General features: G+C 31.3%; 5 protein-coding genes and 1 pseudogene across 5 annotated transcripts; 4 read left to right on the top strand and 2 right to left on the bottom strand.

The window, feature by feature from the left end:
* The first annotated feature begins 5318 nt into the window (after nucleotides 1-5318).
* On the top strand, nucleotides 5319-7632 carry LOC133693370 (small nuclear ribonucleoprotein SmD1a). The gene is made up of 4 exons (XM_062114573.1): nucleotides 5319-5511; nucleotides 5605-5681; nucleotides 7019-7210; nucleotides 7315-7632. Exons 1-4 carry the CDS (start codon nucleotides 5498-5500, stop codon nucleotides 7374-7376), a joined length of 345 nt encoding a protein of 114 aa, XP_061970557.1. The 5' UTR covers nucleotides 5319-5497; the 3' UTR covers nucleotides 7377-7632.
* An 833-nt stretch (nucleotides 7633-8465) lies between these two features.
* On the top strand, nucleotides 8466-9202 carry LOC133693371 (outer envelope membrane protein 7-like). Its single transcript, XM_062114574.1, has one exon. It carries the CDS (start codon nucleotides 8676-8678, stop codon nucleotides 8907-8909), a length of 234 nt encoding a protein of 77 aa, XP_061970558.1. The 5' UTR covers nucleotides 8466-8675; the 3' UTR covers nucleotides 8910-9202.
* A 10172-nt stretch (nucleotides 9203-19374) lies between these two features.
* Nucleotides 19375-21349, top strand: LOC133693241 (F-box protein At2g27310-like). Its single transcript, XM_062114419.1, has 2 exons — nucleotides 19375-19665; nucleotides 20087-21349. The coding sequence occupies exon 2, from the start codon at nucleotides 20098-20100 to the stop codon at nucleotides 21223-21225; it is 1128 nt and encodes a 375-aa protein (XP_061970403.1). The 5' UTR covers nucleotides 19375-19665; nucleotides 20087-20097; the 3' UTR covers nucleotides 21226-21349.
* Nucleotides 21350-22680: 1331 nt separating this feature from the next.
* LOC133694281 (protein trichome birefringence-like 10) lies at nucleotides 22681-26677 on the top strand (annotated as a pseudogene).
* Nucleotides 26678-27398: 721 nt separating this feature from the next.
* LOC133694280 (antifungal protein ginkbilobin-like protein) lies at nucleotides 27399-27800 on the bottom strand. The gene has a single exon (XM_062115769.1). It carries the CDS (start codon nucleotides 27798-27800, stop codon nucleotides 27399-27401), a length of 402 nt encoding a protein of 133 aa, XP_061971753.1.
* A 4080-nt stretch (nucleotides 27801-31880) lies between these two features.
* LOC133693240 (aluminum-activated malate transporter 14-like) lies at nucleotides 31881-34684 on the bottom strand. The gene is made up of 6 exons (XM_062114418.1): nucleotides 34200-34684; nucleotides 33942-34082; nucleotides 33031-33303; nucleotides 32755-32873; nucleotides 32463-32606; nucleotides 31881-32370 (listed from the first exon to the last, which is right to left on the bottom strand). Exons 1-6 carry the CDS (start codon nucleotides 34474-34476, stop codon nucleotides 32047-32049), a joined length of 1278 nt encoding a protein of 425 aa, XP_061970402.1. The 5' UTR covers nucleotides 34477-34684; the 3' UTR covers nucleotides 31881-32046.
* Between the last annotated feature and the right edge of the window lie 20997 nt (nucleotides 34685-55681).

Below are 55681 nucleotides of genomic sequence, written 5' to 3'. Positions count from 1 at the left end.
TTTTTCTTGCCTTGCTTTCAAGAAAATCTTAAGCTTTTTTTTTAATTTCTCCATTTAATATTAATTACTTTAAGAACTACACTTCAAAAATTTATTCAATTTGCTGTTCATATAAACATTTAAGTCTCACGATTAAATTATAGATTTGATTTGCCAGCGATAAACTCAAGTTAATTTTTTTTATTTTATTTTTTTTAACTTTATTATTCAATATTTTACTGTTAATAACTAAATCTCAATTCTTTTAAACTTTTTAAAAACACGCCTTAGAGGATATTTGACAGTGTGGTAACGGTTGCTTTTCAAATAACTTTTTGTGTCGAAATGCATGCAAATGATTTTTTTTTATTTTTAAAAAATTATTTTTGACATCAGCATATCAAAACGATCCAAAACGTACAAATCATATTAAATTTTAATAAAAAAATAAAATAAATTTTTTGAAAACATAATTTACACCGCGTTTCCAAACAAGTTATTTTAGAAAAAAAAAGAAAAAAAAAAGCCCGTGCCACCCATCTTATCGAGGCACAGTGTATTTGAAAGTTCAAGTGGTTTTCGAACACCGCAAGCAAAGCATTTTTTTCATGAGCTTCCGTGATGAAATTCCAAGAATTCCAAAAGAAGCCAGAAAAATAACATTTTGCCAAAAGAGCCCTTACATTGCTTTTGAAATCCAAGACGCAAACGTTCCTTGAAGATGATACCTTTATTGTACACTTCAATATCCACTTACCACCTCGACCGAACCTCCCTTTGGTCGGTGTATTTGATGAACAAAAACATTCGAACTAGAGGTTAAACATTCGGTTGTTGTCGTCCACGAATCCGATTACTGTCCGCTGTTCAAATCACAATTAAAAACACCTCAATGTATTTTATTTTTTAATTAAATCATCATTGAGCTGGGTTTGCAACTTACAGGACGTTTAGAATGTTTCGAAAACGACAGATCAATCAAGGAGTGGATATTATTATAATTGAAATAAAAGTTAAAACAGCTCATACTCCTATTTTCCACGTTTTCATATTTCACTAATTTACTACTCTCAAATAAAACCATTTAACTTGCTATCATAGCCAGAACAGCCTTTTTTTATACAGTCCATTTATCATTATGGAATTGAAAAGGGACATTAAAAACAAAAATAAAAAAGAAAAGAAATCTTTTTGGTTTTTTAACGCTTTTAATTCCACAATAAAATAAATACATTATCCTTCAAAGCAAACAATTAAAACGGGCATTCAAGGGTATTTTTATTATTTTATTATGGTATTTTTGTTATTATCAATTTTAATTAGGAGCAATTCAATCTTTTACTGTTGTTTTTTTATTAATCTTGTTATTTTTTTTATTGTTGTTTTTTTAATCATGTTATTAAATGAAATCTAGATTATTCAATCCATTCATATCAATGAACTGAATTCCAAATTTCTCTTGCTCTTTTAGAAAAGCTATTCCCACCTGGATAATTTTTTTTAATATTAGCGTATATGATCCTGAGTGTGCTTACAAATCATGTAAGGTCCGGGAATTTACGTGTAATCTGCACGTCTATGTCACCGACTGTGTCGAGTGGACTAGTTTTGCACACACATAGTTGATTTGTGCATCACAAAAGCATCTGTAAAGCTTTAATTGATTTGATTTAACTCTAATCCACTAGCCTCTAAATGGTCTACAGGGTCGTGCGAAGCCATGTTCTTGGGCCTAGGACACTACATACATGATCCAAATCTATTAAAGCTAGGCTCAAATTCATGGCGAGACATGAGAACGTGAAGGAAAGAGTTTTGCTCCATCCCTCTAATTCTAAATACATCATCGAGATTCTGAATTCATTACATGTACCCTAGTTTGATAATATTTTAAAGTTGAAATTGAAAAGAAAAGGAAAAAGAAAAAAACCCCACTTATAGATAAATTCTAATTCTAGCAAAAGTTTTTTTTAAAAAAAACTAAAAATATCTTTTACAATGATATCATTGAGAGGAATGCGATGTCTTGGATTTAAATGAGTGTGTTTTTTGTTTATGTTTTAAGATATTTTTTAAAAATATTTTTTATTTTAAAAACATTAAATTGATGTTTTTTAGTGTTTTATAATGTTTTTGTTGTGCTAATGTAAAAAATAAAAAAATATTTCAATATATTTTTAAGTAAAAAACTATATTAAAAAATATCTTGTACCACAATACATTATTAGTTGACTGCACACCATGAGCAATAACTATAAACATAAGTTTTTTTTGAATCCTTCTTAGACTCTTTTTGGGGTATTTAGGAGAGTAATTAAAGTTATTTTTAAAATATTTTTATTTAAAAATATATTAATTTTTTTAAAAAATTTTTTATTTTAGCACCAATCATCCCAACAATATTTTGTTAAAGATGCATAACAGTAAGAACAATTAAAAATGATGATAACATGAATGATTTAGGAGGCAACAAATTTTTAAATATTTTTTAAAGAGATAACATGATAAACTTAGATTTAACAAGTTTAAAAAACCATTAATATCTAAAATCTCTTAGGTAATATATCCAGGCTCAGCCCTCGTAATTCAGTCTTGGAGAAAAGCTTAATATCATAGACTCAGCTTAGAAAAAGAGTTCAATTCTCGTAAACTCAATCTTGAAAAAGAGCTCATTGTCATGTGCTCAAGTTTGAGGAAGAGCACATCCCTCGTGAGTTCAATTTAGAGAAAAAATCAAATCTCCATGAGTTCAATTATATTCTAAATTCTATTTTATTAGGTGTGTGAAAATCATTTAAGATTTATCGTATTATTAACAACATTAATATTATATAAATGATAAAGTGTAAAAATTCTAAAAAATTCATCATAACTCCATTAATATTAATGCTTCTATAAATATAGTATGATAAAATTATATTTTAATATTTTATCAAAACAAATAATTAGATCAAGCACATACACCATATCTAACATTGTCCTGCATAGTTTATGTTTGAAAATGTATTTATAATTATTTTTTAAAATATTTTTTATTTAGAAATATATTAAAATAATATTTTTTTATTTTTAAAAAATTATTTATGATATTAGCACATTAAAATAATTTAAAAATATTAATTTAAAGTAAAAAGAAAAATTTTTAATTTTTTTTAAAAATATTTTTAAAATATAAAATCAAACAGGGCGTAAGTAATAAATGAAAAGTTACATCAACAGCTATCTTATTGATTTCGATATTTGTTTCTGAGTTTCTCTCTTCAAAAGAGGATCGCAGAAAGAAAAAAAATAAAGTGTGAATGTCAACATCCAAAACAGAGCAATGCATAGAACGATATCATTACAATTGCTCGATTCAAATCCGCCTAACAACAGCACATAAGAAAACGAAAGCCAATCAAATTCACATATCAGATAAGAACATGATTTCTACTCCCCCCATTTCATATAATAGAATAATAGTTGTTTTTTTAAATGTTTTTTTTAAATATAATAAAATAATATATATTTTTAAAAAGTTATTTTTAATATTAACATATCAAAATAATATTAAAATATAATTAATTTAAAATTAAAAAACAAATAAACTTGGTAACAGAAGTTCAAAGAAAATTATGTATTTAGTATTCTACAGTATGTTAGCTCTTTTCTTTTTTCTTATACCTTTTATTTATGAAATGTAATGTTGAAACAAAACAAATAAACTTCCGAAAATCCTGTCAGGTTTGGCAATTTTGTAAATCAAAGAAAGTTTCGGTTTGAATATAAGACCATCCGCTTCGAATTTCTACAAAAGCTTGGTAACAGATGAAAGAAACTAAAACCAATTCCTCCTTCCCTGACAGAATAAACCAAGAAATCAGTTTTTCAACAAATACACAACCTCAAATCTTCTAAAAGTAACATGGATGGTAGCTAATCTCTTGTGCTTCTGGTAACACATACACTGAATGCTTCCAGGGTCATGTCTATAATAGGATTCAAGCTTTTGGAAAGAGCCCCACGCTTCATATCTCGAGGTTCAATTATACTATCTTTTGTCGAAAGGTATCTTCTAATCAGCAGATAAAGTTGAAAATATTCAAAATAAAACTCTTGAAACAATCTTTTTTATAATTGCCATCAATGAGGCATCTTCTCTCTTGCTTTTGTGTATTTTCATCGGCATCTATGATCATCTCTCCATCCAGTAACATATAGTTGCGAGTCATCTCAGGCACGCCCCGAAGAAAAGAACACAGAAGTTCTCATGAAAACATGCTGAATTAGACAATTACAAAACCACAACCTTTCCATGTCTAAAGGCAAGCATGCACACCTTACTCACTTGTTTTCAGAGAAACCACATCTCAACTCTTCGGAATTGAAAATTCCTATCTATCAAGTTACATCCATCCCAGGTTACTAGCTAGCATCATATATCTGGTTCCGTCAGCTTTCCCATGAGGCACAGTAATAGATCTACATTAAGAGCTGTAAGTAATTATCCCTAGATCATACATTAAAATATGGACACTCTTATAATGAGACATCAAAATTAAAGAAAACTGGAAAAGGAGTGAATGGATTCTCCAGATACGACGATCCTAGTCATCTGAAGAGTGCAAAACAGTATCATATCATGAAGGAAATAAAAGAACCATTCCGTTTCTTATTTCTGACAAAATGCTTGGCCGATGTAGCATAAAGACTAAAAGAACAAGGAAAGAAAAAGGGGACAGTTGATCTGATCTTCTTTACATAAAAAAGAGCAAACTTTTCAGTGCCGAGAAATTCTAGTATTAAATTTCACATGAAGTAATCTCTGTCAAGATTCAATTGGTTATATTCATGTTGCATCAACCATGAAAGAAAATGTAAGTCATTAAGACAGTCGGTGACACAGTTCCTCACTTGCTGCCCAGATCTTCATTACTACTCATACTATCATCAACTTGTGTTATAGCAGAGCAAGCACTTTTCACTTATGATGAAATCAAGAAACGCAGACAACCAAAATATATGAAAGGCCTTGATAGAAGCGATATGCTTTATATTATTCTATATCATAAAATTATTTCAGCTTGAATAGAATTTCAAAATATGATTTGTATTTTTATCTATGACCAATCATTTATTTAATTTCGCTGTATTGTTTTAGGATGGAGAAGCATAACCATAGTACAGGCTAAAAGAACAGAGACCTGCCAGTAGGGGAGCCTTTTCGCAATTTGCAGGTTTCTATTTTGCACTGTCGTTTAGCCAAACGGCGTCGTGCGAACTAAAAAAAATTATAGCTTTCTATTAATTATTTAATATCATCGTCATTTTTTGAAACTACCGAACGGCACCGTTTAGAGCAAGCTCTAAACGTTTCAAATTTCCAAATAGAAAAAAGGCAAGAGAGAGCCCTAATACCAGCAGATCCATCTGTGCAAGAGGTCCCCGTTCATCTCTCTCGCTTCCAACACCGGCCTTTGCTCTTGCTTCTTCAAACCCTAGCTAGCTCGCTAGCGTTCTCTTCCCTTCCAACTCCACAATGAAGCTCGTCAGGTTTGTTTTTACTAACTGATCTTTGTCTACCTTCTCTGTTGTTAATTAATAATCTGATCGTTGTGTTATTTCATCAATCCTTTTCGTCTCTAGGTTTTTGATGAAGCTGAACAATGAGACCGTCTCAATTGAACTGAAGAACGGAACTGTTGTTCACGGCACCATCACAGGTTTCTATTTCTCTCTCCATTACCTTCATTCTTTTAGTTTTATCTACCTGGGGTTTTGTTAAACCCTTGTATATATCTGGGCTATTGTCCACCTCCAGATTTAAGAAGTTCGTCAGCTATTTTATCCCCGTAGATTCTTAGGGGAGCTGATCTATGGATGAAGATGCGCAATGTTATGGACAATTTACTCACTTTGTTATGGTATATTTAGGGAGTTTTTGCTGTGTCGTGCAATAGATAGATTTGTGATAAGGGATCATTGACAACTCCAAAGTGAGGGTTGCTATGTCTATTCTGCTGCAGATTGTTCTTCCGCATTGGTTTCTTCCTTTTCTTCTTGCAAAAAGATTTTGGTAGATTCGTTGAATGAAAAATATCCGGGGTGGAGTCAGTTGACAAAAAGTAAACGAATGAAGTTGTGTTTGACGGGCTGGGGAATTCTGGACTAAATAGACCATAAAGTAGAATGAATCATGTTCTGATAAATTGCATATGAACTACTGGGTAGATTGTAATTTTCATAATGGAGATTATTGTCTTGTGGTTAGAGTATACAGTAAATTAATTCAATTTATATGAATATTGATTGAGGAAAAGAAGATAGTTTGCTTCTCATTTGGACTGATGGGCAATTCCATCTATGGTAATGGAATTTTCTTTCGTGGAATTTAATAGCTTGAACTAACTGTTGAATTTTCAAATCCAGAGGTTAATCTCTTACCTAAGGCAGAGTTTGGAGCTAAGGTGATGGAGAATAAGTGCTAGCTGCTATATTTCTTGGAGCAACATCCTTTTCCACGAATCTTGTCTTCTTTACGATACTCGTGATAAGCTTTTTACCCCTAGAGATTGAGTATGCTAAATGCTAACTATAATGCCCCTGACCTAGGCTGGCCCCATGAATTGATGAGTCATCCAAATATGCGATAGGAACAACACTTGTTCGTGTATAGTACTTACTAAAGTGTGGTGACATTGTCTATTAATTGTGAGTTCAACTATGCAAAATTTATCTACCACTTGGATGGCCATGAGACATGCGGACGCAATAATGATGTATCCTAGAGGCCAGAAGGAGAGGACAGATTGTGAGACTTTCCGGAGCCCTGTTGTCTTTGTAGTTATTTGATGATGGAGGGGAATTTGAAATATTTTACGAGTTTCTCTTACAAGGTAAATTTGTTCTGGGATTGAATTTCTTTCTGATCCTTTATGAATTTCAACTTTAGGGGTTTTAGAGGAGTGTTATTAGGTGATATTCCAATTTTCCATTCCTGTGCACATGGTGGAACAGGTGAAGCAATGACAATTCTAACTGGTTGATTTGCCAATTGTAGGTGTTGATATCAGTATGAACACTCATCTGAAAACAGTGAAATTAACAGTGAAAGGGAAAAATCCAGTAACTTTGGATCATCTCAGTGTGAGGGGCAACAACATTCGTTATTACATCCTTCCTGACAGCTTGAATCTTGAGACTTTGTTGATCGAGGAGACACCTAAGGTCAAACCTAAGAAGCCAACAGCTGGTATTGCCAACTTCTTTTTGGCTTCAACATTTAAATGTTACATAATATTTCTTTTCCTACTTATAACAGATTGCTAATAATTTTAGTTCTTCTAAAAATTTCAGGGAGGCCTCTGGGTCGTGGTAGAGGCCGAGGCCGTGGACGTGGCCGTGGCCGTGGCCGCTAATCATATCTTGCTTGCTTAAATTTTTGCAGCGTCTGGTTATGTAAACACGAATCTGCTGGTAAAGTTAGGAACAGTAAGAGAATGTTACTGCATTATTTTGCTGTTTGCCTTGTGAAGGCAAATTGCAGGACACGAGTTTGTCTGTGGGTTAATCCTTTTCAAATTCAACCAGAAGATCAAAAGTGATGAGCTTATGTCATGTTACTCTTCTGTATCCTCTTTCATTAATCATGCTGGAATGCTATCATTCATGGAACATTCTGATTTGAATTACCTGCATGTAGCGGATACTAGTACTGCGCAACTGGAGCAAGTGGTTAAAAAATCCACTTCCGTTGGCCTGATTGATGGCTCGAACCGTTTGAATGTCTCTTTTAAATGCTTAGTTGTGCTGCTGATACATAGCAAAGATGGCTGGCTGATCAGATGATCGCCTAAAACCCATCTGCGCATTCTTTCCAACTGCTGGCAAGGTTTATCCCGAGAATTGTTTCCGATTATTATTGCAACTGCTAGTTCTTTCGTATTAAATCCTAGCATGTTGTTTTTTCTTCCCATTTATCAGTAACCGTATATCGATTTTGAAACGACGGGTATACCCCTTGTTTATACCGATAGCCTCAATAAAAAAATATAGTCAAGACAACAAAAAGGAAAAGGACAATTTTCTAAAGTGTATTTGTTCCATAAAAAAAAATGATTTTTTAATTAATTTATTATTATAAAAGTTGGTAAAAGCAATTTTGTAATTAAATTGTTTTTTTAATTTTTAGAAAATTTCTTTTTTATTATTGCAAGAAAATACTTTCAAGTTTTAAAAAAATTAAAAACATCTTATTTTTTATTGATTATATAAAATTTTGTTATTAATCTTTTAATTGTTATATATTTTTTTGAATTTTTTGAATTTTTTTTAAATTTGATTTTTATATTAAATGTGGTTTTTTTTTTGTTATTTGTATGTTTTTATTAGTTTATTATTATTATTATTTATTTTATTTAAAATAATTTATGAAATTAATTTTGTTTACTAAGGAGGGTATTTGTTTCAAAATTTGAATTTTGGTAACTAATAACAGTCAGACAAATTTCCTTCCCCAGATAGCCCTAGCTCAAACCCAATCCTGACCGTCAATCGATATCAAAAACAAAAAGAACCGTTTCTTACTTCCCCTCTCCCATCACATATAAATACATCCATCTAAGGGAATCAAGCTTAGCTTGCATAGAAAGCTTAAAACAGTACCTAATCAACACAGAGATCAGCGGCTGTGGAAAGAAAGGAAGAAGAAGAAGAAGATGGGGATGAAGCCAGCGAAACAGGCGGCGGTTGTATTTGGGGCTCTTGCATTTGGGTGGCTAGCTATTGAGATGGCTTTCAAACCCTTCCTCGACAAGGCTCGTTCCGCCATGGACAAGTCTGATCCTGCTCGGGATCCCGATGGTGATGATGATTCTGCTGATCGCAAGGAGAAGGGCTCCCTCTCTGAATCTGGTGCCTTTTTCTCTGATGAGAAGCCAGCAGTTGCTTGATGATGATGGTTATGATTTTTGAATACTAGTTGTTTGGTTAAATTTATATATATAAAAAAAGGGTTGGGGGTGGAAGTCGGAGATCAGACTCAGTGGTGTTAGTAATAGTCTTATGGGGGTTTAGGTGCCAGGGATTTGAATGGGTTTTTGGTTCTACCATGTTGGAGTTTTTAACCTCCTCTTGAAATCAATTGACGGCAAGATTTAGGGGTTTGCTTTTTTTTTTTTTTTCTCTACAGTTTGTTAATTTACAAGCTGATTATTATATATCTAAAATACGGTGTTCTAAGGTAGATTTTGGTAAGCTTATGTATGGTGGCACATTTGAATAAATTTCTTGATCATATAAAGCATGAATCATGGGCATGATCAGGAAAAATAATAATAACAACAACAATAACCATGGGCATCTTTCAGCTACTTTTGTGGCTAACTATTAACTAGCCTACGAACCCATAATGGTTTGTCTATTGACCAGGAAGACTGTCCTTAATTTTTTAAAATTTTAAATCTTAGGATACAAGTTATTTTTTAAATTCAAAATCGAATTTATTTATCAATTTTTAAAAAAAATATATCATGTAATTGTATATCACTACATGTATTATTTTGTGCTATTAACCCGATCAGTTACGACCCAGTAATTAATTATTTTTCTAACAAAAACAATTCCGTTTTGTTTTATATATATAAAAAAAAATTAGGGTCGAACAGGTAATCAGTCAATTAAATTAAAGAGTAAATATTGTGTAGATGTCCGTACATTATCCTAAATTTTAGAAAAAAAAAGTTAAATAATTATCAGTCAGGAAAAATCAACGCGTAATTTTGAGAAAACAAAAGAACAGTGACGGATCTGAGGCAACAAACACTCAAAACCAAAATTCGAAAGCAAAAGGAAAGGAGAGAATTCGAAAGCAAAAGGAAAGGGGAGAGAGGGAGAGAGAGAGCACGTTGTTTCTTAGTACCTGTTGATGATGGGCGAGGAATCTAGGGTTTTTCAATGTAGCCAAATCAAGAGAATTGGTTTTTGAGAGGACACGAATCCAAGGCGACCGAGATAGAGACAGAGGTTTCTTTTCTTCGTGTTGCCTCTAGTTTTTTATTTTATTAAATTTAAAGTAAGAAAAACAAGTCAAAGTGTCAGTATATAATTACTATTTTAGATTTATCTATTGGTTGCAAATATGAGACTTGTTTAAGTTATTAATTAAAGTGAATGATTTCAATTTAATATATACAAGATGCCATGCATGCACACTGCTACATGTTTATAAAATAAATATACTTAATAATATTATAATTATGAACCATTATTAGATAAGTAATAAAAATTAAAGATATGATAGAGCTAATATTTCAAGATAAAAAAAAGATCGTGTTGGTGATCAAAAACTTATAGACTTAACCAAATGATTTGTAGCAATTCACAGTGTTTTGTGAGGAAAGATACAGTGCTTTCGCCATATAATTTAGTTTTTATGTTAATAAAAAGCAAAAAAAATTACAAAGATAAATTCTCTACCAACTTAATATTAAAAAAACCAACAAATATAATTTTGGAAGGAAAAAAACATATGAGGAAAAACGTTGTAGCAATTGATAATATTTTGTGAGAAAAACTACAGTGTTTTCTCCAATAAAATCGACAAAGAAAATTTTAGAAAAAATCATAAAAAAAAATCATTTAGACAATTATTGTAGAAATTCATAATATTTTGTGAGAAAACGTACAACGTTTTCCCCATATAATTTAGCTTTATTGTAATTATAATTCTTAACCAACTCAATATTAAAAAAAAATCAACAAAGATAATTTTGAAAAAAATCATATGGGAAAACACTGCAACAATTCACAGTGTTTTAAAGAAAAAAAATTACAAATCTAAATTATCAATAAGCTCAATATTAAAAAGATAAAATCAATAGAGATAGTTTTAGAAAAAAAATAGGAATAAAAACCGTGTTGGAAACATTGTAGCAATTCATAGTATTTTGTGATGAAAGCTACAATGATTCCCTACATGATTTAGCCTTATTTGTAATGACTTGTAATTGTAATTCTCAACCAGCCCAGTATTAAAAAAATAAAACTGACAAAGATAATTTTGAATAAATCATAAGAAAAAAAATCATGTTGAAAGACACTCTAGCAATTCACAGTGTTTTGTGATGAAAGCTACAATGCTTTCCCCACATAATTAAGCTTTACTACAAAGTTAAATTCTAACCAGCTTAATATTAAACAAATAAAATCGACAAAGATAATTTTAGAAAAAAATATTACAAAAAAACTAGAAAAAAATCATGTGGGAAAAACACAATATGACAATTCACAGTAATTTACAAGGAAAGTTACAGTGTTTTTCTCATATATTGTAACTGTAATTTTTAACTAGCTCAATATTAAAAAATAAAATCGAAAAAGATAATTTCGGAGAAACACTGTAGTAATCAACAATGTTTTTTTTTAAATTACAAAACTAAATTTTCAATCAGCTCAATAATAAAAAAAATCAACAAAAATAATTTTTAAAAATAAAAAAATAAAATAGAAAAATCAAGTGGGAAAACATCATAGTAATCCATGGTATTTTAAAGGAAAAAAATTACAAAGCGAAATTTTTAACTAGCTCAATATTAAAAAAGTAAAATCAATAAAAATAATTTTTTAAAAAAATAAACAAAAAAAGAGAGAAAAAGTTGGGAAAAAAAGGAAAGTAATTTTGAGGAAAAAATATAAAATAAACAAAAAAATGGAGGAAAGTTGAAAAAAAAAAAGGAATGCACTATAGATTACTGATGTAATCCACAATGAATTAGGTGTGAGTGAACAGTAAATCACTCACACCCTTTAACTTATTACTTAATTACTTGCTCACATTTTTTTTCAACTTTTGTGCATATTATTATCATCTAAATAAAAAATAAATAATTTCATTATACTTTAAATAATATAAACGATTTTAATATTTAAATCAAAGTAATAAATTAGTAAGTCCTATGTAATAAATTATACTAGTTTATTTCACGCATTATCATTGCCGTGTGAACTTAATGTTTTTTTATAATATAAAAAATAATACTTAAATCGCTGTAAATTTTTTGATATTATAACTAAACTTGTTATAATATTTTTAATTTATAAATTCTTAACTCAATTCTTTACTTAACTTGGATTTTATATTAAAGTGAATGAGAGTTACTTCAACGTAATCTTATTAACTAAATATTTTTATAAAAAAAAAAGTTTAGGTTAATCCTAGCCAATCCGCTAAATCTGCAACTAGAGTTATGGACTCTTTGAATAAAAAAATAATAATTTGTTAATAGTTGATATTAAATAATAAAATTTAATAAAAACTCTACATTAAAAAATAAAATTAAAAAAATCACAAGGAAAACCTAAAGGTTAAACAAAAAGAAATAAATAACCTCTCTCAACAAAGCATAGGAGGGGGGCTCGGGGGACCACGCGCTTGACATGGGTTTTTTTTTATATCTATAAAGGTTCCTTTTTTTTTCTTGAAAAAAAAGGTGGACAATTGTCTATATTGCTCCAAGTGCATATCGAACCCGCAATCTTAACTAAGGTTGTGTTTGTTTCTCGAAAAGTAGTTTACAGGAAATTATTTTCCAAAATTTTCTGTGTTTGTTTACCATTTGGAAAGTTGATCAACAGAAAATACTTTCCAGTCAAAGAAAAATTTAGCTTGGTTTCCAGGAAAGTGTTTTCTTTTTATTTTGAGCGGAAAACACTTTCCAGAAGTTGTGAAAAATTTAGAAATGTCATATTATTTGCTTATTATATTAAATTTAGTTCTCAAACTTTTGATTGCTATGCATATTTTGTTTTGAATATTTATTTTTCAATTACATCCCTTAGAATTTAATTTTTATATTAATTTTGGTTCTTATTTTTATAATTGTTTTTTGCTTTTCTGTTATCATTTTTAATTGAAATTTTTTTATCTATCAAATTTGGTCCTCATTCTTTTGATTGTTACTTATTTTATTTAAAATAATTTATGAAATGTTAATTATTATTATTTTAATTTCTTCATCTTTCAATTTTTTTATTTTTTAGATTTGATCTCTATTATTTTGATTATTATTTATTTTATTTGAGATAATTTATGAAATTATATTTTTTTTCAATTTCATTCTCATTCAACTTTTTAATTTGTAAGATTTGTTCTTCATTTTTTTAATGAACTTAAAAAAAATAAAACATTAATAAGTTATTTTTCAGCTCATTTTCCATGATATAACCAAACATTGAAAAATATTTTCCAACTTATTTTTCATTACACTACCAAATATCAAAAAATAATTCACTTTTCTGAAATTTATTTTCCTGAAATTCACTTTCTAAATTGTATTATCTAATACTAATGATGAAAATAGAATAAAAATCTCAAACTAAATGATAAAATTTAAATAATAATAATAATAAAAGCAATAGAAAAGAGTCTAGCTATGCTTGGACGGGTCAATAAAAAAAAAAAACAACTAGGCACGTGCCCTGAGAAATTCCCATGCACTTGGCATATTGGTTTTTTTTATATATATATAGGCATTTAGGAGGATCCAATTTACAATTTTAAGGATATAATTGAATAACTTATGAAACCATAGGGAGCGAAATAAACTTCTAGAGTAGCTCCGCCGCTGCATGTTATGGCAAAATGAGTTTGATGTCTATTTGTGATTTATGATAATGTTATATGTTGTTTTTTTAAATATTTTTTATTTTAAAATATATTAAAATAATATTTTTTTATTTTTTTAAAAATATTTTTGATATTAATATCTAAAAATATTAAAAAATAAATTTAAAATTTAAAATAAAAAATAAAAATAATTATTTTTTTTCAAAATCATTTTAAAATAAAAAAAACAAGTGAAAAACGCAAACAAGTAGAGAAACATTGTGGTCAATGATAGCTGGAATCCAAATTCCAAACTCGGCTCGCGTAATTTCCTACCGAGGCTGTAGTTGTCCGTAGTCCCTCGTGCTTTCATCTGGGCCTAGGCCGCGTCTTATTTGAACTTTCACAGGAACGTTCCTTGCAGGTTACGCCATGATCGAGTTCATTTATGGTGACAGGTGCAACTAATGCTAAGGTGGTGGCGGACTGGTAGTAGAATCACAAGTAATAATTAAGCACCACCCGGTGCGCTGGCCACCTGGCACACCTCCATTTCCACAACTTTAACATCAGCAAGAACCATACGCCATGAAAACTATAGTAAACCCGTCGGTGCATGGAATATGTAGGTGCAATGTCAATTTTTACCTCTCTTGGAGCCCATCCATTATTTTAGTGTTCCTTCCTCTCGTTTGGTCACCTAAAGCTTTCTCTCACTCCAAAAGTTTTTCTTCGAAAGCGAAGCACACGAGTCGATCCGACGAATGATTGTTCTTGAGTCATTTTCTGGACGGCCTTGCTTCCTCACTTTTTTTCTGGTACACCTTGCTCCCTCATCGAGGGTTAAAAAAAGAAGAAGAACAGCCATATCTGGACCTAGATTCAGGAACCGTTTTGATTTAACAATCGAGCCGGGTCCTGTGGGTGATGGAGTAAGAGCTTCGATCACGACATTGACTGGTATCTGTCGCTCACATGATCACATCCGCCGGTTGATCCATTTAATCAAGCAATACAGACCTGTCTGGAATTCCAAACGTCGCTATATGCACGTATAAATATATCACTCCTTTGGTTACAAGACCAATTCATTAGAATTTATTCACTCTTTTATTATTATTTTTTAAATAAAATAAAAAGAGAAGGAAGGGATTGTAATTAGATGAATAATGATGAAAAGTGCAAGGGTATGTTTAGTGGCGTGAAACTTTCAAACGCACCAAGTGTTGTAAGAATATATTGTATTATCTTAGATATATAGTTAGGAATATTGGTATTTAGTTTATTATGATAAGAGTATACAAAATCTACAATATCATTTAAAGTAACTTAGAGTGTATATAATTTTAAATTTATAAAATAAAATTTAAGATAAACATGCATTCAACATAAATATATATTTATAGTTTTGTTGTATAGAAAAATATTAATTTATATATTAAATAGGATATATGAAAAGTAGAATGTTATTTTGTTTTTAAATAACTCCTGACGATTTGCCCGTTAAAATTATATTTTTAATTCAGGCTATATTTGTTTTTTGGAATTTATTTTCTGAAAAATCACTTTCTAAATTTTCCTGTGTTTGTTTGCTATTAGGAAAGTTGATCAACGGAAAATAATTTCCAGTCAAAGAAAAATTTGGCTTGGTTTCCAGGAAAGTGTTTTCCTGAAAAATTTAGGTGTAAAACACTTTCTGAAAGTTATGAAAAATTTAGGAATGTCATATTTTTTGTTGATTATATCAAATTTGATCCTCAAACTTTTAATTGCTATATATATTTTATCTTAAATATTTATTTTTCAATTTCATCTCTTAAAATTTAATTTTTATATTAATTTTGATCCTCATTTTTATAATTGTTATTTGCTTTTTCCTTATCATTTTTTTATTGAAATTTTTTATCTATCAAATTTGATCCTCATTCTTTTGATTGTTACATATTTTATTTGAAATAATTTATGAAATGTTAATTATTATTATTTTAATTTTTTTATCTTTTATTTTTTTTTATTTTTTAGATTTGATCTCTATTATTTTGATTATTATTTATTTTATTTAAGATAATTTATGAAAGTATATTTTTTTTCAATTTCATTCTCATTCAACCTTTTAATTTATAAGATTTGTTCCTTATTATTTTAATAAACTTAAGAAAAATAAAACATTAATAAGTTATTTTATAGCTTATTTTCCATGACATAACCAAATATTTTAATAAACTTGAGAAAAATAAAATATTAATAGGTTTTTTTTCAGCTTATTTTTCATAATATAATCAAATACTGAAAAGTGTTTTCTAATTTATTTTTCATTACGCTACTAAACATTAGAAAATAATTTATTTTTTTATAATTTATTTTTTCAGAATTTATTTTTCAAAATAAAATTATTTTTTAACAAGTAAATGAAGTTTCAAATTCAATGGAGAGCGTGACCTAGAGTCAATGCCAAGTTCTAGATTTTACATGGCAGCGAGATTTCCTTGACATGTCCGATCATTGGAAACAAAAGGGTGATGCTTACAAAGTTATTATTTTTTTTATAAAAAAAGGCAAAGCGGAAAGCCTTCCATCCGATATGCATCTCAAAGGTTTTAAGCTTGATTTGGTTCCTTGTTCATGCCGTCCAAAAAGATGAAAACAAGAGTGAAATTCTCTAATTATTTTGAAATATTAATGTTAAAAATTAAAAAAATAATTTTAAAAAATAATATCAATCACACACTCAGAGGCATTCTCAATGAATACAAAAATATCTAATTCGCAGTGTTGAGTGTTGACCTTCTAGAGAGATGACGCGCTCTTTGTTTTTGTGGTCACAGGCACCTCCTGCCCAGCACGAAATTCAATTTAGAGTTTCCTTCTTCACTAGCTATAAGTATATGACATGACAGTTAATGAGAGTCATGTGCCTCCTGGCCACCACCGCGTGACAGAGTGCTTGGAAGATTGAATTTTTTACTCTTTCTTTTTATTTATTTATTAATATAAAAATTAATATTAATTTACGTTCATCTTAAATAATTTTATAAATTTTAAAATTAATAATCATATAAACTTCCAGTGACCCTGAGATTTATGAGACTTGAACTAATGATCTCTAAAAAATAAATCTAAAACCTGATCAAGGTTATCAATTCCGTTTTGGTAGGTATTCTATTTTTTCAATTGGAATAAAATGTTTCAGGTTCAGCGTGCCGTTTCAAGGTTATACTATATATATATATATAACTTAAAGTAATTCAATTTAAACAAAATATCAAAATATTACGAAAGTAAAATGTTTTAATACAAATATTTTAAATATAAAGTTAGGTCAATGTTATCAAGGCTAATGGGATCTAAAACATCTTTTATTTTGCTCAAATTCCTACAAATTATAAACATGAAAAAAAAACAATAAGAATATAAACCATATATATTAGTGATAAATCTAATTTTAAAAAATTAATATCATTATTAATGAAAATAATAATTATCAATATGATAATTATTGTTAATATCATTGTTATTGAAAATAGTAATGAAAATGAGCTTTTTTATACCTGAGTGGTTTAATTAATTAAATTGAACCGGATTCAATTTGATTCAATGACTTTTTAAGACCGGAACGGAATATGTGAAATGAAACTGGAATGTTTCGGTTGAAATTTAGCTGAAAATTTTAGAACGGACCGAGATTTGAAATGAGATGAAAATTATTCTGTTTTTTAAATTGGTATGAAATGTTTCGGTCATTGCAGATGAAACGGAACATAATTAACAACCTTGGACCTGATCAACTGAGCTATAAATTCAAAATATTTAATATCGCAACATGAGTTATTTAACTAGTTGTGTTTAATAAATTTATTTATTAAAATAAATTTATAATAGAGCTCAACTTGCATGTAAAATTTATTTAATAAAAAAATACTATGCAAAATTGTACATATTTAAACAATTATAAAAATAAATATTTAATATAAACAAAATAAATTAAAAAAAATAAAATTTGATATCAAAATATATTTTTTGAAAATTATAGGAACCAGATATTTAATTACTTAAAAAAATAAGGGTCAAAGATAAAAATTTTAAATAAATTATATACTTGCCATCAATTTTACCTGTTTTTTTCACTTTAGTTTATTTTTTTTTCTATTTAACTCTCAACCCCCACATAAAACATGTAGCTGGTCTCTAATTTATATTCAAAATGAATTAATTGTGTAAAAAATATTTTAAGGATTAAAAAAAATTTTAAGGATAAAACTTAATTTTGTTTTTTGAAATTTGAGTGCTCTAATCCCTAATGAAATATGAGAGAACTGACAATAATTTAACTAACAGTAAAGAAACCACAAGTTTTTGCTTTATAATTAGAAATATCTTTATTTACAATATACGACGTAGTTTGGATGGATTTTTTTATTATTTAAAAGTTCAAAATTCAATGATAGTTTGTCAACATAAACTAAAAAAAATTGAAAAAAATTAAGGAATAACTTATGAAAAACATTTTATTGGAACAATTGATTTTTTTATTTATAAATATAGTAGAATAAAATAGTTGAATCCTCATACTGGATCAAAAGGAGTGAAAAATTAGTATAACAAGATGCAAGAAATTAAGCAGGATCATTTCAAAGGACCAGCAATTTGTAGGCGCATAAGGGAAAGAGAATGATTTAAATTTGAAATTACGTAACATTTGTTTGTAGTTTTTTTAGAAAGTAAATTTTAGAAAAAGTAAATTTTAAAAAAATATTTTCTGATATTTGGTAGTGTAATGAAAAATAAATTAGAAAATACTTTCCAGTATTTGGTTATGTTATAGAAAATGAGCTGGAAAATAACTTATTAATGTTTTATTTTTTTTAAGTTTATTAAAATAATGAGGAACAAATCTTACAAATTAAAAAGTTGAATGAGAATGAAATTGAAAAAAAATATAATTTTATAAATTATCTCAGATAAAATAAATAATAATCAAAATAATAGAGATCAAATAAAAAATAAAAAAATTAAAAGATGAAGAAATTGAAATAATAATAATTAACATTTCATAAATTACTTCAAATAAAATAAGTAACAATCAAAAGAATGACGACCAAATTTGATAGATAAAAAATTTTAATAAAAAAATGATAAGGAAAAAGTAAATAATAATTATAAAAATAAGGACTAAAGTTAATATAAAAATTAAATTTTAAGAGATGAAATTAAAAAATAAATATTTAAAACAAATTATATATAGTAATCAAAAGTTTGAGGATCAAATTTGATATGATCAACAAATAATGACATTTCTAAATTTTTCACAACTTTTGGAAAGTGTTTTGCGCCCAAATTTTCTAGGAAAACACTTTCCTGAAAACCAAGACAAATTTTTCTTTGATTGGAAAGTGTTTTCCGTTAACCAACTTTTTTAATGGCAAACAAACAAATGAAAGTTTGAAAAGTATTTTTCTAAAAACCATTTTCTAGAAAACAAACATAGTTAAAAGAAAAAATACTTTCCTGAAAACCAAGTTAAATTTCTCTTTGACTAGAAAGTATTTTTTATTAATCAGAAAGTGTTTTTTATAGACATTTTTTTAATAACAAACAAATATAAAAAAAATTTTAAATAATAATTTCTTAAAAATTATTTTCAAACCAACAACCATGAAATACATTAATTATGATTTTGTCTGTAAAATAAAAGAGATGAAGCAAGGGACACAATTCCGAGAGGGGAAAGCTGAAGAGATAAGACTAGTCAGACACGACGGGATGGTCTACATCAATCAACACAACATTTAAATGACGTGACAAATATTCATTGAAAATCACAAGTACCACAAGGAAACGGATCAGAGATCAGAAACGGACCAGACCAGACCGAGCAGAAACCAAACCCCCTATGCTCCTCCTCATGTTTATCAGACCGAGAAAATCAGCAGCAAGAAAGTAGACAGAAACCCTTAAATCCCAACAAAACCTTAGTTTCATCTAAACCCTCAAAGAATCTCTCTCTCGTTTGTTCTTTTCTGATTCCTGAATGCTTTTTCTCTGAGCTCACGTTTTGTTCTCTTTATCTTTGTTTCACTGGTGATGCCTGCTTGTTAATCTACAAGGTGCGTTGTTAACTCAGCGTCCTCTTCCTCTCTATCTCTTCTTTCTCATTGAAGTGCTGGTTTTGATTTGGTATTTAATTGATGACGGTTATCGTTTTATCATTGCTTAATCATGCCTCTGAGTGGATTTTTGATGATGTTTATAAGTGACGGGGTTTGTTTGTAGTCTCTTTTATGTTGTCTGTTATTATAATCGGGAAAACTTAAGATGGTCCTTTTTTTTTGTCTACAAATCTCACTGAACTGTGATTTTTCTCATATTAGTGATTCTTGCAGGGATAAGTTGAATGATTCGAAAACCATTTCCTCAAAACTTCATCATGGATTGCTAATTCTCTGTGATTACCAAGAGAACTTATGTTGAATTACTATCTTTATATGCATGCAGCAATTTTATCTTTTTTGTTTCTGCTATGTTCAGAGTTCCTGTCTATGGCTATGTCGGTTGGACCGGTTGAGAATGAAGCATCGTTAAGTAGTGATCTCTTCTATGATATATTGAGGCGTCTTGATGGCCCCACATTGGCCAGTGCAGCTTGTGCTTGTGCTGCGTTCTGTTCCATTTCAAAAGAAGAGAAATTGTGGGATAATGTTTGTTCTTCTATGTGGCCTTCCACGAACAGGGAAGATGTTAGAAGTTTAATATCGTCAATTGGTGGATTCAGAAAGTTTTATGCAGACTGTTTTCCGCTTATTGTTAACAAGGAAGTAACTGAGTATCAATGGAACGATTACTTAGAGTACCCTGAAGAATGGACTGAGGCTGAATACTACGGTGATGTTGATGAATTTGAGAGTGTTGCACCGTCGGATTTTGTGTCCATTGTTGATATCAGGTACAAGGATAAAACAATCTGTTCGAAAGTACTGTGGGGCATCCCTAATGCCAATGAGTTCAATGGTTGGTTTTACAACTGTCCATTTCGTATTGATCTTCTTACCTATGCAGCTAGGGATGATGATAATGAAGGGAAAGTTTTCCTTTCGGTTTCTGATGGTCTGCCCCCAATTTTATCTATGGAGAAAGAAAGGAAGGATGGAAAACTATGGATGGAGCTTCGTGATGGGCTTCGACTTAGTTGGATTGTTGTTAACAAAAAAATCAAGCAAGCTGCCAATCTTGCTAGCTGGAGCCCTCTCGGTGGGCAAAGGCACTGGCCTACAGACAAGGATTTTGTGATACGCTTTGGATCTGTACTTTCTGCGAAAGACATTCTTCCATGTCAAGTAGTAGAATGCATCCTTATCATGAAGTTTAGAGTGATCCACACTGAAGGAGAGGGCGTTCAGACAACTCTCAAATTAACAGAGCTGAGCATGCAGTTGGAAGACATGGAAGGCGCTCATGTCAATGGAAGAAATAGTTTGCTTATTCTCAAGGAAGCATTGAGCTGCCGCAGGAGCAAAAACCACAGTGAAGTTCTCGAGTCTTGTCATTTGTACTCAAAAGCGCAGAGCGAGTTAAGAGAGGAGAAGATGAAAATCGAAAGCAGGTTAGATAGGCTTTGTATCGTAACTGGCATTGCTGCTTTCCTCACATTCTGGTACTACATTTTGTGAGAACTGAAATGCATCTGTTACTGTAATCACTGTTAGCCAGAGCTCTAACAAACTTTCCAGATGTGTACCTTTCCTTGTGTAAAAATCAATTTTGCTCCTGGTGATAAAACTACTGATTTCATTATCCTGGTTGGTTAGAGAACAATATCTTCTCTATATAAATTTGTATCACGAAGGCAGTACCGGAAGCAGCATACCTCGCCATGGCGTTTCTCGTTCTTGGTCACGGAGAATGAACCGATCATTAAGGTAAGAGCACAGATTTATTACAGTATTCTCTAGCTTGATTAAATATATTTTCTTGGCAAGTAGCTCAGCCCATCACCTCTTTTGTTTTGGTGGCACTGTCTGCACCACCCTGGTCTTCATTACTATCCTGTGAGCAATCGTCTTACTTTATTGTCTCAACTTTTTGGCCTATTTAGTTCATGCTTCTCGAGTAAATCTGAAGCGATAACATTTGCTGAGCGTTGCAAAATGTGATATTAGCATATGGTATCAGTTGACCTGCACTCAAGTTTTCTAAATGAACATGCTGAGTAAATCCTTTCCAAGCTCCAGCAACAATCACTAGACTTCTTGCTTTCTATGGAGGTTGCTTTAAACAAAGCAAACCTGTTTACCAAAGAAAATGCCCCTCAAGCTAGGCTCTTTGTTTTGGTATTTCCAGCAGGCAATGGATGATCCTTGGACACAGCTTATTGAGAAAGGATTCGATGCGTTTCATATAACTTCCTTTCATAACTCGGGGTGGTTTGAAAATCCAAAACAAACAAGTTTTCTGTTTCTATTTCAAATATTTGGAAACAAAAACATAAAGCAAAAGCAGCAGATGATACCAAAAATGCCAGGTTACAACGTTTCTGTTTTCCTGTTTTCCATGACGTCTCTGATTTCTCACAAGAAATCATTTCATTTCTTACTAAGGTCCTGGATAGGTACTTCTAGTCCCAGATGGAGAAAATGCTCAGCGATCCAAAAGGTATACTAGATGCTGGCCCATGGCTATGGATCTGGCCTCGTTTCATGTGGGAATGGCTAAAAGGATCCAATAGCGTTGCTGTTTCTTTTTGATCGGTGTATATTTGCACGTTTTATAGTTTGCGCTTTAGAGAGTGTTTGAAGTGGGATAACTTTGTTTTCAATTATTTTTTAAGAATATATTTTACTTGAAAAAAATATGAAAAAATATTTTTTTTATATAATTTTAACATGTTATTATTAAAAAAACTATTTTAATACAATTTTAAGTAAAAATAACTTTTAAAAACACTTCCAAATACGTACTTAATAAATGGAGATGGAATTTATTGACATCAACCCATTTGCCGACATGCCTGAATAATTTTTTTTTGTGCTAGGTCTGAATTCTTTTTCATTTTTTTTAACAACTATCAGGAAGTAGTGAACTGGTGAGGATCATAGCACATTCCACGGATGTTCCTTTACCGGTCAATGGATGCTCTGTTCTTTGAAGGATTATCGCGGATTAAAGAATCACAGTACGTGATGATTTAGCTTGAGCACACTAATTTATGGCAGATTTGAATATGTAAATGCTCTTAATTTGTGCCCAAAAAAAGGAAAAAAAAGAAAGAAAGCCAAGAACAAGGATAAATTGAACAACCCCAAGGTATCATAGTATAGTTTCATGAAATGAGAGACTCGAATATATTTTTTGTGAATCCAATTTGTTTTTGGAGTGATTATATAATTTTGACAAAATATTTGTGGTATTTTGTTTTTATTTAAATAATAACGGAAAATATAAAAATTAAAAAAAATAACACTAGAATTTGATTAATACTGTGATCACAGTAATCCAAAGAATGCGAAGCATGCCTGGGGTTCTCTGTCTCTCTCTTTTCCTGATATCAGATTTGATGCAAGGTTGATGTTGGAAAAGCTGAGGAAGCGGAGGCTTGTATTTGTTGGAGACTCCATTGGAAGGAACCAACGGGAGTCCCTCCTCGGTATGCTTGCCACTGCTGTTACTGACAATTCTTCTATATAATCACAAAGCACAAAGGGTTCCTGGCGTTCATGTTCAAGGACTTAAATTGCACCGTTGAGTATTTAGGGCTCCATTTCTAATGGTACAAGGTCGCCCCCCTGCCGGAGCTCCGAATGAGGTGAGGATGACTGTAAGAGTGGATACATTGGACTGGACTTCCCCCAAGTGGAAAGATGCGGATGTGCTAATTATTAACTCTGGCCATTGGTGGAACTATGGGAAGACCATAAGAGGGTAAGTTTAACCCATCCAGTTACGGGTTCCTAAGGTAGCCTTTAATCATTCGCTTTATGTTTTAAAACTACATAAATTTACTTCAAAACAATCTAGAGGATTTATTTTGTCTCTTTATCTTCAAAATATGTTTCTATCTTTTTCTAACACTAAGTGCTAGTCTTTGTGTCTTTATATGTAGCTATTTTCAACTTTTGGCATCGCTGAATCTGGAGAATACCATACTGGGGCACAATAACTATCTATAGCTTTTTAGCACAACTGGTCTGCATGTATGCATAATTAAGACCACTAGAGGGTAAAGACGGCCTATTCGATCGCTTTACCTCCATGAGTTGGCTCTTGTGTGTGTGTGTACGCGCACGTGCTCAAGCATACGCTTTCTGGTTTTTGACTTTGCCCTATAGAATTAGGATAAGACCATATGGTTACTGTAGCTGGTCTGCTTAAAATGCATGTTTAAGGTGGAAAATGCATCTGACAGATTATAGAAATTTAGGCCTCAAGGTGGCTAGTTTAGATCCGTGAAGATACACACATCTTGTTTGTTCATGTAGTCTCAATCTGAGTGGCAGAGAGTAAGACATATTATCTGATCACTTAACATGACCTGGTTCTTTTGTGTGTAAGTGTGCGAGAGCGTAAACTATCGGGTTTTTTTTTTTTTTTACTTTTGGCACTATAGAACTAGGATAAGACCATATGAGTGCAAAGATAGTCTTTGTATAACCTTTTCTCTAGCTGGTGTATATGTGCAATATGTTTTTTCTAAGCTCAGCAACTTGGGGATTTAGCGGGGGAAAAAATCCTTGTGAATCCACAGAATAACTTGGAGATGAAAGCATGTTTCGTGTGGCAAACACATCAGCAACATTATGGAAATTTAGGCCCTAAGGTGACAAGTTTAGAAGGAGAAAGGTATATACAGTTTGTTTGTTCACAAAAGAGTTTCAATCCGAGGGGCAGAGCTGAAAACATACATGCATTGTATTTGTTGACTAGAAGAAAAGGTGTTTCTGTTAGCCATGAATATGGTAAGGAAATTATTCATGGTGAGATTATAGATCTTTTGAATGCCATAGATTTACTGCAGAGTCTGCTGAAACTTGCATCTTTCTATTGAGCTTGAATTGACCAACATATGGAGGAAGTTCTTGGTGTTTGTTCAGTTGCATATGAGATGGCGTGTGCCATTGTAGATGTAAACAGAATATTATGAAAGTTGAGCGCACGAGAAGGGATAAAGTAAAGGCAGAATATGAACTTGAGGATTATTCCCAACTTCCTAAGCATGATAACCTATCAGGTTTCCCTGGTATGAATCCTCTTTACCACTTTTAAACCAAAGTCCAAAGGTGTGGGTTAAGATGGGTTTGCGGTCTTCAACTGGAGTATGGCATTCAAACCAATGATTAAACTTGATTTATGGACAAAATGGAGAAAATATGAAAGGGTTTTTATCTATTTCTTTTTCATTACCGCATATAAAATCACCCACAGCTAGTACGTTTGCCTTGCAATAAAACCACAATCTTCTTGTTGCTGCTGGCATTTCATTTCATTATACCATCAGAGTAACAATCTTCTTGTTGCATGCTTTTGTCAGTTCTAGTTGTTATTTTACACTTTTAAGATGTTGCATTCTCGCTCATGCACACTTCATGTAGGAAGAGGCAAGGTCAGAAATCAGAATATGATTTGTTCGAGGAATTAATTGTCTCAGAGTTGCTAGTGAAGCTATTGTCTGTTCATGCTATAATGTTGAAATGATATTTGATAATTGCTTTTATGTTATTTGCTAGGGGTTGTTACTTCCAAGAAGGGGGGGAAGTAAAGGTGGAGATGAGTTTTGAAACTGCATATCGAAGATCAATTGAAACCTTGATCGATTGGATTCACACTGAAGTAAATACGGGCAAGACTCAAGTCTTCTTTCGATCCTTTTCTCCGGTACATTTCAGGTTTGTCTTTAGCTTTCTTTTTTCTTGATATAATTTTCTGCGTTGGTACTCTTTTTATCATTGGACATTTCAAATGTATTTACAAGCAACTCTTTCTCGAATATTTCAACTGCCAGATTCTTCCTGAATGTTGATACATCTGTATGTACTCTTTGATTTTAGTCTCAAGTTTTTGTACAGAATAACATTATCAGTGCAGTTTTCTGATTATGAGGGAAAACCTGAATTCTTTCCTCGCTAGACTGTGGACCAGCTCTTTTCAACACATGAGTTACTTGAGATGATTCCTTTGGTCTCAAATACTGCATGTGAGTGTGTTATCTCATAAATTTGCTTATGTAACAGAGGTGGTGACCGGAAGTCTCACGGTAGCTGTCATTTGGAAAAGCTTCCTGACTGAAAAGCTCAGTGCTGGTTCACCGGACATCCATTTCAAAATATTCTTTGATGTGTTATCGAAACATTCAAATGAATCACAAGCCATGAACTTGCATTTGTTGAATGTGACAAGCATGTCAGCACGGAAAAAGAATGGCCACCCATCCATGTACTATCTATGATCAAGTATAGGTCCACCCTCCCTACACCATCAAGACTGCAGCCATTGGTGCCTCCCTGGTGTACCTGATTCCTGGAATAAGCTTCTTTATACGCTTCTTCTCAAGCGGGGGTCTGTTCATGCACAAAATCTAACAGAATCTTCTCAAGCTCCTCTGACTGCACAGGAAGTTATCTGTTTTGACCAGCGTGATTAAAGAACGGCAGTTCATAGATCAAAGGTTGCTGTTTCCTCAAACCAATCAACAAAATCATCATTTGCTGAGTTGGTTGTGATGCGTTCGCTTCCAGGTCATCCACTTGATCAATCACAGTTTCCATCGACAATCTTTGGGAAAATTTAAGTTACACTGTTTTTTGATGAATTTTGTTCCCAGAATGATTGGGGACATTTCACAGGCATCGTGGACAAGGCAAAATTGATGGCTGTGAAGAGATACACAAAGGCATGCTTTTCCTTTTGTTATACAAAGTGCATTCATTGGGACAGAAAAACCATAGAAAGATTCTGATAACGCCACTTGTACACTGTTTATGCAAAGCAAATACTGGCAATTTAACAGAACGATTTCTCCTCCTCTGTTTAATTCAAATACCACTGGGAGCAGGACTTTTCAGCTTTAGTCATTGTTAAAGAATGTAGAGAATCCAGGGCATGGAAATTCTCAAAGTACATACTATGCTAGTTTTGGGGGCCTTTATTTCCCTACAGTGCTCTTGAATTTGTGTTGGTTTCTTGACACAAGCATAGAAAAACTCGTAACTTAAGCTAGAAATTTATGTTTTAAGGATTTGGTTGGCCAAAAATACGGACTTCCATGCCTTGATGGAAATCGAAAGCATGGGGCATTACCACTTCCCTATCAGGTGCTCCCTGTGAATTTATTATGCGCAATTTGCAGCGTGGTGAGCAAAATGGATCTTGCAAAGGAGATTGAGGGTTTTAGAGATTAAGCATTCAAGAGGACAATGCCTGTCTTATCCCCTCCTTTGAAGTTATCCACTAGCTTACTTCCCTTTAATCTTGATGAAAGGAAAGGCCACTCCATGCTCCCCTGCTTTTGACAGCAGTGGGTGCCATTGACAATTTTTGGTCAATCATAATTGCATAACTTTCAAAGATAAAATCGGGGAGACATTCACGCACAAACAGGCATGCTTGATAGTCCATAAGAATCCAAAATTGGATGGGCATGTTCAAGAATGAACAAGAAAACTAATAAGCCAAAATAACTAAAAAAGAACGAATACATGATAACGAGTGACAGGAAAGAACAAGCAAAAACCTTATCAGCCAAACTAAGTACGAGAACATTGAAACGGATAAGTTTGGACACACTGTCCATGGTGTACATAGATAACATGGTAGCCAAAGAAAAATCCTATCTTGTCGAGAGCCCAATTGTTTAATCAGAAAATGGGTATTGCTCATACCTAATCGTACAATCATGGAGCACCGAACGAGCCCCTATTCGGCTTTGACAACTCGCAAACATGGCTGTTTTAGCCGCACCAAGACATGATGAGCAGTCGGAGCTGGTGAGGTTCTGATTACAAGCAGCATGACCATAGGCAACAGCATTAGGATAAGGAGAGATGTTGAAGTAGTCATAATTCTTGCTCGTTGGGGTTACAGCCTCAATTTCTGCAAGGACATAAGCTAGACTAGTACCAAAAGGATCACCCTTTGAGTACACCCCTGAGTTGCAGAGAACAGTTGTCACGTTGGCATCAGGAACACTTGTAGCAATGACGCACCATCCGAAGAATCCGATGAAAACCAGGGCCAGCTTTGGAGGAAAGCCCATGTTTCTTGTTCTCTTGATTTTGATCAGAAATGAAGCTTCTCCTTGACTTCTTATTTCAAGCATTCATTGGTTTCTACATCATTTTTCACAATTAAAGGAGTGATTTTTGTCCTTTTAATGTGTCTTATAGCTTGTAAGAATAAATACAAACAAGCTCCTAAACCTATGACGTGTTTCACAGTTCGGTCCCCAACCCATGAAATCTCTCCATCTCTTCCATTTTTTTTTTCTCATATAAGAGCTTCTCTCTCCATTATCAAAATAAAAATAGAAAACGTTCTTCACCCAAAACCCTCATGCGCTATCACTGTTTTATGTTGTTGAATGGTGGTGAAGAATGGGTTTTATGGATTTTGATAGGTCGGTGACGTGAATGTAGGAAACTTGGTTGATTTGTGGAGGTGGGTTTACAAGATTGATTATGGTTTTTGAGGAATTGGTTATGTGGGGAAGAAGATGGATTAGAAGTCTTTGAGTAAGGAGGATTGATTCTGACTCGGTCAAAAACAGTGTTGAATTTGCTCCATTAATAGTTCTTTGGGTCCTTTAATTGGAATTTGATTAATATCTTTTTTTTCTTCGAATTTTGGAGAGTTAATTCATATGATTTTAGTGGCTTAAATGTGGAACTGGGCTTCTTTCTTTTTTTTTTTCTTTGAGCTGACATTTTTTTCGACCATCATGAATGCAAATGGGGGTTCTTGATTTTTGGTTGGGATCATTTGATTCTGAGTGCTGAAACTTGTGTTTGATATTTAATTTAATTTAACATCACTAATGAGATATAACATTAATAAATAAATGAGAGGTACGAATTTCTTTGAAATCTAATTGAAAACTTAAAAAAAAATAATAATTATATAAAGTAAAAAAAATACATACACACGTATATTTTTTTATTTTTCTAATTTAACTAATTGGTGTGTATATATATATATTCTAATTTTTACCTTGGTTATGGAGAAAATCTTTCTCTGGAAATTCATTAATAAAATCAAGCCTAAATATGATATTAGATTTATGAGTTTATATCATCACTTAAATAAGGTAGAAGAATTTTATGGTGTTCAAGCTATAATTAATGATATTTTTTTAATTACTCAATGAGATTCATTTTATAAAAATAGATAAATATAAGTGGGGAAGAGAAATAATAAGAGATATATTCTTATCATTTTTTATAAATTATGATTTTATTCTTTCACTTTCTTTTGTGTTTGGTTTTTTTTTTTCAAAGTGAAAGAATAACATGCGAAATACATGATAAGTTAGAGCTGAATTGTATTTATCCCTATTTTATAGCTACGATGAGGATTTTAGATTATTCTCATGTTCGTAATATCAAAATCTTATCATTAATTTTGAATGATTATCTTATACATCTAATAAAACCTAACACTTTTTTAGAGAGCTTCATTGTTCCACAAATCATTTTTTTTATAAATTCAAACTTTTTTTTTCTTTTAATTACATTCTTCAATTGCCTAATTATATGAAATTAGTATTGCCGTTACTATAGAAGTTCTAAATAAAAAAAGGGGATTAAATTGCAAAACACGGAAAACAATAAGTTTGATCCAAAGTTTTTACCCATATTTAATTTGATCCACAAATTTATTTTATTCATTTTTAAATCTATAAATGAGAGAAAAACTTGCCGAAAAACAGTGATAGAGATACATAATGGTAGGTTATTACGGATCCGATCATAAAAATGATCAAGTTTGGTGTCTAAATATTCCATTCAATGAGAGGAGTTGAATGATAGTGATTAATGACATTCAAATTAATTGAAAAAAGTAAATCAAGGCTTGAAAAAATTTTGATTTTTTGATCAATTTTTTTTGGCAACTTGAAGGGAATAAATGGGTTTATTAAGTTGTGTATATTGTTTTCCATGTGTTTTCAACTAACAAAATGGTGGGAAAAGGGGTTGTGAGGTCCAAAAATAAAATGATATTTTCTTCCTAGTTTCCAGCCTGTTCGTTTACTTTGAACTGGATAAGCGAACAACATGTTGTTTATCTTAACAGACGATATGATGTTCATTTTATTTTTTTCTAAAAAAAAGAATCATATGACATGTTATCTACCATCTTAATAAAAAACATAAAAAACAAGGCTAGACATGTGGATATGACCTAAAGATCCACACATGCTTAGTCTGGTGCTAAAAAGCTAGAAGGTGGGGTTCCTTTTTGATGCCCCTTCTTTTTTAAAAAAAAATCTTTTTTGGAACTCAAAACAATAAAATTACCATACTTATTCATTTATTTATTGTTTTTAATGTGATTATTAAATAATATTATAAATTTTTATTTTTATTTTACTATTTTTTTATTATATATCTTAAATGAAAATAATAATATAATTATATATTATTCAGGGAAATTCGACTCAAATATTTCTTTTAAAATTTTTAAATAGATTTTGAATATGATTTTAATACATTTATGATTATTTTTAGCTTTCAATCATGCATGAAATATGGACAACATTTTTTTTTTTAATTTGCTTTAACAATCATATTATTTCTATCAGAAACATTGATTATGATTTAAAATCTTACATTCACTAAGATAAATAAGGAAAATGTCAATAAAAAATTGATTTTAGACTTGAAAAATATATGTTTTGTGATTATTTAAAATGATTTTTTTTTAAAAAAACTATGTTCTATAATTAGATACAAAATTTAAAAAATTATATAAGATTAGATATCTTAATATTCATTTTTATTTTAGTTTCCTTACTCAATTTTTTGTTTACATCAATAAATTCGTTTTATCATTTATTAATATATATAAGTCTCGATTTATTTTATTGAACATACATATATGAAATGAAAATTTTCATTAATAAAAAAAATCAAATTAATTATATTTTTAGATTTAATAACAATGTCAAAAAATTCTCGAAAACTTGAACATTATTGTTTTATGTAAAACAAATTTTTGGTCCCTACAATTTAGAGCTTGCTTGCAAGCCAATTATAAAAAATATTAAACCACTCAGTTTTTTCAATGTTTTATTTATTTATTTAATTTTAGTTTTTTTTTCTGGTCTTTTTTTTTAATAATGAATAATTAAACAATTTTTTTTAATTTAATAATTTAAATTTAAAAAATACGAAAGGATATCAATCATATCATATATTAAAGGAAAAACAAGTGAAGCGAGAATTGCCCTGGGAGAAGAGAGGTTGAGACGATTGCCGACAATATTCATTAATATTGGGGACCGCAGCCTTTGTCTCTCAGCCATCTGCTCGATTCTGCTCAGGACAACACTAATGACGAATGCTACCCCACTTTTAGCCCTTTTACCAACCAAGCCCAAAAGCTAATGATGGTGCGACGCAGGTCTTAAACCCCTGAATAAAGTAGCTTTTTATTTTTTATTTTTTATTTTAAATTATTTTAATATGTTAACGTTAAAAATAAAAAATTATTATTTTAATATATTTTCAAATAAAAACCACCTTTTATTACCTATTATTCAAACTTAGAGTGGTTTTCGGCCAAGATTTATGGCATCTGATTTCAAGGTGGATCGTGGGCCAGGCGATTCACAATTGAAAAGGCATGACGCCTCTACCCATGTTATGTTATATTGGAGTTTCATGTTATTTATTCAAAGTATTTTTTTTTAATATATTAAAATAATATATATTTTTATTTTTTAAAAAATTATTTTTAATATTAACATATTAAAATTTAAAAATTATTTTATTTTTATAAAAAATTGTTTGGGCCGTATTTTCAAAGAGCGCATGCATCTTTGTTCACTTTAGAGGGCAGTTTGTGACACCCTTAAACGACAATTTTTGCGGTCCGCATTTGCCCCTTTGTAGTTTGGTGGTTTACGCTGAGACTTTAATTTGTTCCTTCGACGGCTGAGTAAGATTTCATCCAAATTGCCGGTTTAGGTTTGAGTAATTATAATTTCTTGATTACCTTTGCGGGCACGATTGCATAGCATGAGTACACTATATATATATATATATATATATATATATATATATATATATAAATTTACATTAATTTCTTTTATAAGATAAAAAATAATATAACATTAGCATAGCTGTTAATAATATTTCCATAATATTTATCAGTAAATTTACATGTTAAAACAAGATATATGCGCTCTGCTGACATTGCCAAGCAGTGATCAGTGCGTGCCTTTCTCTGAATAGTTTATCAGCCAAGCCAAAAAATTGGCGAATAGTTGTGCATAATTTAGAACTTTAGTCTTGAAGGAAACCAGCAAGTTCTCCAAGCTCTTCTACCTCCTTGGATAAATCTTCCAGCTTCTCTACCACCCCCATTAGTGTGAACACAAAGCTTGCTACTGCAAATCCCTCAGCATTATCAAGTTTCCCTAATTTGAAAGGACACATGACCTGACTAAGCTCTTGTCTCACTAATTTTAACTTAGGTACTATGAAAGCCCTTGGCTGGCACCTTCTCATTTTCATGATGCTCTCTCCAAGCTCTCTCAGAGTCCAAGCAAGTGATGACCCGGCTGCTTCACAAGGTTCTTTTATTGACTCTCTCAAAGCTTGCAATGGCTATTATAACACAGTTTGAATGGTTTAAGTAAAAAAACTTCGGAAACTTGAATACAAATGTTGAAAGAAAAAGTTTAGTACATATTAGTTACCTCTTCGGGAGAATTAAGAGAACCCTTAAGTGAAAGAATGATCGCAGCCAATTCTCTAAGAACCTCTCCAATGTTTTGGTATTTCTCCCAAGGATGGGATAGCCCAAATCTGCCATGCCACGGCTCCCATTTCGCAAAATATACCTAAGAAGAGAGTACAACTTTTAATAATCAGAGACTCCATGTGTTTTGGGATTGAAGAAATACCAAATTAAATGGGAACATTGGTTTGACAGCGAGATACTTGTGCTATTGTCAAGTTATTGGGAGACAAAGAAAAGAAATATTATACCAAGGATTCATCCTTTGCCTTGGAGTTTAGCACTGATATGCAGTCCCTGAAACTAGCAGTCGGCTGAACTGACTGGTTTTCCTTTTCATTGACTAATCTGAAATACTCCTCTATGCATCCTGCAAAACGATTTAAATTCTCACTCCTTTCTAGTTCTTACTGTCAAAAAGGATAAAATATAGAATATACATTCTGAAAATTTATATTTTTCACAAACCGTTAATTTTATCAGTGTAGTTCTTAATTGATTTTTTTTTTTGAAAATATATTGCCTACCTTCTATGGAGCTTGCAAGGCCTTCAAATTTGGATACCATAGAATCATGAAGCTCATCGCTAGCCCACATGGGAAACACAAACAAGCTTATGCAAATGCAGATGGCGAAGCCCAAAACAATCATCACGAGACGTTCGCGGGCTATTTCAATGACATTCTCTTCACGTAAACCGGATACTGAAACCAGATTGAATGTGAGGATGAATATCATCACCCCATAGTCATATCTCTTCTTAATGTTTGGATTCAGTCTAGCGTATGTTGCTGCCCCACCTGATCCATAATCAGTATTGTCAATTATGAGTATCGAAAACATTAAACGAAATTGATCAAACATTCTATGGACATATGCATGTATATGCAAAATATATCGTTGTATTTTCTGCTCTTAAGATAATAATTAAAAGCAAGATTAATTTGAGTGAACCGGAGGCCTATTTTTTTAAATGTACATTAAAAGCGAGGGCAGAAATTAATAAAGAACAAAGTTGACACAGGGGGCTTAGGCATAGTGTGTATGATAATTAAACCGATAAAGTTAGTGTTTGAAATTAAGTTTTAGATGTCGTGATAGCATATATATCACTTTACTGTTCGCTGTCACATGGAATGGAATGCACACACAAGGAATATTCATTAACTAATTAAGAGATCAGAATAAAATATTTTCATTCTAGAAGCAAGCAATGAACAACGTATTTGACTATGGAGCACAGAGAAACTGGGATTTGTTTTTACAAGAAACTGGGATGTCGCTGAAGAATGGCGAGGAACGTTTATAATTGTAATGGCCTCGAAAACTTTTATGGTTAAAGAAGAAAAGCAATGTTGATTGTTGTAGCAATATTCATCAATTTTTTTTTTTGGAATTTTTTATTGATCTTGAAGCCTGGGAAGGATGAAAACCTTACCAAAAATAAAGACAGAAACACCAACGACAAAAGGGTTGCCGATACCACCAACTTGCTGACCTAAAACGGCTGCTAAATATCCCAATCCGCCTCCTAAAACAGTCCCGATTCCACGACTCAAGCCCTTGCTAAGGGTAGCTCCTGAAATGCATGTGATATCAAATCAAGAAAAAGTTTGGAAAACATAGCATCGCATGCAAATGCAATATTTGTTACGACAGTTTAAACAAATTAATACTATATAGTATATATATCAACCTGCATGGAACTCAAAGATGACCACAACAGTCATTATAGCCCACATCGCATTATCGTCTCCAACTTCATCATAGAGAGTGTCAAGGAAGTAGACAAGAGAAACCAAAACCAGAGCAATTCCAACTTTGATGGCGTGAATAGCTTTTCTTATGGTATCCCTATTTTTCTGGACATAAGAAATAACAGGACTTAGAGAAACTCGGAATTTCTTTTCCTGTTTGAGATCATGAGTAAATCCCTGATCTCCATCTGGGATAGGGATAACAACTGAGCCCATGATATTACTTAGTTGGTGGTACTATCGGCTATTTTGTTTTCCTCGAAAAAAATATGACTTGGTTTGTTGAATGGTTGAGGTGGAGAGGGTGCATGTATTTATAACAACAAGGATCGATCGCTCGAGATATAAAAAAAAGTGAAACAAACAGTAATTGTGCCGAAGCTTCAAAGTGGAAATACACGGTTTCACATTTCAAATCACACACACTTAATTACATGGCCATGGGGTAATGCACTGAAACATGTAAGCCTGCAATATTTATCTTAACGTTGGGTTCGTTTTAGTGAACTTAGCGTGATCTAGTGGAACACCTTGAACAACACAAGTGTACCTTCTGCTACAGTAATGCGGGGGATCGTCTTCTCGCATCACCTTGATGTATGTATACGTATAAACATTTGTCTTAAGTTGAAAACACAATTTACTTGATGTTAATTACAGGTAGCTAGCCTGTCCATCCATTTTGGCATAGGGCGAACCATGATATGGCTGTGTCAGTAATTAATCTAAACTCAAGTTAAGAAGAATAGCTGGGATCGATTTAAACTTGAGAAATAACATAACATAAAATTATACCTTGAAACCTCGTATATCAATTTAAATTCTTGAAAATCGTATAAAATTAGTATAGAGATACTGCTGGATGATTAATAAAAAATCACCGGTTGCAACTTGCATCGCCAATAGAGAAGCCAAAGGCCGACAGTCCTAGTTAGTTCATTAAATCTAGTCAAGCATTTTCGATTACTATGTCACGCAAATGGTTGCAAGAACGGGTGGAACTAGCATTGTCGTATTTGATAAGTGATCATGATTCCTTTAAGACCATCTCAAGTATCCCAAAATTTTCTTGAATGTACTTTACTCGTGTGTGTACGTCTAGATAGTGCGCGATAGAGCAATTCACTTATTGACAATTTCTTTTTAATCCAAGTGGCCGAGATTTTATTTTCACAGTCTTGGTGAAATACATATCGTTAATGTCCTCGAGAGACGTAGGATGGTTTGAATATTGAAGCCCTAGAGCTAGAGAGAAACGAAGTCGGTTTGACGACGAGTCAACGCAGGAGACACCGAGTAAAGCAGATAAATAAATAAATTTATACTTTAGTGATCATTAAGTAGAAAGTGACACCACATACATACCATAGTGGGATTTTTCCTATTATATTAATTTTACACACCACTTGCTGTTGTCTCTTACGTGATCATGTTGAGTAGCTCTTCAAAATTGGGTTTGAATGGCCTGTCTTGTTTTCTCTCGTTTGAAGAAAAATCTAATGCTTTATTTGATTGCACAAATCACTGAAGTTAGTGTCACCATCGCTAAGAAATTAGGTATTGATGTAGAGCCAGCCCTTCTGATGTCTCAACTTGAAGATATATAGCGTTTCTTTTTTAAATTAAAAATATTAATTAATTTCATTTGACAATCTTAAAAAAATTAAATATATGAGCTCTATCGTTCTTTAATTTGATTTTTATGAATAAGAGAATATTCACTTTATTTGTTTCCGTTAATAAAACTAACGAAGAATATTGTTTTCATATATATCTTGTAAGCTTCCAATTCCTCCTCTCAAAAGTCTAGATATCTTATCAATTAGATCTCCGTAAAAATCCATTTTATGATTCCATTAAAAAGCAAATTTAGTCAAAAAATATAATTCAATAAAAAATATAAATTTGGAATTCACAAAAATATTTCTAATGAAATCATAAAATATATATTAAAAATACAAATTCAAATTTCATTTAAAATTGAATTAATAAAAAGATTATATCAAAGCCTAGCTAGCTAGGTGGAAATACTCAAATGATTTTTCATAAGACTCACTGTAGTTATTTCTTTATTTTTTTTATATTTATATTTAGTTGTGTAAAATGCTACTGTTTAGTTTAATTCGATGTGATCTAGAAATTTTGCATGAACATAAAATCTCTAATTAATGAGTCAAATAATAACGTAGCAGAATGCTTTAAGCATAAAACAATAAACTGTGTATAATTAATTAAAATTAAAGGTATATAAGCCATATATTTTTTATATATAATTTTTGGATTGAGGTTTTGAATTTGAAAAAAAATTAAAAATTAAGTTTCATAATTTGTTTAGAATGATTGTTTATAATTTTATTCATTATGTTTTTTTATAAAATAGAGTAATTAATAAAAAAAATTATCATACAAAATAGATTTATTGAATACGATCGAATACATGATCTATGTTGTGAAAATAAATATTTTAATTTTAGTTATTTGTTGATTAAATTTTGGTTATCAGAAGTTTTTTTATATAAAAAATGTTATAACAGTCTATATATATATATATATATATATATATATATATATATATTAAATAGCTAAGATTCCTTCCACGGCGCATCATTAATGGCACTACTGGTAATTTTTGTCTAACGAGTGTTTTCCGCCGCCGGCTTCCGATTGGACAACTTGAACTTCCGATTTCCATCCATAGAAATCTAGTGTTTCACACACCTCCCCCCTTGCGTGCTAATGAAAGGATAGGAAGGTATTCGCTGGTGCCCTCAGATTACCAATGGCACCTTCTACGTTTGTAATGTTTTCCTCACCCAGAATCAATTAGATTGGTCTTATTTTATTCGAGGCTGACAAAAAAAGCTTGCGATAATTTCTTAGAAGACACCTGGAAGGCACATCCTCCTCTACTTTTCAGGCTATAAATCTATTTATTTATTTATTTATAGGACTGTAATAATAAGCATCATTTTCCTACTACTTCTTTTTGTGTACGAAGATCGTACCTTTCCATTTCCACGCGTTTGGGATGGTGGCACTAGCATTAACTTTAATGGAGCAGAAGAGATCAAGAAAGTGATCAATTTTCTAAGCAACAATGCTCTGGAGTTTTATGCTTTATCTGTCACCAATGTCAACCAGTCCAATTGTTATTATTCTGGGAAAGACGACACTTCACTAGTGCTCTTGACATTTTTTTTATTTTTTATTTTGAGTGATTGCCATTATATATGTACCGTTGCTAGTATATTAATTAGGAGCAGCACAGATCCAGCTGACACTGACACAAACCTGCCCATATGATATTATGGCTATGGTCTAAAGCTTAATTATACCCTGAAGTTAAAGTTCCTGGAAAACAACCAGCTAAAACCGACTGAAACATCTGTTACCACCTTTTCAAGGAAAGAGCTGGTGAATTTGCAATACAACGACAAATAAGCCTTCCTTTTTTGACTTCTAACTAAAGCAACAAGCAAACTCTTCCATGTTATGAAAGCTTCAAACGAGTTTTACTGCTGCTAGTTTGATGATCGAATGCTAGAAGAATGTCCAACTTGTATGTGTATACATGGCTTATATTTGAAGAGTAAAACGAGAAACTTTCCTCATGAGGTGTTGTTGGAGATCTGCTAATTTCTCCCATGTTTATAATTACTTTTCTTAAATACTTATTAATTTGAGCTTCTGGTTTCTCGTTTTCTCGTCTCCGAGCCATCCATCAATCTTGGCTGGGGAATGTTATAGAAGTTGAGAATTTACTTATTATGTTACATCAACGCTGGATAATGAAAAACAAATTAACGAAGAAGAATTGAGGAATGAAATGAGAATAAAATCGAAATCTCAAGAGGGTAATTAGAAAATTTTGTAATCCATGGAGAGAGAAGACAGATCACTTTCAAACCTAAGAAAAATGTTTTACAGTTTATTATCCAAATTTAATTAGATTTTGAGTAATAATCATACTCAACTCAATCCGAATATAATCTCAAATTATAAATTATATGCATCAATTAATGCACTTTAATTCAATCACTTTTATGCATATTTTTGTTAGAGAATCTTGAGATTAGTGATGATATTTTAAAATTTAATATGCTCAGGAATAAAGTTAATTGATGTCCGGATAATAGTTAATCACACGTTCATATTAATATTTTCTTCTCCAAAGCTTAAGAAATAGATGATTAGTCGTTGAAGGCTTAACACATGCAAAACAGTCCGTTTAGTGAGTTTTAGAGATTCTCCAATAATAAAGTCAGCGACTTTTAGTAAGAGATTATAATAAATGCTAGAATGAGCTTTAAATTCTAATAACATGTATGTTTGTTCTTGTTTTAGTATGATAAATGCTTTAAGAAATGAAGTATGAATTTGGAGAATAGAAATTATAAATCCTTTACCTGGATGGTTCAAAGAGTGTTTATAATCCATGAACTTTGTTGTTTAGATGAAATGAAGGGGCTATATAGTTTTTTTTCTCCTGATAAAATTATTAAGGGATAAAAATCATTTACACATCATTATTAGAGGACAAATAACCCTTACACCTCATTAATGTGATGAAAATGTGATAGGCCACTGGAAGACCTTTTATACACCTATAGATGTAGGGAGACAAATATTCCTGATATGAATAATTCATGTTAAAAGTTTTAAGAATAAATAAATAGAGCCTTATGACCCTAAGATAGGTCTATAACGACTTATAGACCAATTAGGCTTGGAGCGTAGCCAAGTCTAAGTGCGGTGAGTCTGACAGCTCACCAAACCCATATTATCTTGGATTCAGCATTTGACTAAACCCTATAGTGTTGGATCTGGCATCTTGGACTCATCATGTGGCCGAACCCAAGTTTGTTGGGTCCGGTAAGTCGTTAGACTCACGTTTATTTGAGCTCAACACGTGTTCAAACCAAATATGTTAAGTGTGACAGCTTGCCAAACCCACACTTATGTGGGCTAGCAAGTGGTTTGAACCCAAATATATTGAGAGTGATGGCTCGTTAGACTCACGTTTACTTGGGCTTAGCACGTGGCCGAACCCAAGTACGTTGGGTCTGACAGGTTTCTTGACCCATGTTTACTTATGCTTAACATGTGGGTGAACCTAAGTATGTTGGGTTTGACAGCTCACCGAACCTACGCTTAATTAGGCTAGGCACATGGCCGAAACCAAGTACATTGGGTTTGATAGGTTGCTAGACCCATATTTATTTAGGCTTGGCACGTGGTTGAATCAAGTTTGTTAGATCTAGCAAGTTATCAGATCCATATTTACTTAGGCTCAGCACATGGTCGAATCCAAACATGCTGGATCTGATAGCTTGTCAGACCTATGTTTATTTGGGCTCAACATGTGGTTGAATTCAAGTATGTTGGGTCTGACAGCTCGCTAGACTTATATATTGGTAGGTTACTACCCTGTTATCGAACCTTTTTAGACAGAGCTTTATGTGTTTTTAAAAAACATATAAAATATTGATTCATTAATTAGTTTGATCATTAAAAATACCTGTTATATTCTTAGATTTTTTAATTTAAATCTTGAGATTGGTATATAAAAGATTTATTAAGTTTTTTGAAATATAACATAGCAATATGAAAATATGTTCTTAGAATCATTCAAAGAAAGACTTAATCTCATTTCACCTCAAATGGATTAAAAAAATATCTTTTTCATTAATAAAAAAATATTTTTCTTAGACCAATGGAATACAAATGTTGGGAGTTAGATAAAAACCTTTTATTCAAGTGGATAATTACGTTTTCCTCTCAAAACTCAAACGTGAATTAAAGTGATCATATAAATTTGTAATGAATTTATCATTGAATGTTGTGGAGGTGTAAAACTGAGGATATTGGTTATATATATATATATATATATATATATATATATATATATAAACTCTCTGATTGGCCACCTAGTTAGGTAATGCCTGCCATCTCCAATTCCAATTATAATCCCTGACGTGAGCCGTTGTAAGCAATGTACTTGAATTGCAATGTGAATCAGCTGAAATTTATTTTTGTTCGCATACCGTGTATGGTCCGTGTAATCACCAACCAATTATAAACTTTCTAAGTCCGTGCCACGGAAATCATCCGTACACTGATAACAAGTCTGGTAAACAACAACCGAGTTTTAAAACTATTTTTAAAAAAATTAATAATATTTTTATTTTATTTTTATTTTTTTAAATTATTTTAATGTGTTGATATTAAAAATAATTTTTTTAAAATAAAAAATAAAAAATAAAAAATAAATATTTTAAAAAACAAACATTATCACAATTATAAATATCCCGAACACTAAAATATATCTGAAGCTATTGTGTGTAGTAAGAAATCAATAATTTTTTTTATTAACATAAATATTTGTATCAATTTACATGTATTCAATTAATCTTATAAAATCTAAAATTAAAAACTATATAAAATTTTAATAATTTTAAAAGAATTTAAATTCATAACTATATAAAAAAATTTAAAATCTATCAAATTTAGAATTCAGGAATATTATATGAGAGGATGATGGATAGTCGATCCACCTGATTCCACAGTACAGGAGGAGTGCATTTCCAACTTTTTTTTTTTTTTTATCCTCTTCAATCCCATCAAGAATAATAGAAAATACTATCCCATATTGCTTGCAACCTGCTTTTGTCTGTCCAATACAAAAATATTAGTTAAATAATAGTTTCATTGCTCCCGTTTGCCACGGTGCGGATTTGAGGTGTTAATAATATTCTTGCATGAGCATAATTGTTTTATATATATATATATATATATATATATATATAAAAGGCATATCTGGCTCTTATAAGATATTATCCTGCAGAGTGTGAGTGCTTTTTTGCCTCTATGGCATGTATATAGCTTAGAAATTACTAGATTCTTGAACGTAATTATCGTGGGTAAGATATTTTGTTCTTTATTTTTTTTAAAAATAAAGACATTAAGAATTAAAAAACTAGGTATACTATAAGAAATACTTTAAAATTATTAAATTACCAATATCATACTCAACAAAAAAAAATTAAAAATTCATATTTACTCCATCATACACACAAACCCACCATTAAAAAGAGCTCATCAAGAAAGTTGTAATGCTATTGTAAAAACTTGCACTACGACAACAAAACAGGTTGTACGGGCCACTTGAGCAACAATCATGAAAGAAAATAAAATAAAATATAATACCATAAAATAAACATACTAGATTTATATTTAAGCAATTAATTTAATTAAAAACCATGTTTTTAGAAGGTGAATTTAATTAACCTTCCTGATCATAGTGATATTTCGATACACCGGCATCCACCTGATCCCACGGTACAGGAGGAGTGCATCGCCTACCTTTTTTCACTCCTCAATCTCATCAAGAAAACATATTAATTAACCCATATTGCTTGCAACCTGCTTTTGTCTGGCCAATACACAAATATTAGTTAAAGATTATTCTCGTTGATTAATGCGATTCACTAATTTTTCTTGGTTTGTGTTGAGGAGAGGAGAAAATTGTGATTGCTAGATTGGAGTTCTAAAAACTCCAGTTTTTTTTAATTAATTGTAACGAGAGTAGTTCTATTTTGTAGTTTAAGATCCATTAAATCTCTCAACAAACCAAAAATGGAAAAAAATAAAAGAAAGTGAAACCTTTTTCAGGCCACATGACCTAATTAACTCTTAGCTTAATCATCAATTGACGCAAGATATCATTACTTAAATGGGCAGCCATGCAGTGCATCTAGAACTGAGTACTGTAAATATATAGTGCCGCTCTATCTACCTAATCGTTATCGTGTCAAGTAGAATCGCAACAATGTGATCCAGTCCCAGAGCACTTCATCATTGTGTCACTGTTCCGCGCTGGCCAAACATGAGCACTAATCACTGGGCTGCTGGGGATATCAGGCACTTCGCACAGTCTAATTAGGACCTAATTTTTGGCTGTGTGTGTGTGTGTGTGTGTGTGTGTGTGTGTGTGTGTATACCAATGATAATTAAAAACAAAAAAGGGTCCAGGCCTGTTTTATGTTAATGGGGTGCATTAATTAGTTCAGCAGCACTCTTCTTTTGCAAAATGGGTCACAGAGGACTGCAGTTGAATTCTTCCTTTGGAATTTATTTTTGTTTGTAAGAAATGAAAATGGAAGACAGTGAGCTTTCCCTGCAGCTAGCCCAGATCACGTCTCATCCTTTATCCCAACGTTAAAAAGAAGTGGGATGGTGGCATGGTCTATCTTAATCTGTAAATTGTTCAGTATAAGTCAGAGGTATATAATTTCTTGGATGGAGATGGTGCTATCTGCACTGACGATGTCTGCAAATTGCAAGAAAATTTCTGCTATCACTTGAACTTCCACATGCCCTAGTTAAAGTGGTTGCCCACTTGCACGTCAAAACCTTCTGGAATAAGATAGTTGTAACATCTTTCTTTTCATGTATAGTGCAAAGGAGACACTAGTTAAATAAATTCAATCTGAGTATAAAATTGTACATTAAAACTGTAACATCAGTGAATGAAAATCAACAAACTCTTGCGATAACTATAACATGTAGTTTCGTTTATATTCTTAAGAAAAATATAAAGTTTCGTATATACTCCTTGGATCAATAACAAAAAAATATAATAATATTGGAATAATATTTTTTTATTTTGATTTTCTTAGAGAACCATGAATTTGAAATGAACAATGTTAATATTCATTCTGAGACAAAATCATCAGATATTACTCTGACTCGATCCCCACCTGCGTCAAATCTAATTAATGGTATCATCATTAGTTGAAATTTCTTTTAATGCATGTCAAAGCAAGCGGGGATTAGTCCATAAAAAAATGTGGGAATAACGTCAACTTATCTCCATTAAACATTCTAAACTGATGTAGTAATAAACTCGATGATAAAATAGAAATTTTGCAAGAAAAGTTCGGGGAGTCCTCTGTTAACGGCAAGACTATCGAATGACTTAAAGCAAAGCCATTTACTCGGCAACCAAGACAGTACCAGGTTCGGTCATATGGTGGGAGATTTCTTTTCACCGGAAATCAACTGTCGACCATTAGTGAATGGCAGAAAATCCTTGGCCATGTGAAGTTGCACTTTCCCAGGCCGGGGAGTGCGGGCGACAGCAAAAAGCGCTTGCAGTTGTCTTCAATGTGTCAATCCAGGCAAAATACTGAGCAAGGAAACGAGTTGGTAAAAGATAAGAAATCCCAAGTGGAGAGTCCACCAAACCATGCAATTCTAGCTAGTTTATAAAGTTAAGGAGATTGATATGATACTGGTGCTCCTTGTCCTCGTTGAGAGTACGACAGTATCGTTTTAGCGAGGTTTTAATAAAACGTGGAGTTCTAGACTTCTAGTTCTAGCTAGTCCCTTACTTTTGAACTAAATTACTTTACGAGCTTGAGGAAAAACCCTATTGTATCTGGGTTTTTTTAAGGCTGATGGATGGACTGTAAGATTGAGATGGTTGGACTTGGATTTTATAAACACTTGCAAAATAAATCTTCAAGACTATGTTGTGTTTGTTTGCAAATAATATGTAAGGAAAGAGATGGTTAGAGAGGTTGAAGAAAAGAATATGAGTTGAACCTCTAAACCCTTTACCTGTGGCTCATCATGGATGTTCTTATATCTATAACTCACACTAATTTGCATGAAGATGAAGACAAGGTTAGTAGTTCACTATTGAGTGAAAATAATGAGATCATGATTCATAAGTTGCATTCCTTGAGGGTATGGACATGTCGTAACTTCATTATGTGAGCTTTATCATAGCAAGATGATGTGTGGGCATTTAATATATATTTGTTTCGTTTCCTTTCCATAGTTGGTGTCAAGTGAACCAAGATGTACCAAGGGTAATTAACTCCAGGTGTAGTATTGGATACATGGGTATAAGCCCTGTCAGGGAAGACGCACGGTCAATGAGGGGAACTTGTGGCTAGTCTGGTGGGACACGCAGTCAATTCCTATTGTGAAGGACATGTGATCAGTCCAGAGAGATGCTCCTAGATCCCGTATAAGAGGAAGGGATGAAGGAGCAATCTAAAGATGTTTTCTTGATTGGTCCTTGTAGACACTCCAGGTCCAATCTAATGGGCTTTATAGAGGAACCCAATTCTTATTCCTCATATGTTATTCCAAAGGGAGTTTCCTGAAGAAAATTTCATCGTGAACATTATCATAATTCAATTCTGAGTTATTTTTTAAAAATTTATTTATTTATTTATTTTTAAAATAAAAATTAAAAAAATAAAATAAAGACTAGCAACGTGGAGAAAGCAGGCCGGGAAATCAAGCTGCAATTTTTGGAGGAGATTCAAGGATAATTGTACCCCATTATGCCCAAAAATAGAGAAAAAAATACAAATTCAAGGTCAAATTAAATGATTATTGGATGAATTTGCATAAAAATTAAGTCCAAGAACATAATTAAATTTTTAATAGGCCAATTTGATTTAATCATGGGCCAAATTAAATTTTAATTATGTTTAAGAATTAATTTGGGTCCAATTGAAGGATTTAATTAAGTGCAAGGACTTAATTATAATTTAAATGGGTCAAATTAATTTTATTTGGGGCTTAATTAGTGAAACATTAAGTTTGGGGGCCTAATTTGGGCTTAATTGAGAAGATTGGAATTTTAAGAGACCAAATTTATTTTTTACCAAGTTATTTGACTGAAATTAGGGGCTAAATTGCAAGAAAATTAAAATTTTAGGGTCAATTAAGGGTTAAATTGAAGAAATCAGAGACCAGGGACCAATTTGCAAAAGGCGCCGGACTATAGGGGCCTCATTTGGGCTTAATTGAGAAGATTGGAATTTTAAGAGACCAAATTTAATTTTTACCAAGTTATTTGACTGAAATTAGGGGCCAAATTGCAAGAAAATTAAAATTTTGGGGTCAATTAAGGGTTAAATTGAAGAAATCAGAGACCAGGGACCAATTTGCAAAAGGCGCCGGACTATAGGGGCCTAATTGACAAAAACCGGGGACTAAATTGAAGAAATTAAAAGTTTAATTGTCAATTAAGGGTTAAATTGAAAAAATCCGAGACCAGGGACTAATGTGTAAAAGGCGTGTAAATCTAGAGTTCCAATTGAAGTTCGGCAAGGGTGTAATTGCATTAAATCAAACGTTAAGGTCAATTAGGGGTACAATTGCATAAAAGTGAAAGTTGGAGGACTACTTTGAACTTTAGAGAAATCCCTATTTAAAACCTAAAATGGCGCCGTTTTGAGTTAAAAAAAGAGGGACCGGACGACGCGTCGTCAGGTCACTATTCATTATTTTCTTTATTTTTCTGGAAAAACTGGTCTAGTCACCTCCTTTACAGATGCATTTAATGCACTTAACATCCACCAAATTTGTCAAACTGTGCACGAAACTGATCACAAGACATCCCTCTATGTCTGGGTATGGTCGTCACTGGCACATAAACGAACGTGACACCACTTCAAAAAGGCCACCTCAGGCAGCCTGTAGTTACAGATTGACAGTGCACAATGTCTACTTTGAGCCAACGGTTGGGATCCTTCCCAATCGAATCAAGGGCTGGAATTTGTTCTTCTGTGTATACAAGATTGCCCTTTTCCACCGCCTATAAATAGAGGTGGATTTCATGGCCTGAGGGAGAAGAAAATCAAACTCAAAGTTGGCTGAAAACCAGCCTTCCTTGCTCATATTTCCTGCAATTGATCCTTTCTTTGCTTTCTCTCTCCACCGTGGCCTTCAGCCACCACCATCTTCATTGCCCGTCTTCTCACCATCATCCCTACCTCTAGTAGCCATCAAACCATCTCACGTGGTGGTTGCACCACTTCTCTCTCTCTCTCTCCTTTGTAAAAATCCCCCTTCTCTGCCACTGTAACCTCGGCAGCAACGACAACAGCAACAGCAGAAGCAGCGGCCACCACCTTGCCCAAAAGCTCTTTTCCTTCCCAAAAGCAGCCAAGGTAGCATCTTTCTCCTCAGCCACTCCAACAGCTCCAACCACGAGCTTCCTTTCTCCTTTGCAGGCCTCTGTTTCTTCTTTTTCTTCCAGCGGTGACCAGAGTTAGCCACCGGCCTCACCACCGTAACCACACCATGCGCCACCAGTCAAGCCACCAGCTCCCTCAACGCCAGGTAAGCTTCCCTCCTCTCTTCTTCTTCTTTGCTACTACCGCATGAGAACAGTGCAACGTGAATTATAATTCATGTTGCACTATCTCATGCAACTTAGTCACTGGGCTGCCAATGACTAAGTTGCTTTTGGATGGATCTGTTCTAGCCCAGCCCAGTTGACTGAGTCGGGTCCAGCCCGTCCCTAAATTAAAAAACAATATGTTGGGCCGAGTTCAGCCCAACCTTTTTGGGCCAATGCCAACCCACCTGTTTCTGGGCCTGTGCTTGGCCAAACCCACATGTTTAATAATATTTAATTAATATATATATATATATATATATATATATATATATATATATATATATATATATATTTGTGTGTGAAGAAATTTCATAGAAAATACACATGGTGAATAACTCATGAAGAAAGAACAATATACGAAGGTAGTTTCATGAAGAACAACATATGATAATAATTTTATGGAGATGATTTTATTATTTATTTTACTCGAATATGGTTTTTTCATGATTTGTTTTATATATAAGAGGGTTCTAGTAAGAAAGGTATACATTTTTATCCACAAAATCAACCGTTTATCAAGGCTTTAATGTTGAATGGTTTTAAAAGACTATCTACCTTCAAATACATATCTTCAAGTAAACCCTAGTGCCCATATTTTCTCTTTGGGCAATGATGAAAAGTTTGATGAACTTTTCTTGATTGAGATACTTATGTTAAGATAGGATATGAGTTTTACACAAAGATCCTCAAACTAAAGAATTGATTCGGAGTCTAAATAGTAATACCATATTTAGGCTAACCTATAAAATATGGTTAGAGAATCTTATACATGGCATTTGTATTTTGCATGATTAGTTCTAGACTTTTATATATTTTTTTCATGTGGTCTCTTGGATTTATGAGCCCATTATAGTTGTTTAAGTTCATTTTTATAGAAATGAAGTCCCTCGAAATACGAGTGTCCAATGCTTGTTTAGCTAATGGAGAGCTCCTTATCTGGTAAGAAATGCACACCTTTATATTAGTGGCCTGTATAACCATGAACCTAACTTCCTTCTAGTCATTTTTTTTCTTGAGTACTAGAAGAGACCCCTAATAAGGTGTGATGACGATGATTGCTTTTGAGATGATGATTGTATGTTGGTTTGCCTTTTGCCTTTTCTTGATCATGCTTGTAGTGCCCACTTATAAAACACTTTTCATGATAATAAAAACAACTTTTTATTGGATTTGATAGTGGTAGCGCTCTCTCTTGCTCTATTATATGTCATTTTAACTTATTTTTCCTTAAAATTAGTGTTATCTACACGTACTGAGTGGTATATATGATAAAGCTAATAATTGAGCCACCCTTTAAGAAAAAGCCAACACCTATAGTTGCTCTTGTATGACCAAAATAGCTTATGTGAGTATTCTCATTTACTGGGCCAACTATTGTAGATATATAGAAGTTAATGAAGCACCTATGGTGGGAAGGTTTGTAAACCTCTTGTATCCTGGAGTTTCTAGGTTGTGAACTATGGAAAAACAGGGAAAATATATGGAAAAAAAGTTGAATCGGATTTTATACAATAAATTCCCATAAACAACATCATTAACGAGGTTTATAAGAGAACTCATTAAATTTGGGTCATTTCAAATCTATTGGATAGACTAGGAGATTAAGATTACATGATTTGAGCTTCACTATCACTTGTAAAACAAGTTCATTGGTAGACTTAGAGAACTCTTTAATGCTCAAGTTAGCATTAGTGTTGGAGGAATGGAGCCTTAGAGGTTGTGCTATATGTTTACAAAGAACATATAAGGGTATAAATGATTAAAGGTTGAAACTGAGAATATGATTTGAGACCTTTAAACCCTTTACTTGATGACTTATGCATGTTTTTGATCCATGAGTTACGTCAACTTGCATAAAGATAATTTTAGTAGTTCATTATTGAGTGGAAAAGATGACATCATGAGAGTCATCCTTTAGGTATGGACATGTTATAACACTATTTTACAAGTTTCATTATGACAAGAGGGCGTGTGAGCATTTAACACATACAATTTTTATCTATATAGTTGCTAGCGAGTAAATCAGGTTTGATTAGAGGTAATGCACTATTGGTGCTGTTGAATTTTTTTAAAAAAAACAAGATTAATAAACGCATTTGGAACCAAATTAAAAGTGGAATACTAACATAATTTAAATAAATTATAGGTGAATGAGAATTGATTTCAAAGAAATCTTGGTTAACACGTTTTAGAAAAACTCATAACCATCTAAAAGCTTTATCTTATATAAAAAAGAAACAAGCTATCCTAGTGTTTTATTTAGTGAAAATATAAAAAGTTAAAATTGGATCTAAATAACACCCATGTTGTTAGATTAAAGAGGACCTAAATAAAAGGCTTTGGGCTTAAACCCATACACATTGTATCAATCCTAGTTTTTCTAAGACAAAGCACACATCTTCATAAAGAAAATAACAGAAATTTTCTTATATATTTTTTATTTTATTTCCTTTTAAAATCTCAGTAGAGTTTCCTCTATAATAGTAACATCCAAGTTATCGACTTAACTTGTTACATTTATATATTATTATTTTCAAGTAGTGGATCCAATTATCCTATATCACATTAATCACATCAAACCGACTTTATGAACACAATGTCTCAAGCATATTTTCATAACATTTCTCAAGCATACAATTAGATATAATACATGAAATTTCAAAATTTAACATTAATAATCATGTATCTAGACGAATTCAAATTCCTTAAACATGATAATACTTGATTAGACTCTAGCTAATATTTATATATGAAATAATACAGAGTAAAGATACAAACATATAAGTTTAAATTAATGTCCCAAAATATTCCATACAATACATTAATTATAATTAAAATAGTTTTCCATTTAGAGAAAGTTCTATCTAATTTATAGTAAAATAAGTACAATCTCAGCTAAATAGCTAGTCTTATCTTGAATGAGATGAACCTGTTAATAAGTATGCACACAATGAAGTTTATAATAAAACAATTACATAACCCCAATAACAATAAAGTGAATCATTGCATCTTAATAATCCGGTGTAATAAACCTTTTTCTTTCTATTACATCTCGTAAAAAAAAAATTAGTTTTCAATGTCAGACACCCTAATTTTCTTTATCACTTATAACCATGGTCAACCGAATCCATGTCAATATCGATTTCAAATCATTATCATTAATTATTATCTCAATAAAGACTAATTAAAGGTATGCCAATACTTTTTTTTCCGGTATCATTACCTTTCACTTAATGGATAGCTAGTTATATTTCTGAATAATGCTGACACTAGTGTAACCCTACTAGTGTCAGCATTATATTGATATCATTAGCCTTAATGACTTGGAAGGCTAATAATTCTCGTTTGATATTTTCCTTCCCATACTTTTGATAGCATGTCGATATCAATACAGTTCTTTTGACATCATTCTAGAATGGCTAATCAAATTCTTATCTTCGTAAATGCCGATAGCAATGCTTTACATTAATATCATTAGCTTTCAATTTACCTTGGACAACTAATCAAGTTCACAATTCTTTCTTTTCTTTCACCTTATTATTAATTCATTTATTGTTTATGATTTATGTTTCCAAAGAAATTACAATTAACACAATCTTAAAGGAAACAATTTAAAAATATCAAAGTGTAGGATGCTTACTTGTTGTACACAATCTTCGCTATGTGGTCTAACTGTCGAGGTGTCCCTTGTCAAAATAGAACCAATTCATTACTGTTCATTCTTATAAACTCAGGAAACCATAATGAAGTTCCATTATAACAATTTCCATCAATATGCCACATCATAAACTAAACATTCTCATTAGAGTACTTTACTAGACAATAATATGTACTTTGAAAGCTAACTAGTCAATATTTCTCTAATCTTTCTTCTTTTTCATTTACCTCCCTAACTTTCTATCTCTAATTCATTACTTTCCCTTTACTAAAACTTTTTAATTTCAAGTGATTGAGTGTTTATTCTAGTAAAACCTCACACTTAACTCCCCTAAATATTTAGTTTTCCTTAGTTTTTCACAAGATTAAACTTAAGGGAATGAAGAATTTACTCTCTCTCTTTTTTTTCTCAAGGTTGGAAGCACACATGCATAATTATAAAATAAGTAGATACTAAATAAATTGAAATGAGTTTGAAAGATTAAAATATAAATAAATAAATATATGAAAAACAACCAAAAAAATACAAAAATACAAAAATAAAAATAAAAATTAAATGGAAATGATACAAGAAGAAAGAAAAGTACTGGGATATAATTCATTGAAATTTAAAATATCCTAGCTCAAATTTGGTAGAAACAAATGATGGAATTGCAAAATATTACTTGAGAAACAAAAAAAAAATATAAAGGAGATATATATTGGCAATTAACAAAATTATTACACACACACACACACACAAACATATCCTTATTTTATTTTCTAATTAACCCATTATATTCCGGGTTAAATTTAGATTTTTATTAATACTAGAAATTCAGGCCAGGGGTTTACACACATGTCTGAGTTTCTAGTAATATAATTTTTTGAATTTCAAATTTTTTTTTTGTCAACTTAAATGTAGGCTTGGATTTGTTCCATGAAGAATTATTTCTTCTAACTTATTTGTTTGTCCAGCCTATGAATGTAAGAATTTGATATGTTTTTTTGCATAATAGTTTCTTCAAAACCTAAATAGTTTTTTTTAAGCTAAAAAACATCTTATTTAAAGTCAAAACGTTTAAGTTTAATTTTTATTTTATGGTATTTTATGGTGGGTAATTAAAGCTAAGAATAGAGAGAATTTATTCTAATAATTACTAGAATTAACTTTATATTAATTTTGGTAATGAAATCATCTATAAAATAGGGTGAATTAGAGTATTTTGTGGTTTTCTTTTTTCACAAATCTTGCAGATATTTTAACACTTTTTTTACCTAATTTTTCAATTTAGTCTTTTCATTTCAAGTTCAAGTTTTCCCCTTTATTTTTCTCATAATCTAAAATTTAGGTTCAACTTTTATAAATAGATAATTGAATACAAATTCCTTGGTTGTTTGGATCTTATTGAAGAATGTATCTAAACAAGATGATGAGTTTAAAATCTTGAAAGATTTATTAAAGCTGGTTTTTCTAAATTAAATGAAAAACATTAAAATTAAAAAAATATTCATCATTGATATCACAAAAAAAAAATAGCACTATCAGTTTGAAGGAACGCGTGGCTAATTCAGGGAAGTTGTCTTTGTTACGCCTTGTAGACATTTCAGATCCATTCTAACGAATACTGTAAAGAAACTCAGATCTTATTCTTCATCACCACTGAATGTCTCTGTATTTGGTATTTCCATGTCTTATCAAAACATCTGATCTTTGCTTGTGTAGATCACGATCATGTTGTTGTTTTTTTTTTAAAAAAAAAGAGAGGCCGTAATACTTTGTATCCAAAATCAAGGAAATTCCATGTAGTTTTTTTTGATAGAGAAAGGGGCGATTTCCTTCTTCTTTTTTTCTTTTTATTTGTTGTAGCATTTGATTTCCTTTTGTATTTTTTGTATTCCTACTTTGAGTTTGTGGTGTGTGTTTTTCGAACTAATTTTTTCTTGTTTGAATGGAGAGAGGTCCTCCCCCTCCAGCCTTTGGCTTATTGTTGCTAAGATGATTCAGAAAACGAAGCCCAAACTATCGATCTTGAATTGTTTGAATGGAGCCCTAGCTATGAGGTTGCTTTATATAAATGCGCATGAATTCAGTAAACTGAACTCATGTCTGATGCAAATTGGCTTCTACTCCTTTTGCACAAGCAAAACTAAATCAATTAATAAATGCTCTAAAAAAAAATTGTATCCTTCTGACACGGTTAATTTCTTATGCAAGCTTTGGAGATTGCCTTCTTAATTATTAGGGTTAATTATAAAAACACTTCTAGTTTATATAATGGTTGTCAAGGTTATATTTTAAAATTCAATTGAATCAATTTTATCCTCAATTTTAGCTAACAATTTCAATATTCCTAAAGAGAAGGAATTAATGAATTATCCACTTATCTAATTGGAAGAACAATTAGCAATCATAATGGTGGTGTATTCAAGAGACCATTCCTAAAAGAATTACTACCACACACGCACACACACTTCATAGAACAATAGCCCGTAAATTATCAAAATTATAGCAGATTGGACAAATCATCCATGTACTAAAACATCTAAGGTTTGTTATAGAGCTTTTTACATGAATAGTGGAACTTCTGCTTTTTTTTTCCTTTTTCAATCTTTTTCCTTTTAATTTAATCATTCTATAATGTAATTAGATGAAATTAGTTTTGAAATTATTGTGCAACTACCAAATTAAAAGAAATAAAAATGAAATGTAAAATACAAAGAAAAAATATGTCTAATGTCAAGTTCTTGATAATTTTCATTTTTGTTCATAAGTTTGGTTTCTTCATCTTTTGGTCTTTGACTTTAAGAGAGAAGAAACAAAACTCATTATTCTTGGTGTTAACAATTTCTATTCTATAAAAGGATTCGATGGTGATAGGTTTTTTCTAAAAACATGCTTGGAAAAAAAGATTGAGTTTCATTTTGATTTTTTTTGATTTAGTTGATTTTTTGGAGTGATTTTAAGGTTTTTTTTGTTGGGTTTTCTAGAGCACAAACACCTAATATGGTGGAAAGGGTAAATTTAAATTTTTTTTCAGAAGTCTCACGATCTCGTTAGACAATCTATAGTTGTTTTAGGGTTTGAGCAAAGTTTACTTGAAGATTAGATCTTGTTTTGAGGTTTGATCAACTTCTTCAAGGTTGAGACGTTATTGCAAATCATAAGTTGTCTAAGTTCTCGGTCTTCACAAACCACTTATAAAAAGTCTAATGAAACCCTTTTAAAAGAAAGAGAGAGATTGTTATGTCTATGAGTGCTCTCTTTGTTTTGTAACTTATGTAATCTTTTTCTACCAAGAAAATATGAGGCATGACATTCTATTTATAGAAAAACTTAACCCTAGAAATAATAAAATAACACTTTACTTTTTGAATAATATCACTTATATTATTTCAAGATAATTTTATAAATTTATTCAATCAAATCCCAACCTAATTTTAGAAAATTTTCTACTTGTAAATATTATCCTAGTTTAATTTTTGACCAATGGTTCTTATTGTGTGTGACTCATTAGATTCCTAATAAGTTGATTCAAATATAAATTATAATCTTAAATAAACTAGGACTAAATAAATTTAAAAACTTAATTTTTTACCAATTCAATAATTGATTGATCTATATTTAAAGATCACGTATATCGTATAACAATGTTGATCTCTAAAATATTAGAAAAGTTGTAAATGGTTTGACTTAACCTTTCAGTGAGCAGTTCTCAGTGTAATTATTTTCAATTGAGCAAGAATACTTGATTTAAATATTATAGCATGTAGTGTGTTTGCTTTGTCAATCATTTTTGTTCTCAGTACTATAGTTATTGATTATTTGAATAAGATTTGAAACTCTTTTAAACAATCGTCTTGTCTTGCAAAAAGATTTCACAATTAATACTATTTGAGAGAACGCAGAATATTTTCTCTAATTCACCTATGATGATGAATAATTTTTTGATCACTCAAATATCTTTATAGAATTCATGTTATACCTAATATATGCTCATTTGTTATTGATTATTTGAATAATCAATAACAAATGATTATTGATTATTTTTGTTCTCAGCACTATACTTATTGATTATTTGAATAAGATTTGAAACTTTTTTAAAAAATCATTCTGCCTTGCAAAAAGATTTCAAAATTAATACTATTTGAGAGCACGTGGGATATTTTCTCTAATTCACCTATGATGATGAATAATTTTTTGATCACTCAAATACCTTTATATAATTCATGTTATACCCAATATATGCTCATTTGTTACCATTGATTAAAACAACGTATAGTTAGGGTCAAAGCATAACATTTTTTTATATAAGATAACTTAGTGATCTCAAGTATAAGTATCACTTACACAACTTTCATGTAAGTTTTTTCATAGACATTAGTGATCTCTTCATACAAAATTCTCGTGCAGGTTAGTTTCAGTTTATATGTCATCTGATAAGCATATTCATATTAGTTCTAGATATCCCTAATAAATGAACTAGTTATGAAAACAATTATTTTCTTTCATAAAAAAAAAGAACATAATATGTATCATTCTCAAACTCAAATTAAATCTAGTCTTAATAGAGCTTTTATCATGAACATTTAATTAAAAATAATGCTTTAGTGCAATAAGAATCTTATAATTATAAAAAATTCAAAAAAATCTTTGCAAAACATTTTTGTTCCAATAAATTTATTTTTAGATTCATTAATCAAATATCAATGAATATTAAAGATAAAAAAAAGCCTTTATTAGTAATAAATATGATTTTCCATGAACAACGTCATTATCATCTGTAACCAACCAATTAGCTACATAGCATATATATACTAATATATTTAGGGTTGACATGTGATTTAAGTAGATTTTTATGGTGTTTATTAGTTGTTTTTGGGCGAAAATATATTTTAATCCCAAAAAATCCACCCCTGATTTTTCATCCACCACAATGGTGCTTAGATTATGGGTTAGGTAATAGCAGCAGGCAACATATCAGTTGTTTTTTTATAAAAAAAAATAAAGGGTAGAAGAACCTTATATAATAAAAAATATTGCCTAGGCGGGTTGTCAATGCCAATGCACTGGGCTTTTTTTAAGGCCCTGATGCTGGGCCACCGAGGCCTACACCTCTCCTGATCTTTTTTTATTTTTTTAATTTCATCATTCAACATTAAATTTTTATTTAATTTTTTATTTTTTTCAGTCTCATCTTGTAATATTTTATTTATTTTGATTCAGTCTTCATTTTTTTTTATCATAGATTAAATAAAAAAAATATAATGGAACCCATTAGAGCTTATAACCTAGGTTATGGGTTTGATGAGTTAATTAGAGTTGACTAAGGTCAAATCCAATACATCATTATCTTAAAGCTTTTTTTTTAAAAAAAAATTATCATCTTGAATATTTTTTTTAAAAAAACAAAATACATTTTAATTGCTATATAATTAAATAAAAATAGATTAATAATTGATATAATTAGTATAACTAGTCAAATATTCTAAAATCCTTGATCTTACGATACTCAGGAAACACAGCACAAGGATATAGACACTTCTTTAAGAAATCATAGATTTAATAATTGATTA

The sequence above is a fragment of the Populus nigra genome, chromosome 5, assembly GCF_951802175.1.
Source record: "Populus nigra chromosome 5, ddPopNigr1.1, whole genome shotgun sequence".
Taxonomy (NCBI): domain Eukaryota; kingdom Viridiplantae; phylum Streptophyta; class Magnoliopsida; order Malpighiales; family Salicaceae; genus Populus; species Populus nigra.
This window is presented reverse-complemented; position numbering and strand designations above follow the sequence as displayed.

What these genes read in the sequence shown, in the direction of transcription:
- LOC133693370 (XM_062114573.1), top strand. An exon ending in TGTTCACGGCACCATCACAG is followed by an intron (nt 5,682 to 7,018) that starts GTTTCTATTTCT and finishes TGCCAATTGTAG; the next exon opens with GTGTTGATATCAGTATGAAC. An exon ending in ACCTAAGAAGCCAACAGCTG is followed by an intron (nt 7,211 to 7,314) that starts GTATTGCCAACT and finishes TAAAAATTTCAG; the next exon opens with GGAGGCCTCTGGGTCGTGGT.
- LOC133693371 (XM_062114574.1), top strand. Translation starts at nt 8,676, where the DNA reads ATGGGGATGAAGCCAGCGAAACAGGCGGCGGTTGTATTTGGGGCTCTT.
- LOC133693241 (XM_062114419.1), top strand. Translation starts at nt 20,098, where the DNA reads ATGGCTATGTCGGTTGGACCGGTTGAGAATGAAGCATCGTTAAGTAGT.
- LOC133694280 (XM_062115769.1), bottom strand. Translation starts at nt 27,800, where the DNA reads ATGGGCTTTCCTCCAAAGCTGGCCCTGGTTTTCATCGGATTCTTCGGA.
- LOC133693240 (XM_062114418.1), bottom strand. Translation starts at nt 34,476, where the DNA reads ATGGGCTCAGTTGTTATCCCTATCCCAGATGGAGATCAGGGATTTACT. An exon ending in CCTTGCAAGCTCCATAGAAG is followed by an intron (nt 32,874 to 33,030) that starts GTAGGCAATATA and finishes ATCGTTTTGCAG; the next exon opens with GATGCATAGAGGAGTATTTC. An exon ending in AGGCAAAGGATGAATCCTTG is followed by an intron (nt 32,607 to 32,754) that starts GTATAATATTTC and finishes CTCTCTTCTTAG; the next exon opens with GTATATTTTGCGAAATGGGA.